Source organism: Panthera onca, chromosome B2 (genome assembly GCF_046562875.1).
Source record: "Panthera onca isolate mPanOnc1 chromosome B2, mPanOnc1 haplotype 2, whole genome shotgun sequence".
Lineage (NCBI taxonomy): Eukaryota > Metazoa > Chordata > Mammalia > Carnivora > Felidae > Panthera > Panthera onca.
The window spans coordinates 17010220-17067520 of NC_138343.1; the positions used below are offsets into that span (position 1 = coordinate 17010220).

Consider the following 57301-nt stretch of genomic DNA (forward strand, 5'->3'; position numbering starts at 1 on the left):
AGGGAGAGAACTGGTTTCGTATTTCAAAGAATCCTTTTTTTACTAAAACGTCCTGGTATTACCACAAAAAGCACTTAGAGCATGAACTCACCAAGTGGAGCGACCAGGAAGCCCCTTAAAAAGAAAAGACAACTCTTCATTTTTCTCTCCAGGCCTGCTCATTAGCTCAGTGACCTTGGGTCTCATCTCTCCGGGTCTTGGTTTCCTTTGTAACTGAGGGATTTGTTTGATTTCTAAGGTTTCTTCCAGCCATGACCTTGCACGGTTCTATCAAAACGGGTCACAGTGAAAGAAGGCATAATTTGGCTCTGAGCACGGGGATTTTCAGGAGAATATTATGAATCTGCAAATAGAGTTGAAGATGTCATCAATCTCCCTCTGCTAACAAAATGCATTTCCATTTGCCCCTGCTCTACTCTTTCATGGAGTAATCGGAAATAGCCTTGAGCGGTAAAGATTTGATGGGCCTCGGGGACAGCCGGGTTCATTCTCCCGCCCGCGGATTCCAAAGTTGAAAAATGTCAGAGACAGCTCCTCTCGCCAAACCAGATCCCCAGTAGCCATGTCAGCTGGGTCCATCTCCGCACCCAGCGCGATAAATATGAACACGTGTTTTCATAGATGGAAAAAAAATGCAGGAAGGACCCCTGGCTCAGCGCTTTCGTTCCTTGTCTGTTTCACAGGCAAAGTAAGGTTCTTCTGGAATTGAAAGAAGTAGAGAAAATCCTGGATCTGTTGCAGCTGCCTTTGATATGCATCCACTCAATCATTTGGTCACTGAGTCAGGACTCCACTGGCCCCTTAAGTTCTGGAATTGAGGGCGTAGGGGAATTGGGAGTAGGGGAGACAGAGTTGCCAATCACCTGATGATTTCTCCTGAACCGGGCTCGTAGTGGGTTAATCAAGCTACAGCCATCACTTTGCTCCTACGGCCCCTGATTTCCCAACACAGCTCTAAAATGTCTGCATAAAATAGGACAACTCACTGACAATGTCCCAGATCATTTTGCCTGGATCATGGGTCAAATAAAGGCCAAAGGGTGAGCCATAAAATAGTGAGCTGCAGAAACTTGGTCTGCTGTCTGGAGGTTATTTGGCCTTTTCTCCCCTTATCTCCTGGATGCTGTGTCTCTATCACTTTACTGTTCCTTTGGGTTCTTATCCAAACCCACAGGCTGTGCTTCTACGAACACATACAACATGGAGATCTAAGATGTCGGTTTCACGCACCACTCGAAAGAAATGGCTGACCCTAGCCCCGTCCTCAGACAGAGTTACAAGCATGTAGGAACATTTTTGGCTCAAAATTCAGTCCTCCACCTCCATTCTTCCACATGTCCCTTTTCTAATGAAAAGCAATCTGGAAAACACACACACACACACACACACACACACACACACACTCAACTAGCTCCATTTTTGTTTGCTTTTTTTTTTACTGTTTTCTGTGAACCAAAGTATAGCTTTTTATTTATTCCCATTAAGCTCATGTAGAAGGAAAGTGTCGGAAAAGCCTCTATCACAGTCAAGGTTTCATATTTTCACTAAAAAAAAAAAAAAAAGCGCCATTAGAATTTAGAATTCTTTCCCAACTATGAGTTTAAAAGGGTTAGGAAAAGTTCCCTGCCCATGATTCAGTTTATAAAGGTCTAGAGAAACATTTCATATGGGAAAAATGAGGCCAAGCAAAGAGGAAAATGAAAACAGGGATCTGCAAGGAGCCAATTGACAAGAGCATCTCAAAAAAATAGCATTCCCAGGCAGCAAAAGGTACACACACACACACACACACACACACCTATGTTCCATCCATACACACATGTACACATGGGCACACATATACACACACGGCTTTGAACCCAGTGTGTGGTGCAACCATGTTCATGTTTCATGGGCTCCTTCTGTGCTTTGTTTGTAATCTCTAAATTCTACTGCAGGAGCCAAGTTCTGGAAAGGTCAAACATGATTCTCTAGTTGATTGTTTGTTTTTAATGCAGGAATTCCTGACTGTATCTCTTTTGGCTTCCATACCACGGTGACCATTTATCTATTCGACAAATATATTCTTTGGTGAATATCTGCCATGTTCTAGGCTCTGTGTATGCAGCTTTATGGAACACTGTCTTTGACTTATGGCACTCCTGCTCTTGGATGAGATGGGCGTAGAAATAGGTAATTAGAATAAAAATGTGTGGTATGAAGGAGTACATGCACCATATGTGGAAACGCAGATAAAGGAATGGCTAACCCTGCTTGGAGAAAGATTTATGCTGAGTCTAGAAGGATAAGGAGGGGTTCACTGAGGAAGCAGGAAGGGCATAATGAGCCACGGGTAGATCATGGACAACAATAGAGGAGAGAGACTGGGGTGTTCAGGAGACAGCAGATATCATGTGGTTGGCATTTAGGAAGGGAGTCAGATTCTGAAAGACACTGACCACCATGCTGAGAAATTTTAGCTTTATTGCATAGGGAGTGTTGCAGCACAAAGGTGTTCTCTTTCCCCCTCTCCTTATCTTTCTCCATCTCTCTCTCTCTCCCCCCTCCCCCACCTCTCCCCCACAAGCATCACTAGTAACTTATGGATTTATTGAGATTTTTGTTGCTGCAGGATAAGTTTTGTCAACAGCAGAATGAAGGAAAAGTAGGTAGAAGAGACAGAGAAGTGGGTTAGGAGGTTTGGCTATACTCCTCATAAAAGCTGATGAAGGAAGAGGGCAGTGGGGAGGGAGCACAGAAAGGATCTCAGAGGCAGCCCAACAATGACTCAGACCATCCTTGTGTCCCTGGTCTCCTAGATTATCCCTCTTTGGGGTCATCTGTCTCCTTCGAGGCCCTGTAACCCCAGAGCCCTCCCTCACTTGTCTGGGAACAGATGCCAAGCCCCATTTCAGGGCGCTCTTCATTTTCACTCACGTACCTGTGTGGGGGCTCAGCGTCATAGCCTCATAGGACCAGAAGCCATGCCGGGCTTAGAGTGTCCTCAGAAACAACCTTCCATCTGGTTTATTAGTCGGATAAAGCTGGCAGTTTGATTCATCTTTGAAATCAGTCTTAAAAATAAAGAATCTGGGGGCGCCTGGGTGGCCCAGTCGGTTAAGCGTCCGACTTCGGCTCAGTTAATGATCTCACGGTTTGTGGGTTCGAGTCCCACATCAAGCTCTGCGCTGATGGTGTGCAACCTGCTTGGGATTCTCTTTCTCTCTCTTTCTCTCTCTCTCTCTCTCTCTCTCTCTGTCTCTCTCTCTCTCCCTCTCTCTCTCTCTGTGACTGTCCCCCACTCACACTTTCTCTCTCTCTTTCTCTCTCTCTCTCTCAAAAATAAGTAAATAAGCTTGGAAAAAAACAAAAATAAAACTAAGAAACTCCATTTCCCGGGTTATCAACAGCAGCTTAGTTCGGGGGGGCAAAAGGCGCCTACTATTTTTTCGCAGCTTGATGGTCACACATCAGGATCTCCCTCACCTTGAATAGGAATTGTCAGTTCACAGTTCCCAACACGGCGACCCGGTCGTGAACAGATGAGAAAATACCCAGACAGACCGTCCCCCCGTTAGATATGGGATGGCAGTGGATATGAAGAAGCCCTCTGTGAGGATGGGCATGAGGGAGGGTTGAGGTTCGTTATACCTCTGAAAGCAGCAGCCAAGAAGCTCAGCCAGATTCACAAAGGAGGGTGGATGGTGCAAAACACCCGCTCTCGCCTTCATCCATGGAGGGGCCACCACCTTCCGAAGCAACCTGCAAACAGGGGAGCGCCGTCAAAGAAGACAGCAATTGGAATGGCTGACTTTCCGTATGTGCTTTTTCTTTCAAGCCCCCAGATGTGGCACACTGCTGATGCTCCATAAATGCTTTTTGAATGGAGAAGAGGTTTGGACTACGCAAGTGATTTTCAAAATGGACTTTACAGAGGCCTATAGGGGCTTTCCAGAGATGTCTAGGACGGGCAGTAGAGGAATCGTATGCCGTAGCAGACCCGGTCTGCTGTATCTGTGTTCCCGTTCATCTCTACAGCTCTTTTTATTTCAAGAGAAGGCTCTACAAGGACGTCTAGGGAGATGGGGCTGCATTTACCAGAAAGCTCTGGCTAGCTGGATGCCTTCAATGTTAAGACATGAACCAGCGTTTCCAGAAACTTCTGGGTGCTCTCCCATTCCCAAGGTATCATTTGGATGCTATGCAACAGTAAGACCTCAGTGAACTGATTGCCCGTGCTCAAAGTGGCACAGTTAATGTGTTTTTAATTCATTGATGACCAATAAAGACCAGCTCTCTTCCCTGATATTTGGGGAAAAGGGAATTCTAGAAGCGGCCCGGTTTAGGAGGAATGAGGCTGCCATCGTGGAGTTCGCCCAGCTTGCTTTATAAATATTATTCTACCCAGACCTTTAGTTCTTCAGACAGTCGGCGATACCGTTGTGGCTTATAATGACAAACTCTTGGCCGCCCTCTGACCCTCGTCTTCCCCCCTCCCTCACCAAACCTCTCCAGGGAAGCTGGGCTTCGAAACCAGAATGACTTCCTCAGCCACAAGGCAATGAGGCCTGGAGTTTTCTCCTCTTAGGGTATCTTTCTAACTTGCTATTTCCATCATTAGCTTTAATGACTCTCCTCCTCCTCTCTTTCTTTCCAAACAACAAGCTATTTTCATTCTCTGTGGGGGTGGCAGGCCTCCAAGCTTTTGGCAACTCTCCCTTTGACCAAGGACCCAGGGAAGAATTTTAGATGGTTGGCTGAGAGCGTCTAGGACAGTGACATGCAGAACGATACTTAGATGAGGAGGAGGTGTTGGAAGGGCACTCAAAACACACTGATTTCAAGACCTGTTTCGCAGATGACAAAGCTGCGACCTAACAGCTGAAGCAACTTGCCCAAGATTGCCATTGTGGGGACTAGGGGGACATCAAACTATAAAAGCTGGGAGGGCAGAGTTGAAACTGAGGCTGTCCATGGTTGGCTTAGATGGTGACCTGAACTTCTTATGCTTTCCCAAGTGAAATGTAGCAGCAACAGCATCCAGAACTTTCTGGAAACGCTGGTTCATGTCTTAACATTGAAGGCATTTAGGTAGCCAGACCTTTCTGATAAATGCAGCTCATCTCCCTACTGGGCTGTTCCTCAGCTCTCTCTGCTGGGCCTGCTCAGAGCTCTCCGGGGCCCCCAGTCCAGTGCAAAAGGAGACAGCGAAACTTCATGGATAGAAAAAGTGTTCACCGGCATAGCAGACAGACCCATACTCTTTTCCTAGGGTCTCCTCTCTCCCACAACTACCAATCCTGTCGTGGGTAAAACACACATCTGTGCCCATCCTTTGAATCGGTCCTGAGCCCACTTCTATTTTGTCCCCTGTGCAAACCGGCATCCAACAAACCTCCCTCAACTAGCTGGGTCAATCCCTCTCTAACTCAGGCTGAGACCCAAGAAAAATGTGCACATAGACACACAGGGACAAATACACACACACACACACACACATCACAGAGAACCCTAGAAGACAGTGGAAGGGATTGCTTTACAAAGAGTGTTTATTTGCTTCTTTCTCTTTCTCTCTCCCAACTTTTTCTCAAGTTCATTTGAAGTACTAATTCAATTTGAATATATAAAACCAAAACTAAATACATTATTTTTAAAACGTCTCTGAAAATACGCATAGTCTCTCCTTCGTGTATGCTTCATTCACTCAATGAACAAACGTTGGTTTTCATCTTGTTACCGGACACTGAACTTAATGCTAAGGACAAGAAGAGGTTTGAAAGGGGTGCCTGGGTGGCTCAGTCAGTTAAGCGCCCGACTCTCGATTTCAGCTCAGGTCGTGATCTCACGGTTCGTGGGATCGAAACCCGCTTTGGGCTCTGCATTGTTGAGATTCTCTCTCTCCCTCTATCGGCCCCTCCCCTGCTCTCTCAAAAATACATAAATAAATAAATAAATAAATAAGAGGGCTGATAGACTGTTTCTGTTCTTAGCCTATCACTTATCAAGGAAAGAATACACTGAAGACATCAGTTAAATACATTAAGTGTAAACGAATCCCGATATTACAATACGATTACAAATGATTTCTTAGCCCTGGTTAATGATCAGTCTGTTATTGATGGAAACATTGTCCCACGGCGTAAGTTTCTAGTTCAACCGAAGAGAACCTCAGGGAACACAGGCAATGAGGTTCCACCTGTACAAGGTGTGACTAATAAGAGGCTTTCATTTAGTTGAGTCACAAACACACCACAATTCCTGTCTCCAAATAAATGGTGTCCTTCAATGGAATCATATGGAAGGCAATCATTCTAGCCATAGTGTCTCTGTTCAGGTTATTTTTGGAACTGTTCTGTTCAAAACTTTCATGATAATCAGTTTACTGCCACATGGGGAAATCAGTCATTTTTTTTTTCAATAGTCCACCTTACAATTATATTAAAAAGAAAGGGGGGAAATGAGGCATTGGGAGTGTCACTGGAAGAATCGGGACACACAAGATGCCAAGAATAATGGAAACAACAAGCCCAGACTGCCAGTTCTCTGAGCACAGTGATGGTGCCCAGCATCCCCTAGTGCCTCCCACAGTGCCTGGCATAGAGTCGGTAATTAATAGATACAGGTTGAAAGGAAAAATGATTGAGGGAAGAAAGAAATGAGGCAGTGTGGTGGTCAGCTCAGTAACCCAGCACACCATGCTCACAAGTTGTCCGGACCAGCCAGCACTTCTCCCCCACGTAGGGGAGCTGTGGTCACCAAGAGTCCAGGGGAAAAGGGGGTTTCCATACCCTTCACTTCTCATCTTCATTTTTAATAAAAGCACAGGGCTAGGGGTTTTTTTTAACGTTTTTTTCTTCATTTATTTTTGAGAGAGAGAATGCGGGTTGGGTGGGGCAGAGAGAGAGAGGGACAGAGGATCCAAAGTGGGTTCTGCACTGATAGCAGAGAACCTGGTGTGGAGCTTGAACCCACAGACTGTGAGATCATGACCTGAGCCGAAGTCGGACACTGAACCAACTGAGCCACCCGGGCACCCCACAGGGTTAGGTTTTAACTAAACATATTCTTGGGGTTCCCGGGTTGGTTGAGTGTCTGACTCTTGACTTTGGCTCAGGTCATGATCTCTCGGTTCACGGGATCAAGCTCCCTGTCAGGCTCTGCACTGACAGTGTGGAGCCTGCTTGGGATTCTCTCTCTCTCCCTCCCTGCCCCTCCCCTGCTTGTGCTTTCTCTGTCGCTCTCAAGATAAGTAAAGAAACATAAATAAAATAAAAAAATAATAATAATAAATAAAAATATTCTCACCCTCAGCGTTTACGATCACGTATTTGACACAACAGCAAAGGGATGCCAGAATCATCATAACAGCCAAAGGCAGACAAGGTTCAAAGCCACAGCCCTCATTGTCACACACTCAGGCCAAAGCCCTCGAGTCCGGACAGGCTCTCGTGGTGGCCGGATGCCTTGCTGGCCCTGCCTTTAATGCCCCCTTGCTCAGGGTCAGGGCTCCAAGGGGCTGTCAACCAGTGACAGGCGGGTCACCATGTGGCTGCCCTACCTGCCGGGCAAAGCAGTCACCTGTCTGTGGAGGGGCTCAGTTTGGCTCCTGCCTGAACCTCAAGAGCCTGACGTTTCTTGAATTTAGCCAAGGCCGGCAGAAGCCCCTCTGGGCCCTCTGTCTGCCAGGGGTCTCTGGACTTTGCTGCTCTCCAGACCGGGGCTGCTGGCCAGGGTGGGCAGGGAATGAAGGTTCTGTCCAGCTTCTTCTCTACAACAAGAGCGATTTCAGAAGATGGTCCTCCCTGGGGTGGGGTCAGGAGTGTTGAGAATGGATAAGAGGGCGAGATTTGTCCAGACAATCAGGATATGCTTCTATATTTCAGTTTTCCTGGAACATGAAAAAGAATGCTTTCTCCCATTCAAACTGCACACACCTTAAAACAATGGCCTGTAAGTGTGTCATTTGTTAGCCAGCTGACGTTTTGTGCCCCTGGAAATCCCTGAAACGGCCCCATCAAAACCTTCTTCCCCCAATTCAGAAATTCCCGGCGGCTCCTTTCCTATGCCCTCCCCTGGGCATATTGCAATTTGTATTAGTAGTTAAACCAAATAAAATTATTAATTATATTATCGGTTTTGTTCTATCAGAGCTTACAACAGGCCAAGGGCTTCGAGTCAATGATCTCACTGAATCCTCCTAAAAATGGGATTTATCCCAGTTGTACAGATATGAAGAGTGGGCATATATGCAGCGCCCAGAATAGAGCAATAAGCCCACATTATTGACTTTACAAGCCGCTTTTCAGAGTTTCCTGGGACTCCTTTTCCATCCCAGTCAGGCTGTGTGAGCAGAGGATAAGACCTACCGGCACAGGCGTGGAGAATACGGCCATGATCCAAGAAACTCGAAGACCCCAAGTCAACCAGACACTTCCCCAGCTTTTCCAGAGCTTGGCTGCAAGGTCACTAAGCGTGGACTGTAAGGGAGGTGAGCGGCCACACACAAACCTCCTCTGCTTACACTCTAGTCCCTTCTGACCTCCAGCTTGTCAGCAGTTTCCCGGCGCTGGCTGATCCGAGCTGATTCCAAGGTATCCTGTGAACTAAGACCCAGAGAAAGCGATTTACAGAGTGATTCACTAGCACCTAGCACAACACCCCTCGTGCACAATAGATGCTCAACAAATACTTGCTGAGTGGCCGATCTTTGCCAGAGGCTCTCACTGGGCAGGTGAGAGCAGCCCCCACCACCCCTCCGTGTTCCTGAGTGTTTCTCAAAGAGACCCACGGTGTTGTGCGTGTTAAATGGGGACCAAGCTGTCAGCTCCAGCTGGGTCCACGGGAAAAGCCAAACCTTCGCCCGGCTTTTTTCCTGCCCCAACCCTGATCTCAGGCAGGTAGGACTGAAGGCCACTCTGCCAGAATTGGGTGTTTTGGGGTGTGAGCCTGGGCCCCCCAAAGCTTAGAAGACGTTGACCCTGGGCATTCACGGAATAGGCATTTATCTTTGCTGCTGCCTTCCCTCCCCTGAGTCCTTAATCTTCCTGGTGTCCTTTAAATGTCTCATGAAGGCATTGATTGATAAGTAAGGTAGGATATTTACATTTTAAAAGCAGGACCCAAATCTGGAAAAGTCTCCTACCCAAAGGAAGACAGATCTGATGGGGAGATAACAGCTGAGGGCAGGAACCCTTGTCGTCAGGGCAGGAAAAAATCCTGATTTTCCTTAAAATCACGAGTAATTCCTCAGCGCAGCTGCCCAAAAGGCTGGTGACTCCCCACAGTCTAGGAAGGACAGTGTACAGGTGGTGCCTTTTATAACAGCCTCACCAGAGAGGCAATAGATGTACCGCCATCCTCGGTTATAAACCACCTGTTTGAGGCGCAGGGGAGAGAGAGAGCGAAAGAGAGCGTGCTTAGCAAATACTTTCCCGGCCTGCTGTTTACCAGTTGTTTTGTTGAACGCTAGTCCGGGGCACAGAGAAGATACGAGATACGTGCCCTCACAGAGCTCCTGGCCTCGCACGGGACACGAAACTTAGAAGCAGATATTGTCAACATAACGTGCCAGGTCTTCTGATACCCGTAGCATCAAGGGACACACGCACAGGATAAGCCACCCCCAGCCTGGGGTTTCAAAGAAGTGTCCCCAGAGAGACTTCATTCACATTAAAAGATACGCATTTGGCCCGGTTTCCGATAATTCGGTGGTGCCGACCTCCTCCACCTGGCTTCCCTCCATCGACACTCTTCCCAAAGCCGCTGTCGAGGTGCATCCCTCCGGCCAGAAAGCACCCCAGTTTGGCCGCAGAGGACTCACCGCCAATGCAGCTTGGCCCAGCCAGCTTCAGGCCTATGAAGGAGAGAAACGTCACGTGTCAGGGACCAAAGGCGTAAGGAGGAGAAAAGACAAATGTGTGCTGCCTCCCCAGAAACGTTTGCCAACGACGTTATCCAGAGGCAAGGGGCAGATCCAGGTTTTGTGGGCCCTGGAGAGTAGACAACCTGATGAACATTCTTTAAAAAAGAAGAATTTGGAGAGATTCCTTCTACGAATTGTCAAAGGCGTGCGACTTATGAACATCTTGCTAGGCTCCTCTGCAGAAAGGGGGCCCGTGTCAAGGAGGGGGGGTCCTAAAGCCTGAGTTTCACGGACTTCCTGGCAAATCCACCTTTGTTCACAGGCAAAGAAATGGTCTCTCTTGGAAGGAAAGAATCGGGATCCACAACCGCCTCCCAGAACTTTTCATCCTGAACCGCAAAGGCAGAGTGGCAGCTTATGACTGAGGGAGAGAGAAACCTGCGCCCAAACAGGGCTTCCTCCACCTGTTCCTGTGGGGCTCCAGAAAGATCTGATGTTATTTTTAGAGCACAGGCTTTTCTTTGGCATTTCAGCTGGGCCTCTGACCTTTGCATGGCAAAGGAAATTGCCATACTGGGTGGAAACAAAATAGTATTCTTATTGCCTTTTGTCATTGTTATTCTAATGAGTCAAGGGCGGAAGATACGAATTTCTAAACAGCATAGCAAAAATATTTGCCATCCTTGCTTTTCTGTTTTTTTTATTTAATTTCGTTTGGAGACTACAAAGGTCCAAAGTGCAAACCTTTCACACGAAAGGCAGCCACACATTTATCGCCTTTGTTTCGCTCCAACACACCGTGTTGCTGAAGATTAGGAAGAAGGGTCCAATAACCAGATGGATGTTGACGACTCTAGCGCTGTCGCCATGACTGATTCTGTGACTATTACTAATTAACACTCAAGTAGTAACCAGCCCTCCCCAAGACTTCACTGGTGAAATGAGAAAGGAGCGAATTCAGCAAGTACTAACCCAAGCAGAGTTCAGAGAACAAAGACATCTGGAAAGGCTCACCATGTTGAGTTTTTCACTCCTAATCCCAACCTGTGTGGCCTCCGCTGATACTCTAGGCCAGGAAGCATGTCTTTCTATATTCAGCCCAAAGCTTGGACTAGGGTTAAGGCAGGTGGCTGACTATTCAGCAAAACCCATCCCTCCCTCCCCCACCTTGCCTCCTTAGGGAAACAATCTGCCCTGTGACACAGTTCTGGCTGGTGATACTACTGGGCAGGAGGCCTCTTCTAAACCCAAAGGGCAGACCCTTTCTAACACGGGGGGGGGGGGGGCTTTTCATTTTATGGTCCCCCTTTACCTTCTTTTCTTCTCCCTTCCCATTCTCCCCACTGATCAGCTTGAAGATCAGATGCTACCCTGGAAAACAAGGGAGGGCAAGTTTGAGGAAGGACCTTATGTGCTAAGCATGCCACAGAATGTCCCAGACTCGGGGGCACGTGGCATGGGTAGGTGACCCATCAACGCTGGACTCGTCTCTTTGGACTATTATTTGATGAGACGAACAAATCCTTATTTCTTGAAGCCACCACTGGCAGATATTTTTGGTACTTTTTACCAAATACATTCCTACCCGATGCAAGAGGAACAAATAACCCACTCCCCTCTGATTCCATCATAAATGTGTTAGCAAATAACGGAACAAAATATAATAGTCCTGTGTTCTCTGAGCTTCTATTTTCTCCTGGATGAAACAGGTAACTCTCCTTGAATCCCCTCGTCTTTAAGTTGCTCTGAGGATAAAATAATACATGTGAGAACACTTTGAAAACTGTGATTTGTATCTTTATTCACTGTGGCAGGTGTGCTGGGAGAGGCATGCCCTCCGAGAGCTTACCCATTGTGGGGTTTTAGGGTCAGCCAACAGGATACTTATTTTTGTGAGTCTTCCTAGAGCTGTGCTAGAGAGAGTCACGGTCAGCTAACAAGACCTGTAGAAACTAGGAATAAACGTTAAAGTTGGGGTCAAACTCCCCCCTCCCCTCCCTTAACCATGCCAGAAGGAACACAGAGCGATGGATAACCAGGAGTTCTCAGATCCAACCCTGCATTAAGTTTCCAGGGATTTCTGCCACAAATTACCACAAACTGGGTAGCTTAAACAGCGGTTTATTTCTCTCACAGTTCTGGAGGCCAGATGTTCAAAATCAGAACGTCGGACAGGCTTGGTTGCTTTTGGAGACTCCAAGGGAGAATCTGTTCCATGCCTCTCTCCCCGCTTCTGGTGACTTCCAGTAATCCTTGGTGTTCTTTGTTTGTAAATGCATTGTTCCAATTTCTGCCTCTATCACCACATGCTGTTCCCTGTCTGTGACTCTTCGTCTTCTCTTTTTCTGTCTCTTATAATGACTCTCCTCACTGGATTTAGGGACCGCCCTAAATGAGCATGATCTCAATATGGGTTCCTTACCTCGACTGCATTACCTTACATGAAGACTTATTCCCAATAAGGTTGCAGCGGGCGTATCTTCGAGGGGCCACAATAGAAAACCCAATAGGGTCACTGAAATGCCGTTAGGCCCAGGCCCTGGGTGACTGTTCCGTATTCCTGCAGAAAGGGGAGTTTTAGATGCGCCCTTGGGGCCCAGGGGTCTGTGGTTACGGAGGGGTCCTCAGTCCTTCTCCAAAAGCTGAACTGCAGGAGGAAACTTTGGCTCCCACGGCAGCAGATGGGGCAGTGAAAGAAACAGAAGCAGCAGCATCCGTTGCAGGAAAGGAAGCCAGCACTTCCCCTGCGACGCCCCTTCATCTCCCTACTGGCCACCTGTCTGACTTGCCCCAAGTTCCAGAATGATCCTAACAGGATGTTTCAAGCACGCTCAGTCCTCCTCCTCACATCCTTCCCCTCTTCCCCCCTATCTGCCCACCCACTCTCCACCTGGCAGGGCTGAGAATCAAAGCCCCCCCTATTTTGGTCTAACCCGGGAATCCCCTGAGCCCCTGAGATCACCTTAGTCAGTATACCCCCCCCCCAACGAATGTCCCCCCAGCTCCATACAACTTCCTCATCTGGAGTCCACCACAGACCTCAGGTCACTGAGCTCTCTTTACCTCTGTGTCTGTGTCCCATCCTGTCATCTGACAGAGCTCTCCAAAATCTTCTGCCGGGGCCCCATCTTGCTCTTGCCAGGCCCCACTAATTCCATGTTTTCCCACCATCTTCTCTTGCTGAGCGGCAGTGGACACACCTTGGAGGAAGCTGAGGAAACTGAGGTACGAGAGAGGGAGAAGGTTACGGGAGCGTCAACGTTGGCCCACCAAGCATCAGGACTCATACAACCACAGAGCTCACCTGCCTTGAGGAGAAAAGAAATCCATAATAGAAGTAGGACGTCCATGGCAAGGGTCAAATCAGGGGACAGGAATGAAAGCCCTGGAGGAAGTGATGGGAAGGGGGAGCCCACCTCAGGCACGGGGGAGGTCAAGTTGGATTTAATGAGGAAAATGTTCTTTGAGTCTTCTTGACCGTCCTTTCTTCTCACGCTTCTACAGTGTCTTACCCAGTCCTATGGCTGATGACTCCCCAGTCTCTATCTCTAGCCCAGAACTTCTCGGTTGTTCACCTGCAATCCATCTCTACCTGGATATCCCACAGGCCCTCAATGTCAACATGGCCAGGTTTGAGTCCCTTGTCTTCCTCCTTGGCACATGCTCACCTTCCCAAAGAAAAAATCTAGGAATCACCTTCAACAACTCCCTCTCTTTAACCCTCTTATTCAATGAAAAAAAAAAAAAAAAAAAAGAGCCCAGAATAAATAGGTTGGAAGGAAGGAAGGAAGGAAGGAAGGAAGGAAGAAAGAGTTAGGTGTTGAGCCCAAACACTCAATTCTGAATAGGTATTGACCTCATCCAATTGATAGCCAATGCAGGGTGTAAATGCCTGGTCCATCTCCTGAACTCAGGACATCTCTGAAGGGCCATTCCTGCTTTACAGCCCCTCCCACCCTCAGGATCAGCTGAGACTCTGTGGTGACTTCTCCTCCCATTGATCCTGAGAATGCTCCCCAGTCAAACCCCTGCAGCCAAATCCCCATCTCAGAGTCTGCTTCCAGGGAAGCCAACGTGCCAAGAGTTTTCCTAATTACAAAATGTACACAAAGGAAATGGACTTAAGTTAGTCTAAAGTGTTCACATTAAGGTACTCTCAACTGTACAAGGAAATAACTTTTTTTCCCTCCTTTTAAATAATCAAGTTATAAAGTAGTTACATAAAAAGAGCATTAACACCAAGCCAGTCTTCTGCAGCATCCCATGCTGGCTTTGCAACAAGGGCTGGAAATGACTTCTTAGCCTAACCCTGGACTCTGTCAACTTTTTACCACTTGGCTTAATGTTAACAACCTATTGTCTGATTTTTATGGGCTTTAAACACTGTTGCCAGCCCTCCTGGAAAAGATCTGTTTTTGTCAGCAATTCAGGCATGGGTATTGGAACTTGAAAACAAATAAAAAGATCTAGTAAGCTCATGGGACGCATCTTTCTAGAGGAAAATGATTCCCATGTATACGCATTCTCCCACAAGCATGTGTGAGCCCATGCTTCCCCAATCATAGATGTATTCACAACCAGATGTATTCTGTTTAGGGCTAGAGTAATCTTGTCTAATTTCGATCAAATGATCTTGTGCTGCTATTTGTTGAGTCATGGAGCCATGAATTTGAATTCCATACTGCCCAGATGGGCTGGGAACTCCCAGTAGTTGTAGGAAAGAATTGCAAAGATATTTAGAAAGTTTACAAAGACCTGTGAGCTTAAAGAAAAGTCAGAAAGCTTTATAGGGAGTTTGGTAAAAAGGACGTGAGCACAGGAAATATGATCAGAGGAGAGCTGAGTTGTGTTTGGGGAAATTCCATGAGCCCCAAGGAGTCACTGAGTTTCAGTTTGGGTAGCTGCAACACAGGGAAGACAGTTGACAAGAAGACTCTCTGAACAAAGTCCGGAAGAGTCCTTAGAGCAGAATTTTGCTGTCATGCTAAATAGAACTGGAAATAGCCTATACAAGTTGGGTCTTTGAGTTAAACTTGAGATTTTTTTCTCATGTTATATTGAATAGCAGGGAATCATGGATGCCGAGGACAAAATGGGCAAGTGGTATGTCAATGATGGATGGGGGAAGGGGAATGCTTCAGGGACCTGGAAGCAGGTAAAAATAAAAACCAAAAACCAAAAAACAAAAACCTAAAGACCCTTTAAGGAAGTGGGAAGCATTCCTCTGTTTCCTGAGCTAGAGACAGGTCCAGAAGTTTAGGTGTCCTGGTCTACTTGAGGTCAGTCACATGACCACCTCTCACCAATCGCTCCTTCTGTGTGAACAAAAGCCCCATGGCACCAGAAATTTCAAGAGACAAGAGGCAGAGATACCTATGCAGAGCGATAGGCCTGTCCACGCTGCAGATAGGTTTTCTTTTTGGTCAGAAGATCTTTATAGCTAGCTCAGACATGTCAGTGTCCCCATGCTCATGAGTTGGCCTTCCCTGGGATTGGGGGTGGTCTAGTGCTGTTCTTACACAGAATTTCACAGAAGAGTCCTTGGCAAGGCAGGCAGATAGGGAACAGATCATATATTGAAGTCCCAGCCCCCAGAATATGACTATATTTGGAGATGGAGGCTTTAAAGGAGTATTTCAGGTAAAATGAGGTCATATGGGTGGGCCTTACTCCAATAGGATTGGTGGCCTTATAAGAGGAGGAGATTAGGACACAGACACACACGGAGGGAAGATCGTGTGAGGACATAGGGAGAAGATGGCCTTTTGCAAGCCAAGGAGAGAAGTCTCAGGAGAAACTAACCCTGCTGGCACTTTGACCTTGGACTTCCAGCCTTCACAACTGTGAAGAAGTAAATTTCTGTTTGTAAGCCACCCAGTCTGTGGTACTTTGTTATGGCTATTCGAGAAGACCAATACACAATCTATCGTGAGCATAGTCTTAAAGGACCCCTGAGTGTGGTCATAGTGGAGGGACTGGGCCTCTCCCATTTACTCTGTCCCTGGAGGGCTAAACCTGGTGTCTGGCCTACAAGATGCTCAATTGGCTTAATTCCCAAGTGAATGACTTGGGAAAATCCTTTTTGGGATTGAAACTTTCCAGGTGGTCTCACTCAGCTTCTAGAGAGTCTTACTTGGGTGGCTGCCAAGAATCTTGCTCCGTCCCAATAGGCCATTGATGTACAACAATAGTAACCTGTCATGGACAATAAGACTCTGGGCTGGGGTCAGGGTGGGGGCGTCACAAACACTTTTTATTTTGTTCCCTTCAGCCCTCGGCACAATTGCATTGGGTGGGGCCATGCTTCATTAGTATTTATTTTCATGGAGGTAACTGTGACATTGATCCATGGGCTGGTACCACAAAACCCATGTTTAGCAATAGTGGTACCATCCAAATGTTTCCCTTATGTATTCATTGCTCCAGGACTGATCCCATTTTATTCCTCCTCACTTCCGTCAATGGGATCCCCATTCTCCCATATCTCAGACTCAAGCCCTTGGACTCACAGTCGATTCTTTCTCATACTTGAATCCCTAAGTCCAGTCAATAACGACCATCCCTTCCATTCTGCCTTTCATTCTCTCTCTCTCTCTAGGCCCAGTGTTATCACAATCTAGCCCATGCCTCACGACACGGGGAATCCTCGGTGGTCTTTCTGCCCCCGACCTTGACTCTACTGCATGATATATTCTGCTGCCAGACTCACCCTTGTCAAGCCTCAACAACTCTTTCTAGGGGCCTGGGAGAGAGAGTAAAGAAGGTTACTCTTAGCCACTTTATGCCTCGGAGCAATGACGAAGAAGTTTGTAGGAGAAAGAGTGGGAGGCCAGTAAACTGGCTGGAAATATGTGCTACCCTAATCTACAACCATTGCCGTGAGGCCCTCTGGAATCTGAAACCGCATTTCCAGCTGCTACTACATCAAATACACATAACCAGATTCACCTTAGCTTGTTGGACACAAGAACTTGGCTTTTGCAACATACCAGAGTTCATATGTAAACTATTAATTACACCATCTTTCCCGTTTGTTTATTTTTGCAAGAATTGTTATAAGATGGGGCAGGGTTGGGGTGGGGGGGGGTGACATGTGGAGGCCAGGGGGACATGGGGAGAGAAGACTGCTCCCGGGAACACAGAGTAATCGCCAAGAACTATAATTCTAACCTTCGCCCTACATGGTTCAGTGGCTTGTGGGCTGGAAGAAGGAAAGTGACATCTGTGATTTAGTCCATATGAAATGCTTGACCTCCCCAGCTTCATGCTTCAACAGGCTTAGTGTGGGGCTGAGGCCAGCAACCAGAGCAGGAAGTGCAGAGCAGGGGAATGTTGACAGAAGAAACATTCGTATGTTCTCTGGATGCTAATTACAAAAAGCCTCCCCTCCTACAGACTGTTTTGTGATAGATTTTCTGCTTATGTAAATTTTTAAAACAAATTAATCCATTTGGTATGGTTAGCCATGGAAGGATGATTTCCTGAACAACCCTGGCAGAATGCAAACACTTCCTCTCTCTTGGATTTTTCCTGAGACCATGTCCACCCATGTGTCATAGGAGTTTCCGTAACTGAGAGCCCCATAAGGGCCGGCGGTGGACCCCAGCCCTGTGCCTAGGACCTCCATGCCTAACACACGAAGGTTCCTTGGAGCTCATAAAGGTCTTGTGAAAAATAGAAATTGATATTCTTGTTTGTTGTTACAAGTCTAGGCAGAGGCTGTCTCAATGTGTCCACCAAAACCCACGCACCCTGGGTTTATTCCCTCTCTTTGCCTCCCCTGGTCCTACCACAGTGGAGCCTTAAAGACCCCATCCCTGCAGATACCCACTGCCTTTGAATCCCAAGGGTTGAAACTCTGAGGAAGAAAACAGAAAGATAACCTCTAAGAGGAACCAACGTGGCTCATGCTTCAAGAAGGATACAGAGCTCCTCTTGCTCAGGATTAATTCCATTTTCTCGTCTGGCAAATGGAAACGTATTCTGGCTGATGGCTAGCATCAGGTCTATGAATTTAATATACTGCTCTCTTAAGCACTATTAACCTATCAGTGCTAACAAACATGAATATTTCTTTATCCAATTAATTGATTACTTACCCTAATTGACTGTGATTGACACACACCATGTGTATGTGGGTGACAGTGTTATGCTGACAAACTGTCTCTTCCGAAAAAAAAGAAGAAGAAGAGAAAGTCCTGATCTGTAGTGTTTGCAGATTTTCACCATGTACACAGCACTACCAAGGCCAGTTTCAAGGAATGATCCTGATATTACTAAAGCCCGGAACAGGGACCTGAAAAGACATACATACCCTTGACTCTCCAGAGCCAGAAAACACTGACTCCAGCTCACCACCAGTTGGGTCTAAGCTAACAAATGTCAAGATTGGCCGAAGTAAAAGTTTAAATTTCTTTATGACACTTTTGTGTTTTATTCTTTCCTCGGGACACACAAAAGTCTGCGACAGGTGGGTATAGGCTGACAATAAAGCCACACATATTTTGAAACCGAACTTCCATATGCTGGAGAATAAGACGTGAACATACTAAAACCAGGTTGGGGGCCAGTCATTTGGCTCTTCACTTGCAGGTCAGAGAAAAATGGAAGGAGCCAGACCATGGAGTTGTCTTATCACTTGAAGCGAGTTGCCCTCTACGCTGATGTAGGAGGTGTATTTCCAACTCTTACTGAGCTGTGTTCCAGGAACCCAGCTGAACCCACTGGCCATGATAGGCATTCAAGAAATGTTCATCAAATATGAATGTATTCTAAAGCAGGCTCTTGAATTCTAACCAGCGAGACACTCTATGGTTTCTGTTCTGATCAAAGTCAAGCAGACCCAGTAGGCTGTTGGCCAACTGAGTCGGGAAACAAAGTAATGAATAATACATCAACAGGCAAAATAAGCCCTGTGTTCTCTCAGGATGGCTGGACTCATTCTGCTGATGCTCTAGGGTTAGGCCAAGTTTACCAACAGCAGGGTTTCTTGGAAGTCTATAAATACACTTTCATCAGGGAAGGTAACTCCAGTCATTAAAAACCGCATTCAGAAAAACATCGTCTCTCCTGACAAGTAGTGGTCACTGGGCACCTGCCTAGGATGAAAACTGTACAAATAGCCCAGAATACTGGTACAACTCAGTTCTCTCACCTTTAAAACACAAACACCAAAGCCTGCTTTCCTAGCCATTTGTGCAGAGTAAATGAAATAATGTTTGCTGAGCACCTAGCTAGCACTGTGCCTGGATCATAGTAAACGTTCAGTAAATAGTAGATGGGATCATGAGAATTAAATTCTCTTAAGCCTCCACATTCTTTTTTGTTTCATATACATACCTTCTCATTTTCCCGAATTGACTCCGTTCCAGGAAAAACACATCTCTAAAGTCTATCAAAAGTGTGGTTCTACCTCCCCGTCCGAGGTGTCTGGGAATCGTCATGTAGTGTGATTCCCGGCAGCTCAAGCCATGGGTGATAAGTAAGTATCCACCTTCGCTGGTCGAAGATGTTGAAGGGTCGCAATTGCAGTCGTTCTGCTTTTCAGGCTGTAGTAGATGGAATAATGAATGACCCCTTAAAGACGCCCCATCCAGGGGCACCTGGGTGGCGCAGTCGGTTAAGCGTCTGACTTCAGCTCAGGTCACGATCTCGCGGTCCGTGAGTTCGAGCCCCGCATCGGGCTCTGGGCCGATGGTTCAGAGCCTGGAGCCTGCTTCCGATTCTGTGTCTCCTTCTCTCTCTGCCCCTCCCCCCTTCATGCTCTGTCTCTCTCTGTCTCAAAAATAAACGTTAAAAAAAAAAATTTTTTTTAAAAGAAAAAAAAAAAAAAACTCCCCATCCTAATCCCCAGAACCAAAGCCTAGGTTGTCTTATATGGCTAAAGGGACTTTGCAGATATGATTCAGTTAAGGATCTTTAGTTTGGTAGATTATCTTCAATTATCTGGTGAGGCCCAATGTAATCACCACGGTCTTCCTGAGAGGGAGACCGGACGGTCTGTATCTTGAGAGGCGTGATGATGAAGCAGAGGTCAGAGGGTGCAGCTGTGAGCCCAGGAGTGCTGGAAGCCTCTAGAAGTGGAAAGAGGCCGGGAGTGGTTCTCCTCTAGCACCTCCAGGAGGAGCCATCCCTGTGATACTTTGACTTCAGCCTGGTGAGACAGATTTTAGGCTTTGGACCTTGAGAATCAGGAGATAACACATTGTTGTAAGCCACTAAATCGGTGGCAATTCGTGACAGCAGCATCGGAATTCTGTACACAGACAATGAAGCGTGGGTCCCACAAAGCGGGGGAGGGGAGGCAATTCTCACTCTCCAAACCCCACAGGCGAGAGGAAAAGGTACAGTCTCCTTGGCTTACGACTATGTCACTTCATCAGACGAGATCTCTTCAATGCAGGCAAGTACAGGTCACCGAGGGGACCCCAGACCTTGCAGGACCACGATTTAAATCAGGGAATATCAAAAGAAGAAGGTAAGCAGGTAGGTGTTTAGTGTGTAAAAAAAGTTGGGAGCCATCGGCATTGTTGAACTCAGGTGTTGTGTGTATGTATAGGTGTGTGTGTGTGTGTGTGTGTGTGTGTGTGTGTGTGTGTATTTTACTTTTAGAAAGTTTCAGAGTGATGACATTTAAATTTTTTTTTAATGCGTATTTATTTCTGAGAGAGAGAGAGAGAGAGACAGAGCATGAGTGGGGGAGGGGCATAGAGAGGGAGACACAGAATCCAAAGCGGGCTCCAGACTCCGAGCTGTCAGCACAGAGCCTGACGTGTGGCTCGAACCCACGAACCATGAGATCGTGACCTGAGCCGAGGGTGGACGCTCAACCGACTGAGCCACCCAGGCGCCCCAGGGTGATGACATTTACGGGCATCAAGGAAGCCAAGTAAAGGCGTTTTCACATAAATATTAGAGAGGAACTGGAAAATGATGACTGCAACTGAATTATGACCTCGTCTTCCAAGAAGGAATGAAACGTCCAGCTTCGAGCATGCTGAGGCTGCTGCACAGCAACCTCAGAAACAACCCCGGCCCCTTAGCACCTCCTCCTGCAGCAATTCCCATGGCCTCTGGGTCTCAGCCGGCCCCGCCCACTGCGCGCGAGCCACATTTGGGAACTCCAGAAGGACCTGGGTCATTTCAACGTGCCCCTACGTGTGCCCTCGAGTTGGCAGAGAAACCTGAAGAAAGCAGAGAGGAAAGCAGAGGTTGCTGGCCATCTGGACTCCCATTTGGTTTATGGTGTCTGATTGTGCAGAAGGTTCCTTGCTGTCCTGCCCTCGGCAAAATACTTTTCAGAGCTGCTACCAGAAAGACTTTTAGCACACTCTGTCTGGTATTAATTGTGCTATTTCAGAAAGCATATGGAAAAACGATCATGGATGACTTTTTTATGTATGTGTGTGCATATACATAGGAGATCTCTATCTCTACCTCTCTATCTCTATCTCCATCATCGCTCTCTCTCTATCTATCTATATCTAGGCGAAGTTCTGATTGTACCCATCAAGCTTCCTGAATTAAGTCTTCTTACAACCAAACTAAGCAGATGGTTAATCTGTCTCATGGGTGTACAGGATGGTACGCCTCTATTGAAGGTATTCCAGCACGGGGCTTGGAAAACTGAAACGTGCAAATGAATCACCCCGGGGTTCCTGTTAAGATGCAGGGTCGGATTCGCTACGTCCAGGGTGGGGCTGAATGCTGAACTTTTAGCCAATGCCCCGTGGATGCCTATGCATGATGTCTGTGGCCCCAAGTGGGGGTTGCCGGGGACGAGACCATTGTCAGGCAAGGTACCAAGTCATAGGCTCTAACTTGGGAAGCAGAACCTAGAGGCCCCCCAAGTTGGTGCACCTCAAACCAGCAAGTCAGAAGCTTCCCAAAGCTAGGTCCAAGGTCTGCCCAAGAGCAGACAGTGGACTTCAAAACTAGATGGGATAACTGGTGGGCAAGGACCCGTGGCCCCTGAGGCTGAAGGCAGTCCCTTGGGGCTCGCTGATCTCAACCCCGGGACACCTCGGGTGCTACCCCAGGCACAAGCTGTCCACGTTCACACATCAGCTCTCCACGTCTTCACCATAAATGGAGAGGCTTCCCCCAGGGAGTCCCTAGGGACCTACCCCGCCGTGTGGTCACTGCTCTTATCGCTGACATTACAGTAAGTGCTGTGATGCCAACGAACTGGAATGTTTTTTCCAAACACCAGGATGTCCCATTCTTTGTGAATACCCTTCAGCAAGAACTTCTGGTATTTTGGAACTGACACACTGATTTTAAAAATTAAATACTGGGTGATCAGCCAGAATCGGAGGGAATTTCCCACCCTGAGTTGTGCATGCCAAAACTAACCAAACCACTTGGTTGTGTTTTCCTTTTTTACTGAGGGCATGAAAACAATACAAGCAGCGTAGTTTATGCTGGAGATACGGTCTCACCCTGCGCCAAGACAAAAGACCAAAACAGGCTTTGTTCTAGGACTCTCTGTTCTGTGGCCAGAGAGCGCATGAAGGATTTCCACTTGCAAGTCCTCAGAGGGCAAATCGGGTGCCTTCAGGCCCCCAGCAGACTTGTCACTGTAATCATGACATTAATGAGGACTTGGCTGCCTCATCATGTCTGTGCCATGCAATTGGAGCCATAAGAGGCATTGCCCATGGTGGGGGATTCCCTTCTTGCTGAGATGACAGGGGACAAATCTCCGCCTCCATATGCCTCTGGGCTTCTTACCAGTGCCTCGGGGCCATTCAGCGATTCTGATACACAACATCAGATTTTTTAACAAGTCTCAGAAATCATGAAGCACGGTGTCTTCTATTTGCGGAGGAGAAACATAGGACTAGGAAGAATCAAGTCCCCAAGGTTATCCAGCCAGTCTGTGGCAGAGCCAGGGCCAGGATTCTATCTTCTGACCCCCAAACCCATGCTGGGTCCACTACTGTCAGAAGATGGCTGACACCATTGTGACCAAAGGGCCCCCATCTCACACACAAAACATAGCATTCCAAAACCCCGCATCAAAGTCAAAGCCACCCGCAGTGCAGGGACACCATCCTGAGAGTCACTTCCTGAGAATATGAATATCTAAATGGCATCTGAATGTCTGATTATCAGATCAACAGCCAAAACACCTCAGTGGGTTTAAGAACTGACTTACTGTCTGACATCGAGTGTGTACGTGAATGATCCAGTATTTCCTGGGTCGTATTTTCCTAATACATAAAACAGTGTTAACAGTAGGTCCGCCCTTGCTTCCCAAGGTTATCAGGAAGGTCACAAGGCGGGGTGGGGGTGGTGGCAGGGCTATTCTAACAGTCACCGCCTATGTGGGTTTGATGCCCATGCACTTGGGTTGATTCTTGCTAATCAATATTCACATCTTTACCAAAAAGAGGCAAAGACTTCCCACTCGTAACTCTGTGGAGGATTAAAATGAGACAGACGTAACATGAAATGCAGGACATAGTGCCTGGCGCACAGCAAGCATTCAAGGTCCAGACCCGCCTTCCTCCCTCATCATTTCCCTTGTGTGTCTGGTTTCCCCCAACTGGACTTCAACGTCCCACGGTTCGGTTCCGTAAAGTGAAAGGTTGACGTACCAGGGCCACGGGATAAATACTTCTGGTTCATTTCCAAAGCAGAAGAGATGGTGATGTTGGTCCTCAAGGAGCTGTTCTTGCCTGCGGGAAAACAAGAGGAAGAGTTAACCTGTGGAGCACTTGCCATGCGCCGAGCGCTGTGCACATGTAGTCGCAGGTACCCTGATGGCATCTCGCTAACGCACACGCTATCGTGAGGCTCACTGTGCACTTTCCAAAACCCTAGCAAGGGACTAGGTGTGTGTCGTAGTTGTGTCACGAAATTTTTTTCCGACTGTGTGTCTTCATTTGCTAGGGCTGCCGGCACAAAGTACCACAGACTAGGGAGGCGTGAACAACGGAAATTTCTTCCCTCACAGTTCAGGGGGCGCGGGGTCCACCATCAAGGTGGCAGTAAGCTTGAGACCTCTCTCCTCGGCTTGCAGAGGGGGCTGCCTTGCTGTGTTGTCACATTCACTGTGTCCAGTCTGAGTTGTCTGTGTCCTAATCTCTTCTTCTTTAAGGGCGCCATTCCTATTGGATGGGGGCCCATCCTAATGGCCTCGTTTTAACTTAATTCCCTCTTTAAAGTCTGTAACTCCAAATAATCACATTCTGAGGTATGTATCAATTTGGGGTGGGCACAGTGCAGCCCATAATAGCATGATTGGCATCACACATGGGTGTCTCCTCCTAAACAATTCTGAAATCCGCGGGCGTAGAAATGACCGACAAAGGTGGGGGGGCAGGGGAAGGGCAGGAGACATAGTTTTGTGCCTAGAAAGATGCACAGATTTCTTTTCCAACCCTTTTCTGGGCCCTCTTCTGCCCCTTGAATGATTTTACTATTTTGCCATTCCCTGTACCATCCGCCGCCTTCAGTGAGCACTTTGTGCTGTGTGTCCCTACACAGAATCACCACGTACTCAGTCCATACGTTACCCTCTGCTCAGGGACACTTGGGTCAGAGATGAACGATGGCTGAATCCAGTCCTGAATCCACTTGCCAAGGCAAGGGGCACAGGACTGCATCTTCCAGAGAATGGGATGTCTTTTTCTTGATGCAAAAAAAAAAAGCACATTTTTCTACTTGGTCTTCGCAGGCGAGTACTTTCTTGAATTTGCCCAAAGTCTCCATCTGGGCCTACGTGGCCCTGCCCCTGCCCCCGCCTCGCCCACCTCCTCCCCAGCCCTCCGAGATCTGTCTTTTTTCTGGAGCTGCCCGCTCTCAGTCCCCCTTTCAGCCACCCAGTCTGGTGGCTTGCCCTCAGGCTCTGTTCCACATCATGGGAAATGGCACACACCATCCAGGCTTCGACACACTTGACCTTCTGATTCCACAGCATCTCCCTCCTGGCTCCTCTCTTACCTCTGAGATGTGTGCACTGACCTCTCCGCCCTTCTCTCCTGACTTCTTCTTGGAGATCCCAGGCACACTCCCTTCTGAGACACCTCAATGCCACAGGAAACTTACAGACAGATGTGTATCTATGGCCTTTCTTCCCTTCTGAATCAGACTTATTTGGGGAATAAACAGCCTACTTAAAGTAAGTAGCCATCCACTCTTCAAACCCAACAGATCTACCATTCAACACCTTATCTTCCCAGACAGAAAGGCACCTATGCTCTGGCTCCATTCATCACATTCCCGTTTCTTTCCAGCGTAAAACCTCTCTCATCCATAAAATGTTCCCTGAACCGTCCCCCCACCCCTGCTTCTGAAACAATGGCCTGCATCACTTCTTTAACATCCATCATTTGTGGCTCCAGACTGGAATTTATTCCGTCTGTGGGTATGGAGTGAGACAGATAAAAACAGAAAGGAAATAAGTGGGATGCAAGGGAGAGAGATGGGAGGGGAATATGCCATCTCTGTAAATACATCCTTGAGGGCAGAATCCTCTGCCTTGCATCTTTGGGTGTTCAATAACACCTAAAGCAGTTACTCACAGAGAGAAATTTGTGTACGTTTACTCTCAGGAAGGTAAAGCTGGGTTGAGAACGGCAGTGGGGGTTAAGTCTATGCACATTTTGACTACAGGGGCTGCAGTTTAATTTCCTGTCTCTATTTCCCAATACCTCCAAAGTCCAACTACTTCTCCTGCTACTCTCAAATATACCAATGCAAAATTTTAAGTCGACTCTAAACTGTATATTGCTAAATTCTTCTGATTCACCACCACCTCCTTCTATTATTTATAATCTCCATAAGGGAAAAGATTACCAGTGTCTCCCAGAAGGAAACACACAGGAACTTTAATCCTCTGTCCCTGGCTACAAAGAAGGGCCATTCTCCTTTGGGGTCTCTCTTCCTCAGCCGCGCTCCCCTCCAAGTTCGACGACCTTCTCTCCTATCTTTCTTCTTTCAGACCTGTAGCACAAACCATGTTTCTTGTTCACATCACAGTGCTGAGAACTAAGGGCTTTCCAAGGCATTTCTGTTCCGCATGGAGACTGAAAACTGGAGGGGAGCTATTGGAAGGAGCTGATGTCATGGGTGAAGTGAACAGACATCGGTCCTGACGTCCTTCGTTCCCTTGCATAGACCCAGCTTTTTATCTGGTGTTTTTTGCCTTCTGCCTGCAGGAGTTCCTTGACCATGTCTTATGGCATGGGTCTACCAGTGATGATCTCTTTCAACTTTATATGTCCGACACAGTCTCTATTTTACCTTTGTTTTTGAAGGTTATTTTTGCTGGTAGAGAATTCCAGGTCAACAGTTACTTGTTTCTTTGCTGGTTTGTTCCTTCAGTACTTCAACGTGAGGCTCCATTGTCTTCTAACTTGCACTGTCTCCAAAGGGAAGTCTTCTAAGATTCTTACCTTTGTTCTTCTGTATATAATGTGTATGTTTTTCCTTTGGTTAATCCTAAGCTTTTTCCCTTTACCAAGATTTTTTTAATCTAATCTAAATTTTCTAAATTTTCAAAATTTTCGTGGACTGTGCTCGCTTCAGCAGCACATATACTAAAATTTTTCATGGACTTCATCCCCCACCGTGAGTGGAATTTGATTATGATGTGCCTTAGAGTCTTTTTTTTTTTTTTTCCATTTTTTTCTGCTTGATTTCTGTTGAGTTTCTTGGCCCTGTGAGTTGACAGTTTTCTACAATTTGTATGAAATTTTCAGTCACTTTTTATCCCCTCTTTCAACTTCAGTTCCACATGCACGAACCCACTAGCGGTTGTCCCAGGGCCCACTGATTTTCCGTTGACGTTTGTTCATCTTTTTTTTTTCCTTTGTGTGTTCCGTATGTTTCCTTTTTTTAAAGTTTATTTATTTATTTGTAGAGAGAAAGTGAGTGTGTGAGCTGGGAGGGGCAAAGAGAGAGAGAGAAGGAGAGACAGAATCTCAAGCATGCTTTATTCTCTCAGCACAGAGCCTGATGCGGGGGTTTGATCTCACGAACCGTGAGATCATAACCTGAGCGGAAAGCAACAGTCAGATGCTTAACCAACTGAGCCACCCAGGTGCCCCTCCTCTCGCGTGTTCCATTTTGAAGTTATCTACTGCTGAGTCCCTAGGTTCACTAATATTTTCCTTCACTGTGTCTACTCTGCTATTAAAGCCATCCAGTGTAATCGTATCTCAGACATGGAATGTTCATACCTAACTAGGTGACTCACGTTTTTAAAAATATTTTTTAATGTTTATTTATTCTTGAGGGAGAGAGAGACAGAGTGCGAGTCGGGGAGGAACAGAGAGAGAGAGGGAGACACAGACTCCGAAGCAGGCTCCAGGCTCCGAGCTGTCAGCACAGAGCCCGACATGGGGCTCGAACTCACGAGCCGTGAGATCATAACCTGAGCCGAAGTCAGATGCTTAACCGATTGAGCCACCCAGGGCCCCCTCGTCTTTTTTATTTTAAACTAAATGTTGCATTTTTCCTTCCATACGTTCATAACTTCTTCTATCTTCTTAAATTTAAGGAATGCATTTCGAATGGGAATTTTTTTTTTAAAGTTTTATTTTTATTTTTGAGACAGAGAGAGACTGAGCATGAATGGGGGAGGGTCACAGAGAGGGAGACACAGAATCTGAAACAGGCTCCAGGCTCCGAGCTGTCAGCACAGAGCCCGACGCGGGGCTTGAACTCACGGACCGAGAGATCATGACCTGAGCCGAAGTCGGCCGCTTAACCAACTGAGCCACCCAGGCGCCCCATCGAATGGGAGTTTTAATATCTCCTCCACCTCTTACTTGGTGTGCCACCCTTGCAAGGCCTGCCACCCTTTACCCAGGCAATTTTTCAGGACTGTTTTTGAAGCTGGTCACTTGAGAAATGAGGCAACACCTCTTCCTGACCAAGGGACGAGGTATCTTACTGTTTGTAGTGGATCCCCTACGTTCTGTGTCGCTTAACATACAACCCCCCCGAGTGGCATCCATCTGGGCCATGTTGCGTTTTCTTGGTGAGAGGTGGCCTATGTTGTTTGCGACACCATGGATGATAGGGTCCTTTTTCTCTGAGCCGAGAGTCTCGTAGCTTCTGCCGGCATCCAGGAGACACTAACAACTAATTTGTCAGCTTGTATATATGGTAAAAATCAAACCCCAGGCCCAGCAGAATGCAACGGTGAAAAGTGAATAAAGAAGTAAGACATGGGGGCACCTGGGGGACTCAGTTGGTCAAGTGTCCGACTTCAGCTCAGGTCATGATCTTGTTACTCATGAGTTTGAGTCCTACCTCGGGCGCTGTGCTGACAGCTCAGAGCCTGGAGCCTGCTTCGGATTCTGGGTCTCCCTCTTTCTCCTCTCCTCCCCACTCACCCTTTGTGTGTCTCTCTCTCTGTGTCTCAAAATAAATAAGTATTTTTAAAAAAGTAAAAAGTGGTCTGGTCTTTTAAAAACGTCAAATGAAGCTCAGGCAAGTGAATGCACATGTACTCTCACGCTTTGTTCACTTAATATGAACTTTTAAAACCAAAATGATTCAGAAAAAATGGGCTCCTCCTCTCAATGGCATTGGTTCAACCGCTATCTTTTTACCAACATTACATTTCACAAGTGCTCATGTGCATTCACCAAAAGCAAAGCATGAGGATTTGCTGTGTACCTGGCTATCCACACGTATTTCCTGTTGACTCTCTGTATAAGCAATTTCCTGCCCCCAGCTGAGTTCCTCAATTGCCACTTCATTCCACAAATCCCCCCATTAGTGCCCCAGGCCAGGAAGGCAGCTGTATGGTTGACATGGGACACTCTGAGCCAGCGAAGCTGGAGAGGGAAAAAACAACAACAACAAAAAAATGGAAACAGACACTGATGCCTGAAAAGGCAGAAAACAAAGACAGAAAATGAAGCAGATGAAGACGAGAAGACACAAGATGGAGAAAATGAAAAAAAAAAATCAGTGGGACAGAGCAAGAAAGTGAAGTCAGGGAGGATACTGAATCGGAAGAAAGGCGAGCAAAGAGCACCAGGAACTCACTAGAACGCGATCTCGGGAAGAAGACCGCAGAACGCGGCGTTTCTGAGCCACAACCACACAGCTGCTCCTGCCTCTGCTGCAAACAAACCAAAGACCTGGCTGCCACAGAGGAGAGGAAGGTCAAGTCCCCGGTCGCTCTCCTGCTTGAGACACAAATGAAGAAAGTGGGGGTCCGGCTTCAACATTTTGCGGAGCAGGAAACGCGTGGAGAAAGAGGCTTCGGAAGGACAGAGGAGCAGGTGTTTACTGCATGCCACAACTTGCACGTGGCATGGCAGGCATACCCCGAGTCGTGAGCTCGGCAGCCAACGGACAGAACCCTCAGCAGGGGCACCGGCACTCAGCAGGACCTGGCCCGGCACCACTTGGAAGAGCAGGGCACCCTGGCATGATGTCCCATCAGCAGCCCCCTCCCTACCCTCTGATGCATCACCAGATGCCACCACTCATCCTCCCCGGCCAGGTCAGGTACCAGGTCCCGTGATGCCTGGACAGCCCACGCCAAGCCCCTCAACTCCCATCACTGCAGGCATCTCGGCCCCTCCTGGGAGCGGCCCTATGCCTCCCGCATTCCCCCAGCTCCAGGATACATCTCAGAAGCCCAGGTACCCCACATAGCATCAGATAGTGTGTGTCCTGACCTAGTTTGGGCCTGTAGTTCAGAAGCTTGTGGGGGACCCACCAGGACCATCCCCCCCTGTCGGCAGCTGCCTCCAGTGGTGCTCTGTGGCCCCGGGGGGAGTTGGTTAATCAGCAAGAAATCAGTGCTCCCCTATTCCGTATCCAGCGAGGCTGAGCACCGTGAGAGTAAGAAAAGAGGACAGAGAACTTGCCCAGGAATGAGTTTCTCATGTAAGTGAAGAAATAAAATTAAGAGAAATCCATTAAAATACAATGAAGTTTTCAAAACACCGCGAAATCAAACATAATTAAGTTCTGGGAGCAGGGGGAAAGGTCAAAAGTAAATCAGCTTGGAGCTGGGCATACGTTGGGCCGGTATCAGTCATTAATGCCCCAGTGGGATTTTTCGGGGGGCTGGGCAGTATATCTCAGACCCCTGGGGCATTGGGAAATCACAAGCCAGGCCAAAATCATCAAAGACTAAATTCCTCATAAGGTCCGACGCTGGCCTTTGGTGAGTGGCACAAAGGTAAGATTCTCTTTCCAGACCTCCTGATGGACTGCGGGCTCTCCTTAGCAAATCTGTGCTAGCTACACATGAACTCGCAACCTCCATTAGGATCTACTGTATTTCTCTACTGTCCTGAAAGTTTCATCTCATTCTTCACAGAAACACATATAATGCCATCATCTAGGACCCCTCTCTATAAGGACTCTTATGATTGTGTTTTTCTGAAGCCTCATCCAGGCAGAGCAAAGATTCATCATTGTTTTATTTTTGTCTTTTTTTCTCCACCGGTCTCACTAGTCATTTTAACAGGTATCTCTGATCTGTATAGGATCTTTTATTGCTTGACGAATGGCGTAGATGCTGTTGGTACCCTTCCCATACCTGCAATACTCTGCGATGGTAGCCATGAGCAGAACAAGCCAGAAATTATATATAATTAATGGTCCCAAGAATAGCCTTCCTCTAAGGACAGATGGAAAGTTGAAAGACAAATACCCCAGCTCCCTTGGTCTTCATCTGGGGTAACTGTGGGATACCACTGTCTCCAGGGGTTCCCAGCAGGATCGAATTCCAGCTCCCCACAAAGGTAACTAGTTTGATAGCATACAGTTAATTGCCTCCATTCTCTCTCTCTCTCTCTCTCTCTCTCTCCTTCTTTCCACCCTCCTACACTTCCCTATTGGTGTTTTCAGGGATCGTCTTCCAAATACATCACTTCCACTCAAATCTTTATCTCAGGGTGTCCTTCTGGGGGAATCTAAACAAAGACAATCCCTAAAATGAAATCCTAACTAAACGTGCTGTGAACACTATGATCAGGGTTGAATCTAACAACCACATTAGGTGTTTCTACAAACTTTTATATTTATCATCAGCTACCTACTTGGTGGGGCCCAGAGCAAAATGAAAAAAAAAAAAATTAATGTTTATTTATTTATTTTAAGAGAGAGAGAGAGAGAGAATGCACATTGGGGGAGGGGGAGAAAAAGAAATAGAGAGAGAGAAAGAGAGAGAGAGAGAGAGAGAGAGAGAGAGAGAGAGAATCCCAAGCAGGCTCCAAGCTGTCAGTGCAGAGCCCAATATGGGGCTTGATCTCATGAACTATGGCTTAACAGACTGAGCTACTCAGATGCCCCAAAATGAAAACTGTTTAAAAGCAAGGGGGGAAAATGTTGTTTAAGGTACTATAATATAGAGCTTTTCTGCAATCTCTCAACTTGCCATGGTGTTTTTATTACTTGTTTATGTCACCGTAATAAAGAAAAATGAAAACTTTTCATTTTTAGCCTGAATTTCACCATTCTTCTTTATGTGTGTGATGCCAGTTTTAAATGCAAATGTAAGAGTGTGTAACTCATATCCAGGATCACCAGAATTACATAATTCATAATTTGTAGTTCATTTTGTTCTTCCCCAAACAGTGGAAATGCTACAAAAAACTAACTCAACTGTCTCTATTTCTTTTCATGACATACACACATTTTCTCCAACAGTCCAGACCTCTGGCTTACTGGTGAGTAAGAAAGAACTGAAAAGAAAAACAAGTATCATTTGCTCTGTCTTTCCAATTCCTTCTCTGCCTTCATCATCAGCCCAAGTGTTGGCTAATACGGGGAAGAAACAACAGTAAGAAAGGACATGACATGGTTCTGTGCTCGTTTGTGTTTCTTAGAAAACCACTGCCTTCTTCCTGCATTGAATAAGTTCTGTGTTCACTTAGAACAGTCGGTGCCCCTCCTCCTTTCCTGCTCCCAACTTAGTCATAGGCATGCTTACCTCCTATTTGTTTCAAGTCTTCCCTGGGCTCTGGCACATCATGAATCCTGTGAAATTCCATGATCATGGGGGAATCCCTAATGGCACAAATAAATAGGCAGTAAGAACAAGAACCAAGGGGCATCCATATTGCATATAACTACTCAGCCCACATGAATCCTCTGCCATCCGATTGGACTTCATTTACAAAACAGAAGTTCAAAGACAACATTATTAAGAATTTCAAGATGGTGGGGCAACTGGGTGGCCCAGTCGGTTGGACGTCCAACTCTTGACTTCAGCTCAGGTCATGATCCCAGGGTCCTGGGATTGAGCCCTATGTTAGAGTCTGTGCTGAGCATAGAGCCTGCTTACGATTCTCTCTCTCTCTCTCTCTCTCTCTCTCTCTCTCTCCCTTCTCTCTCCTTGTGCCCCTTGCCCCAACTTGCATGCTATCTCTCTTTCTCTCTCAAATAAAAAAGAAATGACAAAATTAAAGAATGAAAAAAAAAAAAAGAATTTCAAGACGGTGACAGCAGAGTGTAAAAACAGAAGGTGTGGGTCCCGTCTGAGAGCGGAACCTGGACCCCGGCACCGGTCACCTGCCCATGACACCAGCACTCATCACCAGCCCGGAGAGTGGATGAGGCACACTGAACATCTGAAGTGGGCATCATAGTTCTGCATCACAACCAACGGATGACCCAACAGTTGACCAAGGGCAAGGCACAACTTTTTGGTCACCAGAGTCCTAATAGTTTTTGTCGTGTTCTAGCAAGGTCTCATTTAGGACCTAGGATGAATTTAAAGAACCCGTCTCTCTCTTTGGGGCTCCCCTCACCCTCACTGATCCCACTTGGGAAAGTGAAAAAAGCCCGGCAGCTTTAGAACATATTGGGCAAGAGCAAAATGCTACCTAGATGCTAAGATAGGTTCCGTGGTTATCTTTCTCTGAAATGCTTACACTTTGCCAGCTTTCCACTGAGTAGTTTTCAAGCCTGAGCATACCCACGAGACACATTCGTATGCCCTTGGCTTTGTTTAAGCGCCCACATCCTCATGGCGGGGTCACTAAGGCAGCTGTGCCTGTGGACACGAAGCTTGTTGTGTTCTCTGACTTCCAGCTGTGTACCCTGCACCTGTCTTTACCTTCTGTTCTGGACGTTGCTGGAATGTCTGCTAGTTTTCCGTATCAACCCTGTAGAGGAACAGAAACATTTTGCCTTTTCTGAACGAGACTTTGCGTGTGTGTGTGTGTGTGTGTGTGTGTGTGTGTAACTTCCTAGAAACCAGAACTGTTTTCTCCTGCCAGGCGCCACAGTGGGCCTTCCTGCGCGGGAGGTCATTTCAATAAGGACTCGGAGCTTAGTAAGTGGAGAAAAGAAGGTCGTTCTCAGACAGGATGTTGGGAAGACGCCCCGAGTGAGCCTTGCTGGGCAAGAGACGCCAACAGGACCAAGAATGTGGGCCAGTCCCCCAGGAAGTTATTCATGAGCCTGCGCTGGATGATAAACAGGCAACCAAAGCCTTTCTAAACAACAAAAGTCACAATGCTTCAAATTCCAGAAAATCCTTGAACAATGACTGGACATTCCTTATCTCCGATCTGCTTATTTGTGCACTAAATACTTTCAAAGAAACCAGAAAGTGGGGTTCTGACTTGGGGTGCAGAGCTGAATGAAGTGTACAAGGAGATGTGTGGCCAATCGCCCTGCTCCCCTGTTCCATCCTCCTTTACTGGGAGCATGAGTCTCCTGTTGCTGGGCCAGCCTCTCCCCTTCTTCCCCTCCCCCCCACCCACTCCCTGTTGCCTGAAGTTACCTTTGCTCCCAAAAGCCACCTTGGGCTGAAGGCCAGCATGAAGTTGCTTCAAGCTTGATCAGCAGAACAGGGTCAAAGGCAGCAAGTTGCCTCTGCTGTTCATGTTACCAAGAGATGTGAGCTGATCGTGTTAGCAAGTTCTTCCAGAAGAAACAAAAAGACAATTTGGGCAACTAGAAATTTCATATATATGGGAATATATATCTACCTGATTTGAAAGAGGTATCAAAGCACCTTGATGGTACATGTAAAAAAAATTTTTTTAAATTAAGTTTATTTATTTTTGAGAGACAGAGAGAGACAGAGGACGAGCAGGGGAGCAACAGAGAGAGAGGGAGACACAGAATCTGAAGCAGGCTCCAGGCTGTGAGCCATCAGCACAGAGCCCGACGCGGGGCTCAAACTCACAAACTATGAGATCATGACCAGGGCCAAGTCGGATGCTTAGCCGACAGAGCCACCCAGGAGCCCCGATGGTACATTTTTAAATTAAATTACAGCACATGTTATTATGTATATGTATATGCATATACATATATGTGTGTATATAATCATAAAATGGTATTCTGAATATCGTTTTCTAAATAAATATAAATATCTGCAGAATATAAAATTTGATTCTGCAGACAGTGATATGTGTACCACTGCCCGTGTACAGTGTATGTGTACTTGTTTATTGGCCAGACCCCCATTCTTCATGACAGGGAACATCAATGCGCATTTGTCATTTGTTTTACAAGTTGAGTTCAAGTTGCACTTGAAAATGTTACTACATTTTTCTTTTCCTGAGCCCAAATGTCCATCAACAGGTGAATAGATAAAGGAGATATAGTATATATATATATATATATATATATATATATATATATATACACACACAATGGACTATTATTCGGCTCTCAAACAGAATGAAATCTTGCCATTTCCAACAACAGGGATGGAACTAGAGTGTATTAGGCTAAGTGAAATCAAGCAGCCAGAGAGAGACAAATATCATACCATTTCACTCATATGTGGAATTTAAGATACAAAACAGATGACCATAAGGGAAGCAAAAATAAGATAAAAACAGAGAGGGAGACAAACCATAAGAGACTCTTAAATACAGAGAACAAACTGAGAGTCGCTGGAGGAGTGTTGGGTGGGGAGATGGGCTAAATGGGTGGGTGATGGGTGTTAAGGAGGAGGCTTCTTGGGATGAGCACTGGGGTGTTACATGTATGTGATGATCACTAAATTCTACTCCTGAAATCATTATCACACTATGTATTAACTACCTTGGATTTAAATTTTAAAAATAATAAAATAATAAAAATTTAAAAAATTTTTCCTTTCCCCACTCTCTCTGCCCACCAGATTCCCCTTTACCTACTCTAGTTTTGCTTCTGTTGTCTTTCTGTAACTTCTAATGTGCCACCCAATGTCTTTATGGTTTATTGTTAGCCATCTGTCTCCTACGCTCCCCTCCCTCCCTTATAACGTGAGCTTTCGCGGCAACAAGTTTTGTTGTTTTTCCACGCGTTTCAAGTACACAGGCCAGTGACCGGCACATACTAGACATTCAAAATTAATTATGAGTGAAGGAATACACGAATGAATGAACTGAATGAATGACTGAGTGAGTGAGTGAGTGAATGAATGAGTGAATGAATGAATGAACTGAATGAATGAGTGAGTGAATGAATGAACTGGATGAATGAATGAGTGAGTGAATGAATGAATGAATGAGTGAATGAATGACTGAGTGAGTGAGTGAGTGAGTGAATGAATGAATGAACTGAATGAATGAGTGAGTGAATGAATGAATGAATGAGAGTGAATGACAGCATCGTCTCACTTTCAAAATCCAATAGCTTCAGATACTTACCCGGCGCCGGTGAAGACGACTGGTCAGTGTGGAAATACATGGAAGGTGGGGTTGGTATGGGATGGGGTGGGGGGGGGGTACTTTCTGGAGGACGGACGGCTCAGCCACCCAGGCACTAATTAAGATTTGACAAAAGAGGTGTCTGTAGAGCAAACGGGCAGATTTTACGAGGGCAGGGGGAAGAGCTTAGATGACAGGTGTTTAAAACTGAAGCCATTTTCCCTGGGATGGGCACCCATCCTGGCATTCAGCCCTGGCACACTGATGAGGAGGTACAGGGCTTGAATCTCTAGCTGCGGGCCTCTGTTCGGAAACCCTAGGGCAAGCCCAGAGACCCCCTAGGAGGCATAATGGCCTCATTATTATGTTAACCAGAAGGCTGAGGTTTCTTAAAAGGGCACCTCCCTTTCCTGGGTTTGTTTCACCCAACTCCCTACACTCAGCTGAGCACCCGTCTCTGGAGGGCAGGAGACCCACTGGATCTTAAACCAGCTTGTGGCCTCTGGACAAAATGTACTCGAATTAAAGGAAGGTAAAGGGAAGGGGGAGGGGGAGGGGAGGACGCTGAACGTCGGTGCAGAGTTGGTTGACTCAAAGGTTAACCACCCACTGACACAGAGGAGAAATAACCTTTCTGGAGCCCAGTTTTCACTAGCCGCTTGAGCTGCAAAGGAATAGAGAGATTGCACGGAGTCAGAGCTGAAGACAGCCTTGATTCGGTTCACTGGATTCTAGCTTGCCAAAACAAGCTTGCCAAAAACAAACAAACAAACAAACTGAAGGGGCTGGGGGTGAGCAGCAGCTTTTACAGAGTCTTAAATGTAAAACCAACCTGCCACGTATTGTGTTAGAAACATGCACGCCTTGGCAGTTCTGTTGCCATGTCTGTTTGAATGGTCAGCGTGGCCCATTTCGAAGACCTGCCCCAGTCCTCACTTGCCCCAGCCCCACTGCATTTTTCTGAATAAACCCTGTGCCCCGGGTCCAGCGCGCCCTGCTCAGAGCAAAACTTGAAGAACTCGAAGGCAATGACTTCTCTCCTCTCCATCTTCTGGCTATCTAGCTGGCCATGGATTCTCAAGTTTGGCTTTCACTTGAGCTGACCCGGGTCTTGTTTTCCTGGGACTTTCAGATTTTTTTTTTTTTTTTTGCAGGTGGTTCCCCAGGAAGGCCTCCAGTGTTTCCCCAGTCGTGATAGCTTTCTATTCTATTTTCAGCCTCTGCACCGATAACCCTTTTGTTCTCTCTGGAGCCCCCATGCTGACAGGGCGTCCTTCCTCCTTTATAATCTGTCTGTCTTTCTGTATATTTATCTCTGCAGGAATGTAACTCCAAAGAAAGAAAAGTCAGCTCCAGGTTTATTCCCTGCAGCTTAGCTGGCTGTTTATGTCTCTACAAAGCATTCACCCCAGAAAGGAATGTGTACAGCTGGAGGCATCGCAGAAAACAACACACCCCAATGTCAGGTAACTGAGTCAGGTACACCGGGAACTCAAAACAGATCTATTTTTCCCTTTGTATGAGAACAAATGGAACCGTGAGTGCCCAAACTCCAGTGGGAGAAAGCGGCTGCGGGGGGAGAGGGGGTGTTGGGAGAATCAAAACAAGTGGTGTTAGGATCTGTTTTTTTTTTTTTTTTCCTTTCCCAGGGCTCCTGCACCCCGCCCTCAGGGCAGCCAGGCCAAGAACAGGAGTTGATTCTTGACGGGAAAGCTCCAAATGAGACCCGACCTTGAAGGTTCTGCCCTGGAGCGCTGGAGGCTGGAGGCTGGGGCGGGGGGGTGGGGGGGTGGGGTGGGGGGGGTGGGGGTGGGGGGGTGGGGGGGGGTGGATAGGGTTGTGTGTGTCCGAGTCCTATCTGTGGCTTTGGATGAGTCCTTTGTAGTTATGTTACCTATTCCCAATTCCTAAAATAAAGGTGATTAAGAGATTATTCAAAAAGGAAGCTTCTGGAAGCTGATAAAAATTGCTGTAAGCTTAGAGGCAGAGTGGGTCTTTATGCTACTTTATTCTTCCACAGAACCTTTTAAATAGGCATGGTAAGATTTTAAAAGGCAAGGTCTAGGGAGTGTAATAGGCGAAAACGCTCAGACACCCTCCTGCTCTGAGCCATTTTCTAACCCTGACACCTATCACATGAAGCAACGCAGCTCGGATTCTGAGCCACCCGTTTTCTCCCTTCCCATTTCCCCTTTCCCGCTCTTTCTCGCTGTCCTGGCTGGCCTAAGTCGTCCTGGTCACCTTGCTTTTCTCAGGGCTTACATTCCTCGCTGCAGACAGAAGCTCTCTGGAGGCTACTGTCGAGGGTCAGCCTCGGCCTCTCCGTGGCGACACCGTCTGCTAGGTGTGCCCGCAGCCCTCACCTGGACCCACGCTGCTGGGGCAGCCCCCACGGACACGGCCCTGACCTGAGCCAGTGTTGTGGCCGGACTGGCTCTCGTGGTCCCTGTTACGATTACAAGACGCACCTCAGCAACGGCCGTCGAGGAACTTTGAAAAGAAAAAAGTTTATGACACACATGTCCTAGAGGGTACAGAGCATGCCCAAGACCATGGAGTGAGATCATGGGGGGGGGGATGGAGTGGGGAGAGAGGGAGGGGGAGAGAGAGAGCGCGCAAGAGCAAGCCCAGAACTGGGGTTATGCCTTATTGGGGTCAAAAATGGGGTGCCTAGTGTTTCTCGGGTTCACCCTTTATTGGCGAGTTTAAAATAAGAGCAGAAATCAAAGCACGGGAAGGGAAAAGCAGGGTCACTCAGTCTGTTATCTTTGGCACTCGGGGCTTTCTAAACGGGGAATTCATGGGCAGGGTGGCCTGGTTCTTTATCTCGTTGTGTGGTGGGCAGTGTGTTTATCCGAGATGACCGTCTTTGAAATGGAGGCCTCAGCAACCAAAAGCTTAGTGTCAGGGACTCAGACTAGAGCTACCCTGTGAGAAAGTGCTGAGCTCACCTCAACCCCAGTCCCCCACGACTGGGTGACCGTCCCGATGTGCCATCAACTATCTAGCGCAGACAGCTTCCGCATACTTACGTGGACAGTCTGCCCAACCTCAGACCGTGTCCTACACGTTCCATGGCACTGTCCTACCACGATACAGTACAAGTCATTTGGCCACTGCCTCCGTTCATGAGGACAAATTCCTGATTATTCTGTTCCTTTTCTTTGTCACTTCATGCTCTGCACTCCTGATTAGTTGGTATGAGCTCTGACCCAGCCCTCCAGGGTAAGCCCTGGAGTGTCCCTTACCTTTACGTCTCTTAGACAATTCCCTGCCTGGATCGGGTAGCCAGAGTTTAAGACTTCAAGGTCCAGCCATGAACAAGCCACATGGCACTGTGGGTGAGCCATCACACATGGCAACCTCCGGCCTTTGGATTCCAGCCAGATGCCTGTGCGTCAACCTGAGTGAAGGCTTGAGAATGGGTCTTGATGAGAATGATCTCAGAAGAGAAACCGGATTCCCCATCGCCATTTTCTGTCTTGACATAACAGCTTCTTGCCTCCCCCCACCCCTGGGGGTGCAGAAAGTCTGTCCCGGGAAGTGACTTCGGTGGCAGAGAGACCCCAGGAAGCAACCCTCGGTGTCATTTCTAAGCCACAGTCCAGATCCAGGGTTCCAGTCAGCACTGGAAACACACATCACTAGCGGTCTGGCTATTGCCGCTGGAACTCACACGGGCAAACCTGGAGAAGTTCAATACTGCACGCGTGTTCAAACGAGTGCGGTGATGAAATCACCGGTGCCTTCCACAGCCATAGCCCCGAAGCAGGTAACGTTTATCTTATGTCCATTACATGCACAGTTTGGCCCTCGCTAAAGGCAGCAAAAAACCCAACAGTTCCAGTGATGAGGATAGATATATACAAATAACTAATAAAGAACAGCATGTTTATGAATAATCATACTTTATTACAGACCGAAATAAAGTGTTGTGGGAGCACAAAGAAGAAGAAGACAAGACTTCCATTGGCAGCAGGAAGTAGGAAGAGATGGGGGAGAAAGACTTCATTTCACCTGGGACCCACAGGGCAGGGTCTTAAAGGGATTCTTACTGAGTGAGCCAAATGAGAAGTCCTTCAGGGTAGCTGTTTCCCCTGGCTCATGGCTGCTGCCCCAGAGCCTGTTCTCTCTGACTTTATCGTGAGCTTGAGATATCCAGGAGAAGGATGCCCAGGCAAAGACTGATATTCTAAATATCAAGTGACCAGTAAGGCACAGGCAAAAACCAGTGGGAATGGACATACTGTAAACAACTGAGCAGGTGCGTGCCTGCCAACATCATTCCCACATACAGGGGTGCAGCTGGTGGGGAAGACAGAAGCAAGATGTCAAAGAAGTTTGGGACTAGAGAAAGGTTTGGAGAAGAGCAGCCAAAGGAATATTATAGCAACTCCAATGCCTGGCAGGGTTTTTGTTTTGTTTTGTTTTTTCTGGTGTGTGTGTGTGTGTGTTTTGATTTTGGTTTTGGGTTTTTTTTAAGGGAATCTTTGAATATGTTTTTTTTTAAGTTTATTTATTTTGGGAGAGAGAGACCATACAAGTAAGAGAGGGCCAGAGAGAGAAAGAGAGAGAGAGAGAGAGAGAGAGAGAGAGAGAATCCCAAGCAGGCTCCACATTGACAGCACAGAGCCTGATCCAGGGCTGGAACCCACGAACCATGAGATCATGACCTGAGCCGAAACCAAAAGTCAGATGCTTAACCGACTGAGCCACCCAGGTGCCCCTCTTTGAATTTGTCCTAATGGGTATGTCTTGTTTTTAACATTAAGTAATAAAGATACGAAAATAATCTACTAATATTAAGAGGATATTTCAAAATATCCAAAAGGGTTTCAAAAGGAGACTGTGGAACTACTTCATACCCATTAGGATGGCTACTATTTAAAAAAAGAGAAAGAGGGGTGCCTGGGTGGCTCAGTCTGTTAAGCGTCCAACTTCGGCTCAGGTCACGTTCTTACCATTCGTGAGTTCAAGCTACGCATCGGGCTCTGTGTTGACAGCTCAGAGCCTGGAGCCTGCTTCAGATTGTGTCCCTGCCCCTCCCCTGCTCGTGCTCAATCTCTCTCTCTCTCTTTCTCTCTCTCTGAAAAATAAACATTAAGAATTTTTTTATAAAAAGAAAGAAAATAACAAATGTTGACCAGGATGTGGAGACATTGGAATCCCAGTGCACCTTTGTTAGGAATGTAAAATGATACAGTTACTTGAAGAGCAATATGGCAGCACCTCAAAAAAATTCAAAATAGAATTATCCTATGAGTCAGCAGCTCCACTTCCGGGTATATACCAAAAAGAATTGAGGGCAGGGACGAGAACAGATGTTTGCACACCCGTGTTCATGGTGGCACTATTCACAATAGCCAAAAGGTGGAAACAACCCAAGGGTCTCTCAGCGAATGCATGGGTAAACAAAACGCGGGTCTATACAAACGATGCAATATCATTCGGTTTTATACAGGAGGGAAATTCTGACACCTGCCACAACATAGATGAACTCTGTCAACATTCATATTTGTAATACACGTATTCTTAAAAAGTTCATTGAAAAGGAGGGTATTGCAGACAGGGGGACTGTTTGTGCAAATCCTGGAGGGGAAAAGCAGAGTGCACGCCTAGTCCCGTCGCGACACCCACGCGGCCTTGCCCGGGCCCCACACTGGACATGAACGGTGAGAAAGCTGAAATATTCCATTGAGTCAGATGGCGAAAGCGCATGACGTCAGAGTCAGGTAAGTTATTTTATGGTGATCTGACAGTTTTTGAGGAAACGGGTGAAATGACTAACAACGAATTTCGGGGAAGTATCTGTCAACAGAAGTATGTGGGGTCATTGAGTGAGGAAGAGACTGGAGGCCTCGGCGCAGAAGAAAGGGCTAGAAGAACAGGGGACTCTTCCAGGCCAACGGCAGTTGGGGAAGGACAGGACAGATGTTGCAGAGGGGGAGCCCATGTGAAGGGTGGGCCAACGAGAGCAGTCAGCTACGACGTTATGGAAGCTTGGGAGAAAGATACTGATGTGACTTTTCCTGAGATCAGCACGGAAGGGGCGGGAACCCCGCCTGCCTGAAGTGTCTGTCACAAGGGGACATCTCATCAGGCGGAGATGTGAGCAGACAAGAACGGAGCAGAGGTGAAGAGACGGCAGAAATGCCTGAGGCTCCATCGCATGGATCCTGCAGACTCTGCCCCGAACACTGTCCCCACCCGTCCCCACCCTTCGTTTCTCCAGCTTGTCCAGAGCTTCCCCTCGAGGCTGCTTCCTTAGGGAAGGCCTTACCTCATCTTCCCCAGCCCCGTGGTGATTTAGATGGCCCTCCCAGGAGCTCTGTACCGAGATGCCCTGTACCTCTCACTGCCCTTGCCACGTGTCACCATAATTGCTCTTTCGATGTCCCGGTACAGTGACTGGCCCACAGAAGATGCTTAATAAACACCTGTTGACCAGACGAGAGGAAGGGAAGAAGTAAGGCTTTAACGTGCCCATCTAGATGTCATGGACAGACGGTGGGGAGGGGAAAAAAAGAGTATACAGAAAGAAAACAGAATGTATGCCAGGACAGACGCTGTACATTGAGAAGGAGGAAGAGAGAAGAGAACACAGTAGAGAAAACAGAATGATCTCGAGAGCTAGAGAAAAAAATCACAGTGGAGAAGCACCACTGTAATGGGGAAAGAGAAAGTTTCAAGAAGGGGATACGACAGCATAGCAGGGATGAGATGAGGATAAGGACAGTGACCCAGAGCGTTTTGGGCTCGGCATCCTGGAGGCCTGTGGAGGCGGGAGAGGGATGTGAGCTCAGCAAGAGCGGGCTGTGGTGCAAATGCCACCTCTAAGCCCTTTGTCGTCGGCAGGGAGAGGGAGGCTTGCAGCCTCTCAAAGGAGGAAGGGGCATAGGTTTTTCCCCTTCGAGAAGACTGCACACATGTGAGACTATTTGTAGTCATCTGTAGGGAGAGCATCAGAAGACAAAAAAGGAAAAGGCACAGATAATAGAATCAAGTCAGTGGGGTTTGCAGGAGGACTCAATGTCAAGGTCAGAGACTAGGGCTTTGGCCTTCAAAAGGCAGAGGAAAAGGTCGTTCCTTAAAAGAGGGGAGAGGAAGGAGGAAAGGACAAGCAAAGAAAGCAGGCAGGTGAGGGGGGCTGAGGGGGCCCCCTTGGATGGGCCAAGGTCAAGGCTGAGTGAGAGGAGGGCCATTAGAGGTGAGGCTGGGTCTTGGCAGGTTTGGGGAAAAGAAGGTCTTGGAAATCTCTACCTACTCAAGAGGAAAGAATGTTAATATACACGGAATATCTAGACCCCTCAGAGCCCTTGAAATCCCAGCATGCAAACCCTGGAGGGTCACTCCTTTCCAGCCGCCCTGGTGAGTTCAACGAGACTTTCCGAGAAGAGGAAAAGACTTTGTATCCATTCCAGGAATTGTTCCAAGCAGCAAAGTTGGACTCAGAAAACCCCCGGTACAACCAGATCACTGTCTCAGGATGGCCTGTCCACACTCCCACCTCTGCTTTGTGACCTGTCTGGCTTTCGGCCCTGTGGCCCTCTATGCGGCTGCGGGTCTCTTGAGAGTCGCGACCCCGGTGTGGCTGGAGCCAACCTAACTGCAAGGGAGAAAGGAATTCCTACGTGATGGGTACAACTGGGGGTGTGCTGGAAATGTGTGCCTACCATTTCCCTGGAAGAGGTGTGCCTTCCACATCCAAATGAGAAGACAGGCCCCAGGAAAAGGAGGCCGTTCATGCGGTCACCTGCGTGGATTGGTCACCTGTGGATCTCCTGTCCCAAGAAATGACAGCAGGGGCAGGCTGCCTGGAAAAGCCATTCTGGAAAACGAGGAAGAAGACGGAACTGGACAAGGTACTTCAGTAAAGGCGTCTAGACAGCAAGACCCCTGGGTACTGGGGACAGGGAAGACGTGGAGAAACCTGCAGAAAGAGGAGGTAGAGAGGAGCAAAAACAAAACAAGAGCAGAGCCAAGCCCCATATGCGTCATAATTTCACTTGGCGTTGGCTTTGTTCCAGGGCCAGTGGCAGATTTTGAGAAAGAACCTGTTAGCAGAGAATGTGGCCGAACCCAGAGTGGGATTAGCTCAGAGTTTATTCTGTCAGAGCAATCCACCCAGGTACAAGAGAGTAAAGCCAGGGCGTGCTGGCATGAACCCAGAAAGCACGAAAGGCAAATGAGAGCCGGATGGGGCGTCCCCAGCAGCTGGCTTATCTCCTACTCCTCTCCCCTCGAGCGGCCGGTCAGTCTGGTTTCTACAGAGCTCCCCTCTCTGTCCTGAGAATTCCCTCGTACTGTTCTCTCCTTTAACCATCCCCAGCCACCCTGTGAGGTGGGTACTACCATCCTTCCCAGCCTGCAGATGAGGAAACGGAAGCCCGGAGAGGTTAAGTAACTTACCCAAGGTCACTCATAGAGTAGGCGGAGCCTGGACTCAAGTTCAGACCATTGTGACTCTCAGGACTGTGTTCTCAAGACCACCTCCCAGGTGCTGCCCTTTCCTGAACACAGTAAAGAAAAATGAGTAGAGGAAGGGAGGAAGGGAGGGAGGGAGGGAGCTGGAAGGGAACATTTGAGAATGGAGCTGTGCTTCTGAGACACGTCCCGGCAGGGCAAGGGAGGCAGTGACACCAGATGCAAGAACAGAGCCCCAGTATCACCCAGTTCAGAAAGATGGGGTGCTACGCCCCCAGGCCCCACAAACGTGTACCATGAACTTGGTTATTTTTACCTCTGGCTTATTCCCACTCTGGCCTCCCTTCCAACTATTAGTACCAGAACATTCTTCGGGTAATTTTTCCTTATAAAGGAGATACTACTCTTACAAAAAAGGTCAACTAGCTAAAAATATTTTGCTTGATTTTCCATGTGCTTTTCTGCATGATTTCTTTGCTTCAAGTCCTGCCTCAGAGAAACTACTAAAACATTTTCCATACGCAGGGAGTCATTTTCCAGTCATTTTCCAGTGCCAAATGTCTCTTGTCCTTCTTCCTTCCCTGCTTCACCCCCTTCGGTCTTCTCCGTAACTTCCAGAAGAACCAAAAGAAAGATTTTATTTTTAAAGGAAGAGAGAAACATTCCTTTGACCTTTAAAACCACAGGGCCAAAGTTCCTTTTTAGTAAATCCCTTTATAACAGCAAGGGCAGGGCGCTGTTGCATGCGGGCTGTGGAAATGAGCATTTCCCTTGGGGCAGGGTCTCCAGATGCCCGTGCACCTGACCCCCCGAGGGTAGACATAGCAGCTGAGCGCCCCATTGAGTGATTTGAGGGGGACCCCCAAATAGTACCTGGAGTCCCTACCAGCGGAATTACTTGCTTGAGCCAAGACATGGAAGAACCCCATTCAAAGTTCTCCTCCTCGAATATTCTTGCCTCTGTGTCTCTACTTGGCAAAATTCTGCCCCTTCTTTAGTACACAGCTCAGTTTACCTGCTCAGGGTAAATGCTCCTGTCTTCTGGATTCCCACAGCAGCTGATTCCAACCACCGTTACAGCTCTTAACTTGCCATTTACTTGTTTGCACGCCTGTCTTCCCGTGGAACACTCCCTCTCCCTGTTAGATCCATAAGCACTTCCATCCAAGCTGGGAGCTGTCTCAGCATTTCCATAAAAATAAGACCTGGGACCCAAGGTGTGCTGTTAAGGAGAACATTATTCGGATGCTTGTTAAAATGGTATGAAAGCTTTTCTTTTTCCCCAAGACTATTGCAGAAGGGAGAGCGAGACTGGGCTCCACTCTGAATAAGGCAAGGACACATGAGGATTTATACCCAAGGAAGGAGGGCGGAGGGGAGGGGTGGGTCGATATTACTCAGAGGACATGTCAAGATGAGGGCACTCTTGCCAGATGACCTCGCAGGATTCTTTGCTAAGTCTGGGCTGGGAAGGCCAAATCCAGGAAGGGGGCCAATCTGGAGGCCTAGTCGAAAAGAGGGCTCGGAGGAGCCTAACTGAAGTTTGGTCAAGGTCAGCCTTGGCAGTAAAGGGTGTACAGAGTAAAAGAAGCTAATTGCAGAGAGTAACTCATTCTTGTCATTCAACTCAATTCACATTATTCTTTCTGTAAACCACTGCTGGCCATTTGACAGAAGTTCTCTTGGACCAAACTCAAGTCCAGGTTCTCCTGAACTCTCTTCTCAACTAGGCTTTGATGTTTGGGCTTCTGTGTTTGTCTCTGCACCGTCCAAGTTCAGCAAGAATCCTGCGAAGTCCATGAAGCCAGACCCCCCCCCCCCCATCCTCATATATTTTCTCCTAAACTACTTGAGGGCAGATTGTACGCATTACGTCCCTTTACCCCCGAGGACACCAGTGTTGGCCCGAGAACAAAGCTACCCTCTTAGGTAACCACAGCGGTTGTCAAATTCAAGAAACTTCCATTGATAGGATACTGTTATCTAAATCTACGGCTCATAACATATGTCTCTAATGGATCCCCAAGGTCTTAGTGCAGCTTTAAGCTGTTTAATATTTGTAATAAAACAGAGAAAAGTGTTCTGTGCACCTACCGCGGAGACCATTCCTGAGGAACTTTCCACGAGTTTACACTAAAAACAAATGATTTGCTCCGTAAACTATTTATTGATCCAGCTCTGTGTAGTTTGCTTCTTGCCTAGCGTTTGAAGGCCCCTAAATACCTATTTGTAAATCCACGAAGATATTCTAACAATCCCGCTGGTATCGAGTTCATTTGAAAGATCTGATATTTCATTATAAATGCAATTAATCAGTAGGGACGTTGATGAGACAAAATACAGCCCGTAAAATTTTAGCGGGATTTGGGCTTCTGGGGGCACACAAGAATGAAAATGTCGACTTGAAATGTTCTTTATGAAAGTTACCCCGGGCGCCATAAGACCAGAAAATGCACAGTCAACAGGCATATCAGGGGCCCCCAGAGAGATCACTGAACTAAGCAAGACCCAACCCAAGCTCCAAGGCTCTTCCTTCTTAAAGGCAAAGAGATTGCCATTCTCCACTGGGAGGGTGTGTCTGGTGATTTCCTAATAAGGTGATACAGATATTGTATCAACAGTACCTACTTGCCTGCAGACACACACAGTCTTCTATCCCTTTCTTCCATATCATTGCAAGAGACACCTTATAAGGCCAATGCTTTCTCCCTCTCCCACCATGTGCGACCTTCTAAAGGCTATCTCCTCTCTTTCCTGCTTTCCTTTGAGACTTTGCCCCAACAATCCCTCTCCCTCCCTCCCTTTGTCTCTCTCTCCCTCCCTTCTCTCTCTCTCTCTCTCCTTCTCTCTCCTCCTTTCCTCTCCCTCCCTCTCTCTCTTTCCTTCTGTCTCTCTCCCTCCTTCCCTCCCCCTCTCCTTCTCTTTCCCTCCTTCTCTGCCTCTCCTTTCTCTCAATCTCTCTTCCTCTCTCCTCTCTCTCTCCTTCTCTCTCCCTCTCTCTCCTCCATTTCTCTCTCTGCCTCCCTTCCTCTCTCTCTCCCTTTCTTTCTCTCTCCCTCCCTTCTTTATCAAGTCCCTTTGGTCCCTTTATCAAGTTCTTTGGTCCCTTGTTCCCGCTCCTGTGTGTCTGACACCCTCCCAGCATGGCACCCAACACTGTAGCCTATGGGCTACACTCTCTCCCTCCCTCACTCTCCCTCCCTCCATCCCCGGCTCTGTCTCTCTTATCTTTCCCTCCTTCTCCGTTGGCTTTTCCCCTATAACTCAGAGCCTACTCAAGTGCCTCAAGACCAAGTCCGGGCACAGCTCCCCTCACCCCATAGGCTACAGTGTTGGGTGCCGTGCTTGGAGGGTGTCAGACACACAGGAGTGGGAACAAGGGACCAAAGAACTTGATAAAGGGACCACAGGGACTTGATAAAGAAGCTACACATGAGGAGAGAGTAAGATGAGGCCTTTAGTTCCAGAAAGTGAGAGTCTGGGGTGAGGGGTTAAAACCAATTTTAGAAAAATCCCGATGGGTGGAGAGACAGGATAAGGACAGAAGGAACGTAAAATGCTGGCTGCTAATAACTACTTACGAAGTGTCTTTTGTTTAAAATAAACCCTCACAGACGAGAGCCTACTTTTACTTATTTGCAACACCTTGGGCCCCAAGTCGTGTCCGGGTGAGAGCTATTACAGACAATTCCCATCTGGCAGTCCCTCCCCCGGCTAACGAACTTCAGAAAAAAGGAAGGGAAAAGCCACGAGGGGATTTCAGTTTTCCAGTTCTCGGCAAAAACTGCCAGGTCGGGGTCAATTGGTTTCACCTCCGTCTGACTGTCTCCTTTGCATGGGAGGTAATTGGGCAGATTGGGTTTTAAGAAGTCCTTCCCCAGAGCCAGCCCAGGTGGCCGCTTTTCTCTTAAGGACAGTTCAGGCTGCCTCTCCTGCTAATGTAGAAAGCAGAGAGTGGAGGGGCTCCTGGGCAACCGCACAAACACAGCAACTCAAGAGGAAAAAAATACCCCAGCAGCAGGATTTTCTCTGCCGTGGGCCCTTAGGGCTGTGCGGGCTCAGGGGGTCCCACGGGCCTGCACAGCCCATCGATGTCTCTGGAAAACGGGGCTGTGCAAGCTGCGGACGCTGGCCAGGTGCACAGCTTTCCCAACTACATCTGTAGCTGTGGTTTATTCCCAGAGCACAGTCCCTTTTCGAGGCCTGAACTTGTCCCCCGGACAAGAACTAGTCCCCAACAAGGTACCTTGAAATCGTTTCACATGTGCGGAAACTGAGGTTCTGAGATAGGAAGTCATTTTCCCAAGACCATACGCTAAGTGACAAAGATATGAAGTCGTTTTCCCAAGATCATACGCTAAGTGGTCAAACTAGGAGGGACGCGGTGGAGGGTTTGGACCCAAAGCCCTCGCTTTTGTCATCCAGTAGCTAGAAGCAGACACAGGAAGGATGGGAAGGCACCAGGACCCCACCCCTCTCCTCCCCTCTCATTGCAGATGGGCTTTTACAGCCGTTCTCAGAACGTTTCCATGGCTCCCTCTGCCTAGAGGATACAATTCAAGTTCATGGGCCCAGTTCAGGGCTCTTCCGTGTGGTGTCCACTAGCCTCCCAGCCCTACCTTCTGCTGCCTCCTGCTTCCCCCGCACCTGTCTGCAACTCTCTTGCACGTCCCGATCGCCACCTGGGTTTCCACTCTTCTTCCCCCTGCACTATCCGTGTGCATCCTTTTCCTCCTCGCGAAGCCGCCCCTGACCTTCCCAGCCCCTGGCAACGCTGTGACATTTAGACTGTCCCCCTCACTTGACATTTGCCAGATGCAACCTTGAATTTTACATGAAGGTCCCATTGAATATGAGTAGGTCACGGAGAGTAAATGCCAGCCAGGGGACTGGGGACAGGGAAGCCCCAGAAGGACATACAAGTTAGGAAGTGCCTGACATACATCTGGCAAACGTGACATCGTAATAAGACCCAGAAGGTACCCACGGCCAGAGACCGGGAGGAGGACCAGGAATCGGAAGGTCAGCATATATCGGAAGCCAGCAAGGAGCGGCACGGGGTGGTGGGGATCAAAACCTTAGGTTAAGACTCAGATATTAAAACTCTACTTCATATTTAGTGTGATTGAGGCAGACATCTTTGGGATGAGCACAGCAGGTAAAAAAAAACTTTTTTATTTAAGTTCTATTTTTATTTTTGAGAGCGGATGCGTGAGTGAGCAAGGGGCAGAGACAGAGGGAGAATCCCACGAAGGGCAGAGAATCCCATGCAGGCTCCACACCGTCAGCATGGAGCCCCGACCGGGGGCTGGAACCCACACCCCTCGAGATCATGACCTGAGCCCAAGTCGGATGCTTAACCTACAGAGCCACCCAGGCGCCCCCCACCAGGTAGAAATTTAAAAATGTTTGGAAGTGCTTTCCAGAAGACCACAGAGTCAGCTAGTGAGATTTCTTCTTATTGCCCTAGACACGTTTCAGAACATTCACGGCAACGAGGCAAAGCCAAATAGGGTTCTTAGAGCTTTGCAAAGTCCTTATTTAATATGCTTGTGTGAGTTGTGACTCTCCAAGTCAGGAATACAGAGGCAAAGTTTTATCACTTACTTGTCCAGGGAATTCTTTTTCTCAAGAGTCTCTCCCAATTAGCGATGTTTGGAACACACTTAATAAATGCTATTTATATTTACGTGAAACCCATGTTTCCTTGTGGCTCAAAAAACTGCAAGACTGGGAAATTTTAGAGAGATTGGGCCTTATGTCACCAAAGTTTTACTGTATGAAAAGCCCAAGTTATAAGAGATGACCAGAAGGGGGGAGGGGAAGGGGGGGAAAAAAGTTACAGAGAGGGAGGGGGGCAAACCACAAGAGACTCTTAAATATACTGAAGACAAACTGAGGGTTGATGGAGGGGGGGTTGGGGAAAGGGGAAAATGGGTGATGGGTATTGAGGAGGGCACCTGTTGAGATGAGCACTGGGTGTTGTATGGAAACCAATTTGACAATAAATTACATATAAAATAAATAAATAAATAAATAAATAAATAAATAAATAAATAAATATTTTTTAAAAGCCCAAGTTATTGGTAGCTTTGGAGAAAAGAAGTCCAGGCTGAATTATCCACAGCCAAGATAACTACAGAACTCTTTTTGAGGTACACATCCAAAAACTGGAACCTTCCCAAATGATTTGATGTATTTCTGAAGTGGACATCGGATATTTTCTAATAATAAAGACACTAAATGGATAGTTAAGAAAAAAATTCTTAGTTATTTCTAGCTTGATCGTTCTCATTTCAGCATATGGAAGAAGCCCTGATCCTATGACAGAACCCGTTTCTTTCTCTTTTTTCTAAGTTTATTTTATTTATTTTGAGGCGGGGGGGGGAGAGAATGCATGCCCATGAGAGCAGGGGAGCGGGCAGAGAGAGAAGGAGAGAGAGAATCCCAAGCAGGCTCCACACTCAGTGCAGAGCCTGACACGGGGCTCCTCGAACTCATGAGCCGTGAGATCGTGACCTGAGCTGAAATCAAGAGTTAGACGCTTAACCAACTGAGCCATCCAGGCACCCCCATGACAAAACCTATTTCAAGGGCTTATTTTGTAAACTTTTGGGGGCTATTCTTTTGCCCAAAAAATCTTATCTTCTTGATCCATCTCAATTCTGTATTCTGCATGTAAAGAAATCCTTTGACACTGGACCACTTCTGCTCCCCTTCCAGAGACGGCGGCGAGTGAAGACAGTTGATGTACATTTGAGAAAGAAACGCTTTAAGAGATAAAATATTTGTAAAGTGGTGCAAATTTCAATGTCAGGCAAAAATTCCTTGGGACTTATTCACTGATTTATGATCTCTGCCTCTTGTTTCCTCCCATATGAAGGAGCTGACAGAATGTTGAGCCTATCTTTATTTATGGGCACTGTTGTAATCTAAATTTTGGTTCGAGCTTTTCATAATTTTCCCAACACAATTTCAAATGCCACAAACGGATTCCTGATGTCACGGGTGGATATGTTTTCACTTAATCCTGATTCGTGCTGTCGACTCTTCCTATCAGAGCCAACGAGCCCGCTGCTGACATCCTGCAGGCCCTGATCTAAGGATGTCCCTGGAGCACGGATGTCCCTACTTCCCATCCCTATGATACCCAAACTACACCTTTGTCTTTTTGTCTCTTTTGAACGCAAAATGTCTAGGCAGACTCAATGTTTTGCTTTGACGTGGCAACTTTCCCAGTCCAGGAAATTTGTGGCGTGCAATGAACCCGTTAAGGTGAATGAAGAATCTTTGACAATCACGCCACTTTATTTATGAAAGTCATGGCCTGCTTGGTTGAGCTAACTCTTGGGAAAGCCTTAGTTAAAGATGGCGGCACGTCTACTGACATGAGCATTCTATCAACACTGGTGTGTGAGTCTTAGGACTAAACACGTTCAACACAAGGGAGATATTTCTGATGGAAGAGAACAGGTTAACTCCCCAATAAGGTCTCGAGTGAACACATATGGGCCTTCTGCATCCTTTCTTAAAATGTCTTAAGCCAAAGCATTGTGGAAGAAGAATGAGCTAGTCGTGGGTTATCCAAGAAGTAATCAGTTTTCAAGGGGATCTCTTTGGGCCTCTGAGGATTACCTGACTCCAGGCAATGAGGATGCTGTGGCCACTCCCAGTCTGCTCTTATCAGCATTTGTCCAAAGAGCTGCCCATAAAATACCTGTGTTTATTCAGGTAAATGGCTTTGACTTAAAAAAATAAATAAATAAATAAATAAGAAGACATTTAAAAAAATTAAAGCATTTTATCTTTTCCTCAAATAAGAGCAAATTATGAGGATAAAGTGAGATCATAGGTGTGAAAAATGGTTTCAGAGTAAAAGTTGAATATCAACATTATTATAAAGCTTACCCTAGGGGCACCTGGGTGGCTCAGTCGGTTGAGCGTCTGACTTCAGCTCAGGTCATGATCTTGAGGTTCATGAGTTCGGGTCCCACGCTGGGCTCTGTGCTGACAGCTCAGAGTCTGGAGCCTGCTTCGGATTCTGTGTCTCCCTCTCCCTGGCCCTCCCCCACTTATGCTCTCTCTCTCTCTCAAAAGTTAGTAAATAAACATCAAAAAAAATTTTTTTAAGATTATCTTATTAATAATAAGGGTTTACATATTTCCTCCAAATACTTGTAAAAAAATGTTATACTTCAGGTTTAAAAATTTCTTTTTTACAAATGTTTTTTATTTTTATTTATTTATTTATTTATTATTATTTTTTTTAATTAATTAATTTATTTTTTTAATGTTTATTTATTTTTGAGACCGAGAAAGACAAAGCATGAACTGGGGAGGGTCAGAGAGAGAGGGAGACGCAGAATCTGAAGCAGGCTCCAGACTCTGAGCTGTCAGCACAGAGCCCGACGCGGGGCTCGAACCCACGGACCGTGAGATCATGACCTGAGCCGAAGTCGGACACTCAACCGACTGAGCCACCCAAGGCGCCCCGACAAATGTTTTTTATTTTGAGAGAGAGTGCACATGGGCGGGCAGAGGAGGGGCAGAGAGAGAAGATCCCAAGCAGGCTCCCCAGCATGAAGAGCCCAATGCAGGGCTTGATTCCATGAACTGCGAGATCATGAGCTGAGCCAAATTCAAGAGCCAGACGCCTAACTGCCTGAACCACCCAGGCGCCTCTAGATTTGAAAATTTCAAATTCTCATTCTCATTCATCTTGCAAAAAGCCTCCCAAGTTAAACAAGCTCCAAATAAGAAATCTAAAGATGAACTAAAGCTTGGAACTACAACAGATATGATATGGCAAATGTCAAATTCGTGATTCCAGAGTCATCTGGGTCTGTGAAAGTCCGTGAATGATGGATCTATACTGATGCTGTCCCCTTGAAAATTTCAACCTGCATTTAAGAGAAGACAACAGAAGCTGATCTGTTTCCAGAAGAAACTGGCATAGAGAGATGGGGCCTCATGTGCACAAGGGGTCAGAACCGGGGAGAAGTCCCAGATCTGATCCCTTCCCAGTCAGTCAACATGCACAGAGCTTTCCAAAGTCCCAAGTCTCTCAAAAATGTCCCTCCCCCAGTCCTACATCTCCCACCATCTCTGCCCCTCCTCCTGTTTGCGGCATCAAAGATAACACAAGTGTCTTGTATCCCAAGTTGGGCTCACCCACCAACGCCAATTCCTGCGGAAAAAAAATAAGCAAAGGGAAGGGGAGAAGTGTCTTTTTATGAAAATCTGGTTGGTACCTTCTCTGGTCGCTGAAGTTCAGTCTCGACTTCTCAAGGACTCTGAGCGCAGGGGCATGTTTCTCTGCATAGCTTCTGCAGACCACCCTGTGTAAGGAGGCTTTTTTTTTTTTTTTTTAAATATAATTTATTGTCAAATGGGCTAACATAACAGTGTGTAAAGCGTGCTCCTGGTTTGAGGGGTAGATTCCCGTGGTTCACCGCTTCCCTACGACGCCCAGTGCTCATCCCGACAAGGGCCCTCCTCAGTGCCCGTCGCCCATGTTCCCCTCTCCCCTACCTCCCCTCCATCAACCCTCAGTTCCTTTTCTGTATTTAAGAGTCTCTTACGGTTTGCCTCCCTCCCTCTGTGCTCTTAAGGTCCGAAACTCTAGAGCTGAAAAGACCGACACTTCCCTGAGTTTGAACTACAGGCTGTCTCTGCAGAACAATAAACAAAGCCACGAACCCCCGCTCACAACAGGATCTGAGGGCTCTGGGCACAGCTGACAGGAGAGTCACAGCCATCGTCGGTTGGGGGAGGGGATTTAATTTATGTTGGCTGCTTTGGCTTCCTCATCTTGTACGTATTTGGTTTGCGGAATGCAAGGAATTTGCTTGCTGGGCAAGTTTAGCCATTCTTTCTTTCTTTCTTTCTTTTTTTTTTTCTTCCTAACCAGGCTCTTTGCTACTGAGGTATGTTTCTGAAAAATTCCCTCAGCAGATTGCTGCCAAAGCAGCACACGGTTCCGTGGGACAGTTTAAACGTGAAGGAAGCCCTCTCTGGAAATGCACTGTGTGTTGTACGCAAACAGAATCCGGCTCCGACTTTGAAACACATAGCTAGCCGGGCTTACTACCAAAACTCAGCACAAAGTCTAGAAGGACATCCCCTTCCTTGTGCACTCAGTACACAAGAGGGAGAAGCCAATGGGACAGAGTGTCTGCTGAGCACCCATCATGTGCAACATGAGAGAACTAAAGGTCACAGAAGTGAAAACCCTTGGCCAAGTTCAAATACTAAATGGCAGAGCAGGAATTTTAAACCGAGTCTCATGATACAAGGCCCATAGCATTACACTGGTGTATTTGCTTTTTTTTTTTCCAACAAGTTGACCAACCCTGTAACTCTTACTACAATATTGGCTATTAGATTAAAAAAAAAAAAAACATTTTGTGTTAAGAGTCAGAATAACAAATTTGAGAAAAATACATAAATCAAGGTCCAGACTGATGACTTACCAAAATCGTACAATTAATGTGCTTTTCTGATTTGCAAATAACCCCTGAACGCGATCTTAAACGTTCTCTGGCAAGTTAAATTGGTTGGCGATAACCTGTAGCTCTTGATTGTTCTCATATTTAATTTCCTCACGCGTATTTTTTTCGGAAACAATGAACATCAGATGTATCCTACGGAAAGGAATCCAAAAGCGCCCGTGGAGTTTGCAGGTAATGGCGAAGACAAAAGCAGGGGAAAATAAGATAGAACCACTGCGCCACCTAGTGATGAAACTCTCGCTGCGCAAGAAAACCAACTGATGGGATTCCATTTTGCAAATCCGTCCCCAGGATTCTCTGAGCCTGAAAGCTCTTCACAAAACTGGCCGAAAGAAAGATGTCTGATAACAACGAATAATGGAGAAATTAATGGCAGATCAACAAGCACAGTGGAATGGGGAAGATTCTTCTGTAAAGATTCCCTTAGAAGCTGGAGGTGAACCCAAATTCTACTCCTCAAAGATCTGTCAACAGGTCCCGCTAACCTTTCTCCCTGTACCTTAAAACCAATTAACAAGGGTTCAACTTTAAAATACGGGTGGCATTAAGTACCTATTCAGTAAGTCTGGGCTAGTCTTCCTCCACAAGTGTGACCCCGACCCATTCTCTGTCATGGAGCTCAGTGCCATAACTGAGCATCCTTCCCCCAGGTTAGCTTTCCTTCTGCTCTTGTTCTGCACCCATGGCAATAAATCTGAAACTGACATTTCCTCTTCCATGCTTGGTAAATAGCAAAATTCCCAAAGATAGTTTACCAATTTATAAAAATACTTCAAGAGCCAAAGATAATAGAATCAAAATGAAAATGTCTTGTATTTTTAGAGACAGAGAGAGAGAGAGAAAGAGAGCACGAGTGGGGGAGAGGGAAGGGGGAGGAGAGAGAGAAAGAAAGAGAAAGAGAGAGAGAGAGAGACAGACAGAGAGAGAGAGAGAGAGAGAGAGAGAGAGAGAATCCCAAGCAGGCTCCATGCTCCACACAGAGCCCAACATGGGGCTCGATCCCAGGAACCCTGAGCCGAAATCAAGACTTGGCTGCTCAACGGACTGAGTCACCCAAGCGCCCTGAAAATGTCTTTTTAATCTCAAGATTTATACTTAGCTCAAGAACTTTTTTAAGACGGAAGGGAATAATAATTTTATAATTCTTATGGTTGAATGAAAAAGCGATCTAGAAAAAAAGTACATTTCAATTCAGTAATTATATGAATATCTTGGTGTACGTGAAAAAGTTCACCTCCACTTTGCTTGCACAGTTTTTAAATTTTTTTTCAACGCTTATTTATTTTTGAGAGAGAGAGACAGAGCATGAGCGGGGAAGGGGCAGAGAGAGAGGGAGACACAGAATCCGAAGCAGGCTCCAGGCTCTGTCAGCACAGAGCAGGACTCGAACCCATGAACCATAAGATCATGACCTGAGCCGAAGTCGGATGCTTAACCGACTGAGCCACCCAGGCGCCCCTGCTGGCACAGTTTTTCAAGTTAGCTAGCTGTTACTCCCGCGGGGCTTGTAACAATTACAGCGACTGGCTCTGTTGGTCCCGATCTTTTCTCAGGCAGGAGAACAGATGAGCCTAATTGGGTACCTAGCCCTCGCCCCTAGAAATCCCTAACAAAAATTCAAAATACTCATTACATTTGATGATACAAATCCTGAGTCGATAATTTTTCAAATCCCCAGAATGCCATCTGGTCTTGGTCAAGAATGAGATTTTATCTTACTACAGGTAGGAGCTCCCAGAATGCTCTGTAGAAACCAATATAGCACAGTGCAGAAACAATGGGTAATAGAGTAAGAAAACCCCAGCACAGCATTTTTAGCTGTGCGACCTTGAGAAGTTTCTCAAATGCTTTGTCTGTGAAGGACTACCATAGCAAACCTTAGTAATCCACTTAAAGAATCCCCGGAAAGTGTTAAAGAATGAACGTGAAGTACCTGAAGCGATAATAAGCACTCAGTAAGTGGTAGCCATTTATTAACAAAAGCAATAGTGTGCCTTTCAAGACAATCGTTCTTAGACGAAGATGTTTATGTGGCCTCCAACTGGTCCTAGGCAAAACTGTAAAGTCAGCCGAGTTTGTCTTTAGGACCTCTCGCTTACTTTTCGGTGCCCCTCCAAAACCCGCACGCAGAACCGGCCCAGAAGAACTGACAGGAGGGTACGAGAAAACATTCGTGACTACAGGGAGTGAGTTGAAAAGCTCTGTCATCAGCAGTCAAACGCCCCATAAAGCTTTTAAAGACAGGTTTATTTATATATAAGTGCATGAAATTGAATACAGAAATTTTATTAAAATACTGTATATTACAAATTTTTAACCCAGTAAATTTCATGTAATGACAACACTGAAGTTCTGGAGTTGCTTTTAACAGTTGTTTCATGTGTGTGTCGGGAAAGGGTTCGCCCTGTCGATTACAAAGAGGAGAGACACATGGGCCTCGGAAACGGTCCTGTGATTAGACAGTGGATGATATCAATTGTGCATCTTTTCTTGAAAGCAATGGGCTGGAACCTCGGTCTTGTCTTTGCAGACCAACTTTCTATAGTCACAAATAACTCACATGTTAAGTTTATTGCTGCCCTTTGAAGAAAATGAGTGGTGAGAAAGAATTTAAAACCAAGACCGACATCTCTAAGGCTAACCTGATGCTTACCACAGTTGAGATAATTCAAGTTCGCTGCAAAATTTGTGTTGTCCAGGAAATTACGCTATGTACACAATGAGATTTATACATGAATTGGGAAATAAAAAAATTGCTTATATAAAATTAAAAATCAATACTATACAATATTTACAGCTTGTTAGGTATTATACATAAACATAGTCTTGAAAATAATCCTTCAAAATTAAATGTATTATGTAAACATGCACAATACAAACACATACTCATACAGTGTAGTTTACAGTCTTAACAGAAGGGGGAGACCGTGTTCACATAA

At 46.8% G+C, this 57301-nt stretch overlaps 2 long non-coding RNA genes across 6 annotated transcripts; one reads left to right on the forward strand and one right to left on the reverse strand.

The window, feature by feature from the left end:
* Positions 1-7207: 7207 nt before the first annotated feature.
* On the reverse strand, positions 7208-35764 carry LOC144616352 (uncharacterized). 5 transcript variants are annotated; one of them, XR_013555500.2, is made up of 7 exons: positions 28853-29721; positions 23443-23523; positions 12905-13061; positions 11154-12401; positions 9122-9832; positions 8346-8582; positions 7208-7867 (listed from the first exon to the last, which is right to left on the reverse strand). It is a non-coding gene; the product is annotated as an uncharacterized LOC144616352 (long non-coding RNA). The 5 variants fall into 5 exon arrangements; XR_013555498.2 differs by lacking the exons at positions 7208-7867; positions 28853-29721 and adding exons at positions 31761-31837; positions 35428-35761 and having other exon boundaries at positions 8345-8582; XR_013555501.1 differs by lacking the exons at positions 23443-23523; positions 28853-29721 and adding an exon at positions 17941-18612.
* An 11-nt stretch (positions 35765-35775) lies between these two features.
* On the forward strand, positions 35776-37193 carry LOC132666739 (uncharacterized). The gene is made up of 3 exons (XR_009604814.3): positions 35776-35959; positions 36749-36893; positions 37077-37193. It is a non-coding gene; the product is annotated as an uncharacterized LOC132666739 (long non-coding RNA).
* Positions 37194-57301: the final 20108 nt, after the last annotated feature.